The sequence below is a fragment of the Hippocampus guttulatus genome, chromosome 9 (genome assembly GCF_054856545.1).
Source record: "Hippocampus guttulatus isolate MCC_2025c chromosome 9, RoL_Hgut_1.0, whole genome shotgun sequence".
NCBI lineage: Eukaryota > Metazoa > Chordata > Actinopteri > Syngnathiformes > Syngnathidae > Hippocampus > Hippocampus guttulatus.
Genome location: NC_141269.1, coordinates 18,793,614 through 18,865,702, shown reverse-complemented (window position 1 = coordinate 18,865,702; position 72,089 = coordinate 18,793,614). Strand labels below are relative to the sequence as shown.

Genomic DNA, 72,089 nt, shown 5'->3' with positions numbered 1-72,089 from the left:
CCACCAGATGTCACTATTAAGCGACACGCCGTGTCGACGCAATTGAGGGAATGTGCCACAGCTTCATGAGCTGTCATTTGCCCATTACTAATTTTAACTCAGATATCATCAAAAACATTTAATCCAAAATTTAAAGTGGCTGACCTGAACCAAAATCCAGCTATGCATTGTGGCCAGGGGTAAAATCTAATCCAAGTGGCTTGCACTGTGTGTGTTTAATGCACAGCGTGTTTGCATGCATGTTTACACTGAGGATTGAGAGGAAGAAATTTCATCTATGCTGCATGTCATACATAAAGCATATTTGACAATAAAGATGACCTTGACCTTGACCTTGCACGCCTACTCTTGTTGTAAAACACTTGCAGCCTGCACCTGCTTCTTTTTTTTCTTCTTCATGTCACAAAAGCAAAAAAATATTAGCGCCATAGTCAAAGTTCAGCTTGAAATTAACCTTTTCACACAATTTTCTGTTTTCTAGTCAGAAAAGGAAAAATTGGTGACCCTCGGCTGTGGTCTGCTACTGATTACTAAAGAACACAGAAAGGTAGAAAGGCCATTTTTTTCAAAATGCAAAAAGACAGAAAAATATTTATTTTGGTAGGTTATGTGTTCATATAACTGCTGAATAATATATTTTGTGGGCCTCGAAATATCAATGAAAATCCTTCAAAACAGCTAGCAAGGTGGAGATAGCTGCTCGGAATATATCTGGCAGTGAAATTGGAAGAAAGAAATTGTCAGAAATATTCACAAAAATCAACAGGAACACACTGTGTAGCAATGTCATAATTTTAAGTTCTTCATTGTTAAATATTACGATTGAATATTGTCATATGATGTTCTGCAGTAAGCAATTTAATTTAATGTAAACATGCTGTTCTTAAGAAATCCTGTATATGTAACCTCCCTTTGGAAGTGTAAATTTACTGTATTTTTCGGACAATAATCAGTTTGGTTTTTTTTGAGATTTTTTTTTTTTGTGTGTGCCCCTATGACTCATCCCTACTTCACAAATGTAACAACAGTTAACAAAAGCGTCATTGGTGTTTCTCTATTCACTATACAGTATAACCAAGAAACCACAGTAATGCTTGGATATCTGGAACCAGGAAGTCGACATTCAACCTGGAACCTGGACTCAAATCTCCGAAAGGCACAGCCCCTTGGTGTTTTGCATCACCACAAAGCTACTCTCAAAGAAAATGAAACCTTCTTTGGTCATCCAAAAAATGACGGCCATTCACAGTCACCTCATGTTGTACAGCAAGCCACGGTATGTAACCAGCTTCAAAATTGTTTTGAGTAACAATGCATTGTTACCTAATGAAACATCAACACTCCAACAAGAACATCTTTATTAAACAGTACACCACTTTGGCTCCTGCGAGCAAGGTAAAAATCGCAGATCCCTGAGGAAATAAAAGCAAAGGAGTTTAGTGGGGCAGCCGCAAGAATAGAGGTCTAATCTGCATGATCATCACTATGGCAAGCACTAGCGATCTGATGTGGAGGGCGGCTAAATAATAGATCACAATGATTCTGTCACTGTCTTTTGTTTTGATGTGTGCACTGTGATGAGGCGCAGAAAGTGCTTTGCTGTTTAACTTACACAGGGCCGCTCATCCACAGTTGTGTGCCACATTTGCCCTGTCACCCACAGCACAAGACTCGTTTCAAGAAGAGAACCGCGCGCGGGATAAGAGAGAGCTGTCACACAGCGAGACGACGCAATAGCTTCTAAATTTAGCTTGCGATAACTCTTTTGTGGCGATGAACCGAATGAAAGTGAACACACCGAAGCAAAGGTCATCTCACCCTATTGCGAGTGGAGAGACGACAGTAACAGTGACTGTGATTTTGTCTGAAATGAAAGTGTCGAGAAATAAAGGCGGGAGCAAAAGGTGCCTGATTACAATGATGAGACGAAAGAGCGGAGAGGGGAGACAACAAACTTGAGTCATCATCGTTAATCTTGTTATCGTGCCTTTGATGTGTCAGTAGCATACACTCTATATTTCTATCATTTATGAGTTTTGGTGAACATGTGATGGCGGAGGATCGCATTTGTTCTGGCGAGGGGGAGCCATGCTTTGAAAGAGAGATGCTAATTTAGCAAAGGAGCAAAAGAACAACATCAAATATGTCCCGATGAATAGCCAAGAGACTTTCAAGTCTGCGTATCCTTCAGAAGTTCTTTATCTCCTCACCACAACCTACATTTAGAGCACAAACAGGAAAGGAGCTTCAAAGCTTTGTTTGGCCCATGAGTTTAATTCCAGATCAAGCTTTATCAAGGTTATCTGCTGGTCCGCTAATGAAACAAAAGGCAAGCGCACATACGTAAACGTTGTGTTGTATTGTTTTCTGTTTTTCTTCTCTCCTTTTCCTCCCTCCTTCTTTCATCATCATCGTTTGATTTTTTTTCCCTTTTTTCTTTTTTTTTTAGCAATCGTTTTAAGTTCAGCATCAAAGTGAGTGGAAACAATACGCGACCCATCTGACTCTGACTCTTCTCATTCTCCTGCAGTCAGCGTTTGGAATTGTGCCGGTGTGGTGCTCATTTGATAGCGTGATAGTCATGTGTTTTGATCTGAGACTCCTTTGCCTCCCCCCAAGTTTGAACCAATCAAAGATTAGAACCTTAGACTTTACTTTCAATTTTTTTGTTCAAAATGATGCAAAGTTTTTTTTGGGTTTTTTTTTTTTTTTTTTTGGTCTCTGTGACTTTCTGTGCCCCTAAAATTCAGCAAAACAAGCATGTCTCTGAGCCTGGACAATTATTGTCTTGAACTGTCACATAGACTAAAATGTTTCCACAGGTACAATGAGTTAGTAATGCAATCCCAAGAAACTGTGAACACAAGGAGAGTGAATGCAAGACATCAACTTTTTGAGAGTTTGCAGATAATCGAACAGGGACTGCATAAAATATCTTTTTCTTTATCTGCACCACAGAAAGGGCAAGAGAGACAAAGACGAAAAGGAGCCCCAAAAAAAAAAAGAGGGCAGTCTTGACTGAAGATGAAAGCTTACTCTGAATCAAAGAAGTCCCATCACTCATTACACTTTGTGGGATGCCTCAATCCCCCATTTGCTGCAGTCATGGCTCACGGTGCCTCACTGGAGACCGACCTCCAGGAGAAGGGAAACACTCCCTTTGACAAGACAGAAGTCAAACCCAACATTTTGAAAACTTTTTTTTTTCTTTCTTTAAAAGTTTCCTAATAAAGAAAAATAGCACTTCACTGAATTTAAAAAATAGTAAAATGTAACAAAAGATAATGGAAATAAATAAATTGGTTATATAAAGTGTCATTATTTTGGGACAACCTAAATGTTACAGCAACAGTAGTATTTTATGTATGCATTTAATGGTTGTGACCTACTGAGTGACGTCAGATACTTGCCGAGTCAGTTAGTGAGCCACAGAAAGTGTGTTGGGGCCTCCGGAGCTGTTTGTTTATTTAGTTTTTGTGTTAGGATGTTTTTTCCGTTCAATAATTGGCTGCATCAGGAACTGTAGCTCCCCTTTTTTTTTAACTTCCTTTGAGTGGCAGCGTATAATATCAAATGTTTGCTTGCAAAAGAAAGAAAAATTACACCAGGTGATGGTTAGTCACTTGCAAAATTTGTAAGTTGGGGCACTTGTAAATCAAGGTACTCCTATACTAAATTCCAAGGACACGAAATCTGCATGAGTGTTTTTCAATGTGTGTGTTGGAGCCCAAAAGGGGCATAGGACAGCAGTTAAAAATTTGGATTTGAATATGTTTTTTATTTTGAAAAAAAAAAGAGTTTTTTTACACATGTAGCGGTCATGGTCTAAAAGAAGAGAAGACCATAAATTGTCATCATTAAGCATATTGAGCTAAGATTACATTTTGTGAATTTATTTTGGACAGTTTTAACTTTCTTGTTCTTTTTTTCTTTTCTATTTTACAATGTCTACCAAAATACACATTGTGTGGTGTGGAAAATAAAAGATTGGTAAAAAATGGTTTCAGCCTTTCTTGTGAATTATTCAAGACCCTATTCCTGGTCACATCATATAGTGGCATGCATGGTCACTTGTTGCTAGCCAGAACTTCCATCCATCCATTTTCTGAACCGCTTTATCGTGACAAGGGTCGCAGGGCGTGCTGGAGCCTATCCCAGCTGTCTTCGGGCAGTAGGCGGGGGACACCCTGAACCGGTTGCCAGCCAATCGCAGGGCACACAGAGACGAACAACCATCCACCCTCACACCCACACCTACGGACAATTTTTGAGTGTTGAATCAGCCTGCCACACATGTTTTTGGAACGTGGGAGGAAACTGGAGTACCCAGAGAAAACCCACGTAGAAACGGGGAGAACATGCAAACTCCACACAGGAAGGCCAGAGTTGAAATCGAACTTGGTACCTCTGCAATGTCAGGTTGATGCGATAATCACTAGGCCGCCCTAGCCAGAACTTGTACAGCATATTTAATCACATAAATTTACTTATTTACCTTACCCTCTTTCTCTCCGAAGTCCTTTTTTAAAATTGCAGGCCACGCCCACTATGCTGTTTGTACGGCTGATGGCACCCTGCACTTGGATAGAGAGTGAGCAGGAACAGGAAGCCAGAAAATGCAGTGACTGCATCAAGGCCTTAGCAGCAACATCCCTTTATTTTTAATAGGCAGAACATACAAGTTGATAACAACATGACTCCAAATTGACAGAGAATGATAATTGCCTTTCTGGACAGACACCAAAGACGAACTCTTACCACCCTAACACCCCCTACTTGCCCCTTCCCTCTTTCATTACGTTTTATCTCTGTGAAAAATAATGAAAGCAAGCACTTGCAACAACGTTTCCATTGATGTTCGAATACACAACCAGTAGCTTCCAAAATGCGTTCATGGATCAAAGTGAAAAGGTTGCGGGTGGATGGGGGGGATGCAGGGGCGTCTTCATCCCAATGAATTTATGCAGAGCAGTCTGGGGTGTACAGCTCATTTGCTAAGACTGTAAGGCAAATAGTCGTATACACAGGTATTAAATGGAAGTACTTGCAATTGGACATGAGATTAAGAACCTTCTTTTGCCAGGCCAGCTCAAAAAAACTACTAATAAATACACAGGTAATTGGTTTTAAAAGTGTCATTAATGTACATTTTTGCTGAAGAGTGCATCAGAATGAAACAAAAGAGACAACTGCTCAAGTTTTGCTGCTGTAAATTGCGAATTTCTCCATTGTGAGAAAAATAAAGATTTTCTTATCTTATCTTGTCTAAAAGAGATATGGACTCCTAATTTGCAACAGCTTTAAAGTTGTAGAGCCTGCCAAATCAAAATCTTTGATGAAAACAGTTTTCATTTACTGAGATGTCTTGCAAAGAAATGACTGACAGCTGTTGGCAATCAAATTTAGTAATCTTGTTTGTCATGAATGTGCCACGCAGTCAAAAGCATTTCTGAAAGTTTGAGCAGTGACAATTCCGAGTCCTTGTTACCGTCTTCCACCATGACTTTTATTTTCTTTTATTTCTGGTAAGATGTGGCACTCGCAGGAGCTGTGAACCATGGCAAACTTTTAAATCAGCGCCATAAAAACAGCACAAACTGAAATAAAAATCGAACATCAGGCCTGTTGCTTATGAGTTCTCCAATGTCCGTAGGTTGGTTGGCCAACCCAATTAAAATGACCCCTTACCCCCTAAAGACGTTAAACACACATCCACACAGACTCTTCCATGGGGCTTGGTTTATACACTGTGTCAACAAACTTGTCAATGTGTGTCCTGTTTACGGCATTGTCGAATGATGTTAGCCCACCATGATGGCACAGCCAGACACTGACAGCTAATCGCTAGTGGATGAACTCCAGACGATTTTATAGATACTAAAGGGTTCAAAGAAAAACGCACATCTTTTTTTTCTTTTTTTGGGGTGGGGGCATAAAAAGAAGAAAGAAACCATCACAGCGCAACACATCAAAGATGACCTTCAAGGTTACTCGTCAAAACTGACCCCCCTTGACTCGCAGACCCGAGTAGCCACTCTTTCCCAGTGGTGCAAAGGCATCGTCCCAGGATCTGTGATGGGACTGTCAGTAGCCTCGGAAGAGGTCAGAGGAGCTTGGTACTGATTCTCCTATCAGTATCATATTAGCCTACTTTCTTAAAGCTTAGACTTTGAAGTGACACCAAAGTGGTGTTCCAAGTATCTCTCATCTTATGTCCTTTATTCAAAAAACAGAAGTGTCGATGTTTCAGGAATCTTTTAACGTTTAATGTTGGGCCTTTGATTTTTTTTTTCAAAGTCACTAATTTTAACATCTTCAAGGGGAGAAGTGAAGTCTTTGCTTTTTAGTTCTTTTGTCTGCTGTCTCATGCCCTTTGTCAGTCTTGAAGATGGGAAAGGATCTTAAAAAGAGACTTGTTAAAAGGAAGATTCATAAAAAGTAATTCAGGATTGGCTTTTTGGCGACATCTTTGCTAGTTGACCAAGTTGGCCATTTTAACATGATGCCTGTCACACTGAGGCTACTTCTTTTATATTTAACATCGCACACTGGCAAAGTTGACTTTTCAGAAGACAAGCTAAATTTGATTTGGACAACTTTGATGGAGCATCATGAAGTTGAAAAATAGACACCTAGAGAAAACAACAACAGAAAACCGTTTTAGAAAATCTGAAGATTCCACTACACATAACAGCAGAAGAGATTTTGAAATGAAAAAAAAATGTTGGGCAAGACATCACCTTTAAAATAAATATCCAACCGTTTATCTACACGGCAGTAGTCACAATGCAATTAACCCTTTCAGGGACAGTGGTTATGACAGTGGACAGCCTATCATGTTATCAGGTGACAGGGTGCATGAAAAGGTTAAAGACCCAGTCATTTTCAATATTTTCCGATCCGCGTTATCCTCACAAGGGTCGCGGGGGGTGCTGGAGCCTATCACAGCCATCTTCGGGCAGTAAACACCCTCAACCGGTTGTCAGCCAATCGCAAGGCACACAGAGTATCAGTCTACAGTATTTAAATAAAATGTCTTATGGAAATGTTTAATTTCCCAGCATGCCTCACTAAGTACTATGTTGCTTTCCAATGGAGACCCACTCCACAAGAACGAGATCCCAGATATAAGCGGCTGAAATGAGTTTTCTCCGCACGGTGTCTGGGCTCTCCCTTAGAGATAAGGTGAGAAGCTCGGTCATCCGGGAGGGGCTCAGAGTCGAGCCGCTTCTCCTCCACATCGAGAGGAGCCAGATGAGGTGGCTTGGGCATCTGATTAGGATGCCTCCTGGACACCTCCCTGGTGAGGTGTTCCGGGCATGTCCGACCGGCAGGAGGCCCCGGGGACGACCGAGGAGACGCTGGAGAGACTATGTCACCCAGTTGGCCTGGAAACACCTCAGGATCCCCTGGAAAGAGCTGGAACAAGTGGCTGGGGAGAGGGAAGTCTGGGCTTCCCTGCTAAAGCTGTTGCCCCCGTGACCTGACCCCGGATAAGTGGTAGAAAATGGATGGATGGATGGACATGTCTTTCCCATTTCAAATTCTAAATGTTGCGCTGATTCAAATCACCTTGGAAATGATTTAACATGCAAAAAAATGTCCATGGACAAATCTTTTCGGCCTCTTTGGTCCCTCTTTCTTTCCCAAGGACACCATCTTATATCTCTGTATGGAATCATCAAACAAACTTTAGCTTCACATCACATCAGGTAAAGAAGACCTGAAGAATACCCAGGCACTTCTAACAGCCTCCCAAAGTGTGTGTTTCAAGTGTTCACAAGGATGCTGCCTCTCATTGAAGTTCAAATGGATCACTCTTGGGCACAAGCTTTCCAAGAGGTTTTGGGGGGAGGGGGGAGGTCGGGATGTAGGGCAGCTTGCTTACCTCTGTACCAAACCAACACATCCTAGTAAGGCATCAAGATGAGGAGAAATACAAAGAAAAACTCAGACAACAACAACTCCTTAACATTTTCTTTTTGCTCTCAAGTCGTCTTCCTCACTCCTTTTATCACCCAGGCACCCCCATACAATCCCCACCCCCTATAGCTGTCTTTCAATGTCACAACGTTCGAGCCTTTGGTTGTGTGATGAGAATGAGCTTGCTCAATAGGATCCTCATGCAGCAAGCGCAACACCTCAGCCAAGAATATCCATAACCATTGGCATGTCTCGCACATTTTTTGGGGGGTCGGTGACACACACCTAAACACAATAATAGCACCCCCAAAATTCAAAATTCGATCTGTCGATCTATTAACTGTGTTCTTTTTAAAAAGCTTTTAAAAAATCGTTTAAAAAAAACTACTTGGTTGAAAAGCAATTTAAAAAAAATCAATATAACCACCTTTTGCGTAGTAAATTGTTTGATCCACCTCACTCCTCCCACCTCTGCTTTTGCATTGCGAGCGGATGAGTGAAGCATGACCGCCCAGAGTGATGTCTTCCCGTCTAGTGGAGTGAAATTGTCCTTGCACCTTGCTTCACCCATAATACATGAAAAATGTCTTACCCTACCACTCAATACCAACACAACATTTTCATTACTAATCGCTTTTTTTGTTTTTGTTTTTGTTTTGTTTTTGCTGCATTTACTGTTCAATCATGTAGCTACTTGGTAGGAAGAAGTCAGGAAACGTTGCAAATGGTCAAACTGTAGGCCGATGCCTATCACGTCATATTTGAAAGGAATGGAAGAAAACCTGAAACGTGCATGTGTTAATATTAAAGCCAACAGTGCTGCTATTGTCTAGTAAAGTTTACTGACGTGTGTGTGTATGTGTGTGTGTGTGCGCGCGTGTGTGTCGGTGCATGTCTGTACAGAGAAAGGTAAACAGTGTGGCCCATTGCCATTGGATGTAAGACTGTTTTTTGGTAAACAACAGCAGCATTCAGGTAGGACTTTAAAATCATACGTCTGTCCTCGAATGATGTTGCCTAATACGGATTAATTTATCAATTCGTATTTCTTGTTTGACATAAAACACATTGCTTGGTTATCTGCCTCAGATTTGGCTTACCCAAGGGCTCCCTACAACATTTTTGGAGCGGTAGGTGCTAAAAAAGGATGGCAGTGTCTTCATTGGTTGAAACCACTGTTTCAATAGCCATTTAAAAGGTGCCATGTTGGTATGATTAAGTTTGTTGGAACTAGCGATCTTTCAGACTCTCATTCCCCATGAACATTTGCCTTCTGTCTCCATGCAATAAGGACAAATAATTTTCATTTCAAGAAAATGTCACAGTTCAGAAGATCAAAAAGCTTGTACGAGCTCCATGTTTGTTTACATCAGCAATCTTTACGAGTTTTTAATCCACCTTCCAAACAAACACCCCCTTCTTATTGAACTTGAGCTACTGCTTTCTGCTCCATCACTGCCAGGTAGATGAAATGGATCAAAAAGCCCCAAATCCGGTTTCTTTTTATAAGACGGTCCATATTCATGAAGGGATTGCAGAGAGCTGACGACCAGCTTTCACTACATTTGGATGTCCTGAAATTGCCGAATCCATCCATGTGTGAGCAGGCAATGGCGGGTTTCTTGGTGTATGTTGTCACTGCCCAAATGAGGTCCTCTGACATTTGAAATGCAAGTGTGACAAGGGGCACAAAAACAACCACTAAATCAATACATGAATAAATAATCAGTTCGCCTTTTGAGTGTCCCATTTTGACAAACCCCAGACCATCCTCTCTAAAAGATGCCTGTGACTCATTTAAGTGCTCAACTGTTTCATATCAGCATCTATTTGATGCCGAGCTGATTTGTGTAAGAATGAACATATTTTTGTATTGGCTTCATAGTTCTCCTTCTTAATTTCCCACTGATCAGATTCCACAAGACAACAGATGCAACCCATGATTGGAGTAAACATGATCTTGTGAAATGTTGCTTATTGTTTGAATCGCCCGTGTTAATCATTAACTGCCACACAAATTTTGCATTTGGTCGAGGCAAATGGAGGGATTTATTCATTTATTTTTTTTTGCCTTGTGAACCTTTCAAAACAGCTGGAATCATACCAACCAGTCCACATCTAAGTATTTGTTCATACTGAGTCTATCAATGCTTCAAATGGACCAACTTTCAAAAGAGACCACCTGCATTGATGTAATGGTGATGTGGAAAATACATAAGGGTGAGTGTAATGCTGTTATTTTATCGAATTGAATGTCTCATGTTTAGAATGGCCGCCATGGTGATCGACCAGTTAGCACATCCGGCTCACAGTGTCGAGGTTCTAGGGTTGAATCCTGCCCCGGCCTTCCTGTGTGGAGTTTATATGTTGTCCCCGTGTCTGTGTGAGTTTTCTCTGGGTATCCCGGTTTTCTCCCACATTTCAAAAACATGCATGGCAGGTTAACTAAACACTCTAAATTGTCCTTATGTGTGATTCTGAGTGTGAATGGTTTTTTGTCTATGTGTGCCCTGTGATTGGCGGTAATCAGTTCAGGGTGTACCCTGCCTGCTGCCCGATGACAGCTGGGATGGGCTCCAGCCCACCCACGACCCTAGTGGGGATAAGCGGATCAAAAAGTGGATGGATGGAAGGATGGCTATTCATTGTTTGTAAGTTAATGCATTTTTAAAATGACATCTTTCAGTTGAGTTCAGTTTTATTTTTCAAATGTAGATGACAATATGACAATACGTTCAATCCCACTTAAAATGAAAATGACAACTGATTTTTGCCAGGACTTTATTCAAAGTGCATTTTTAACAGGGATATTAAAGGATAAGTTGTTATTAAAAATTAAATAAAGACAGCATTTTTGACTCAACAACTCGAGTTGAACGTTTTTTCAATGGACCCCGTTTACAACGTTCCCACTCCCACACCGTTCACATTTCAAAGTCCCGATTTCATGTCATTAATTTTCCATTTGCCGATTTTGCTTACAAAGACCACCCTGATAACGTAAACTTCATTATAACGACCAGATTTTTCCGACATAATAGTGAAAAATCCTTTGTTGCGATGAACCGTGATAAGTTAACTGCCGTCGCGACCTTGCTTATGAACAAAATGTCAGTTGCGTAGCAACATGACTCATCGACTCATGCAAGGTGGTACTTCCGGAGGCACGGCACACACGGTCAGAAAACGTCTGATTAACGGAAGCAAATCGTCTGTGTAGGCTGACATTGTCTCCCAATTTTGAAAGGGAATCTCCCAGACGAAGCTCAGTCGAGACTGTGAATTGGCAAGGTTGACCATTTCCACAATCATCTGTAATGGCAACAAAATCAAGGCAGAGTTCAAGGCCAAAAGACTGAAAGAACGGCGTCCGGAAGTGACATCAACGTTTTCAAAGATGAAGTTGGAACACCACAGTTGTTTGTTTCATGTCTAATAAAAAAAAAAATTCTTCATACTGGGTACATGTGTTTGTAATTGACTTGTTTATACTGTTTTCTATGTTCATGTTTTTACATCTATAAATGTTCATACATCGTAGTTGGCAGCCATTTTATTGGAAATAGTTACAACAAACAAGGTTTGACTGTAATCGTTTTTAGATTTAAAAAAGATTGTTTTTGGATTTCACTAAATATAAATTGTCTGGTTTTATATAAAAAAAAAACATTTCAACAATTCACTGACCATTGTCAGGTTTCCTCAAAGTTGCGGACAGAATTGTTATTCCACAAAGCGTTGACACAGATAAGAGTTTCGACACACCCCAATTTATTTATTTATTACAAAAACGCAAGACCACCAAATTACAACGAAGGATGCTTGTAACAAAGAACCAGGAAAAAAGTAAAACAAACCCAAAAATACAAAAAGCAAGGAACAAGATAAATGTAAATTGCTTTTCACTCAAAGAACAAGGAAATCCAATAAAATGAGATATAACAGCAAGAACTACTTTCATGAAAAAAATACTATGAAGCAAAATGCCAAGAACATCTAGAATATACAAGCACTTAGAGACAGAGTCGTGAGCAAGGCTGAATGATCCGACAGTTGGTTGTTGGGGTGGCAGAGAATATATAGACAGCTGGGTAACGAGGATGATCAGCATCAGGTGCGGCTCTGGAAGGGAACGCCTGCCACTGAGACCTTAAAAAAAACAAAAAAAACAGGACAGGATCATGACAGAACCCCTCCCCTGAACGGATGCTTCTTGGTGGTTCTACCTGGGTTTGACGGACAGGATGATTGGAAGGTTCGTAGAAGAGACGGATGCAAGATCCAGGAGTGGCAGATCCACTGGCACACTGTCTGGTCCGTAGCCCTCCCACTCCACCAGATATTGGACAACCCTGGTCCCAACCCCTGCACCTAGAGCAGGGATAGAGAACTCCGGTTCCTTGAGAGCCATATCCTGACTGTTTTAAATCCCTCCCTACTGCAACACACCTGATTCAATTGTTTGATTTTTTTCAGGCCTCTACAGAGCTTGCTGATGAGCTGATCATTTGAATCAGGTGTGTTGAAGTGAAGAGGGATCTAAAACAGGCAGGGTATGACTCTCGAAGAACCGGAGTTCCCTACCTAGAGTCTAGGACAGGCATATCCAACTCCGGGCCTGGAGGACCGCCGTCCTGCCTGTTTTCCAGCTCTCTCAGGTGCAACACATCTGATTCAGATGATCAGCTCATTAGCCAGCTCTGAAGCAGCATTCGAATCAGGTGTGTTGCTCCTGGGAGAGCTGGAAAACAGGCAGGACATCGGCCCTTGAGGGCCGACTTTGGACACCCCTGGTCTAGGATCTCTTTCCCCATGTACACAGGATTGCCGTCAAACACCCACGGAGGGGGAGGTGGGGTAGGAGGAGGTGCCAGAGGGTTGGATTTTTTAATATGTATAATATAAATTAAAGGCAGTCTTTTTTGACCTGACATATTGAACTGTTAATACTGCAAAGGTGAATGTATTAAAATTAATAATGTACATTGTTTATAAATAGAGCTACTAAATTCTTGCCTTATGATTGGCTCACAACTAGTTCAGTGTGTACCCCTCCTACAGCCCGAAGACAGCTGGGATAGGCTCCAGCACGCCCACGACCCTCGTGAGGATAAGCCGATCAGATGATACGCCCAGTGAGGTATAGTGCATCTGCCAAATTCACACACAAGCTGAACTACACCATTGCCTTGGCACAAAAATGACGGTGTGCTCATTTTTATGCCAAGCACACACTTTCTACAAAAATGTCAGATGAGTCAGGGGCAGGGCAACTTCGTGCACTGGGACACCTGGAGAGGCGCAAGTTGACCCTAAACACGGTAGACTAGACTTGCGCCGGCACGAAAATGAAGACATGCCGAGCGAGCGGGCGCGAGTCTATCAAACTAGGGTCCTAATATCCCAAAAGGGAGATTTTGCTGTTGTATGCTTGCTGGTTAGTAAAAAGGCGTGTTTTACGTTCATTTATTTCATTATTTGTTAACTATTAGTTTTCTTGCAATTGAAAACCCTGCAACAGACCATGGCTGAATTTGATGTGGTGATCAATGACTTGTGGCTCATGTTTCTCACTTATGACTGTCTCCCCTGTAAAGAAGCACAATTCATGGCACACAAGACCATTTGCCTAACACGCCTTTCTACAGTGGCTTATAGGTAGTTATTGCTGTTAACATCACTGAAAATGACAATTCAATTTGACATTTTGATCACTTTGTTTAGTCACAATGTAACACATTTCATATTAGAACAGTAACTTGAATCAGACTACCGGTACTTTTTTGAAATAGTAACTCTTTACTCAAAATGGGGGGGTTGAGTGGTTAGTGCATCGACCTCAGAGTGCAGAGGTCATGGGTTCGATCCTGTCTCCGGCCCTCTGTGTGGCGTTTGCATGTTATCGCCGTGCCTGTGTGGGTTTTCTCTGGGTACTCTGGTTACCTCCCACATTCCAAAAACATGCATGGCAGGCTGATTGAACACTCCACATTGTCCCTTGGTGTGAGTGTGAGCGCGGATGGTTGTTCGTCTTCGTGTGCCCTGCGATTGGCTGGCAACCAGCTCAGGGAGTCCCCGCCTACTGCCCGAAGACAGCTGGGATAGGCTCTAGCACACCCTGCGACCCTTGTGAGGATAAAACGGATCGGAAAATGGATGGATGGATGAGTGAGAGGGGGCGAGAGAGAGAAAGAGAGAGAGAGAGGAACCAAAGGGATTGGAAAGCCATGAGAAAACAAATCAATCCACTTGATATAAAATCATGATGGAAGAAGAAGTAGAGTTATTCTAATTTGTTATGTACTATATGCACACGTACACAAAATTTGACCACTGTAATTTACCCATCCGGTAGTGGAAACAGCAAACACATTGCTAAGTGGTACACACTGAATGAAGCAGGGTGCTACTCAAGAGCTCAATGAGGAACTCGGAGTATAAGTGTCTTTCTCAAGGAAACCACAGCCACGTGTCTGGGGGTGGGGCTGCCCCACATGGTGCCAGTGTTCCCAACTTCTCATCAAGAGATGACTAAAAATGACTTTGCCCGTCCGTTAGGTAACTAATGGCTCGGTCTGTCAGGACTCTGCATTTGGAGTTGGAAGAATTGAGTTGGAGTCCTGTCACAGACAAAAGTCTAAAAAACATCAGGAAATAATTGTTGGAGATTTGTTAGTGTGCTTGCTGGCTGCTGTTGAGGTGCTCATGTGCATGGCATCGTCCCCACCAAATTCAAGTGTAATTTTTGTTCGCCTCTTTCACTCTTTCTCCGTGAATGCCTGCATGTGTGTGACCTGATTCTCTGTGTGCTGTGCAGCACAAAGATATCATTGACGTGTGAATTGAATCGAATTTCTCCATGAGAGGCATCAAGGAGTAAAATACATTCAAACCATAAATAGAACTCCGTGATATCTTTAGCCAAGTATGAACCCAAAAAATGGTGAGCTCTCCAAGTACCACTATAAAGACCAACATTTCAATACAGTAATGTAGTAAGCAAAACAATGTTTTTGTGAGCCAGCATCTTGCACAGTTGAACATTAACACTATGCTTAAATGTAGGAGAAAAACATCTACACTTTAATGATGCATTTTGTTTCTAATGAGAAAATTCAAAATATATTGTAAATATATTTTGAAGTTAAATACAACAGAACTTACTACATTTTGGGGGGAGGGGGATTCCAACCCTGTTTTTCACGAACAAGGCGAATAGTGGGGGTGCACTCGATTATGCACAATTTAAACATTTAATTCAGTCAATCTTTTGCGTGTCACTAGAGGGAGCTGGAGCACCACTCGTGGTACTTGTACCTCACTGTGAGAATCAGTTCGATAAGATTATAAATAACACTGCATGAATATATCAACATGACTAATGTGAGTATTACTACTCCTGCTATGTCTAAAGTATTATGACAGTACTATTGGTAGCAGCTTGGTACATCCTAAGAAATCTCAGTCTCAGCATACGTAAGAAATGGTTCAGCACAGGGGAGAACCAGCCCATATAACATGTCAGAAAGAAGTTTCCAATTGACCCCAAAAGACAGAATCTGCATATCTCCGCATGAGAGGAGGCCGAGGCTGCAGGGTGTGCCTCCCGCTAGTTTTTGGGAGATTCTAGGAACTGCAAGTACATCAAAACTCTGGAAGCATAGCACTCCAGTAGATTGAGAAGTCTCGTTTAAATAAATGGGGCTTGATTATTTGTAGCTCTGCGAATCAAGAGAATGATTATGAGTCACGATCTAAATTGTCTACGGACGTGTTTTATAGTTCTAGTGAGCGCTCAAGCCCAAGTCTAATTCAGTGGCAAAATCAAAATGGCCTTTTTTTGGTTTTATTTATCAATCATGTATTCAGAAGAGAACATCAGATGGCTTAAGTATCTGTATCTCATGCAATAATTCTTTGACAGAGTGAAACTAGTACTATGTTTTCGTTCTTCGTATAAATACCATATTTTAAGGACAAGTTGTACCACAGAATGCAACGTCGTTTCTCATCATAGGAAACAAACAGTCCAGCACTGAATTTAACTCACCAAACCAAAACCATATGTCTGTCTTACTTTTCCGATCATCCTCTTCCACCAGCCTCTTTTCCATGAGAAACATGTAAATACAAAGGCCTAGAAACACATGTGCTAAGTCATAAAGCTGCATATGTGACCCCCCCCCCACTCCCCTCCATTTTGTTCTTCCCTCTGTTCTGCCCCCAGCCTCAACTCCCTTGCCTGAAAAAGAAAACCGCAAGAAAGAAGGGAGAGAGGATGAAAAGCTAAGAAACAGGAAAACAACAAAAAACAAGAACAAAGAATGGAGGAGGGGATCACAGCATTGGGAAACCGACTTAATTGCCTGTGTGTGAATAGCAAAGGAAGAAGAGGGACAAGCTGGCGACAGGGAGGCAGAACAAAAAAAACACACATTGCCTCCTGGAGACTCCCTCACCATTTCTTTACAATGGTGGCCTCTTGGTTGGGGGAAGTGCGATGAAGTCCCAGTTTCATGCAAGATACACATGTTTGTGAGTTACTTATTCCATTTGCATTTTTTTCGCTTCACAGCTTGGTTTTGAGACTTTTTTTTTGTCATCATAGCATTTTTTTTGTCATCCGAGCATCTCTATCTTCACTCATCATTACTCATCACTATCAAAAAAAGAAAAAAAAAACTTTGCCACAAGAATAACTGTTTGCAAACATTTAAACTGTTTACGAACATCTGGCACACATCTTTGCCACCTTTAATGAAACCTGACACAAAAACGTTTTAACCATTTTTAGCCTTTTATAGAGGTCATATTTTAATATTTTAATGAACTCTTAAGATTTGCTACCGTTTTTTTTCCCATTGTAATGTCTACTGTAATCAATTCCCAACTCATTAATAACCACTAAAATTTGACTTACCCAATGCTCTCATTCATAAACTGAATTCGCTGAATAAAGGCAAACAAATCACATGACTCTGTCACATGACTTTTTTTTTTTTTAATCGCTGTGGTCGCTGGGAGGTCTCCAAGCCTAGAGTGGAGTCACCACATTTCCCACAGCCGTCTAGGGAATGGATTGCAGACCTGAAGGTATGTGTGGGGCACAATACAGAACCTCTATGCTGTCTTTAGATAAAAGTGCAGCAAAAATGAACATTTCTAAAAAAGAGCTCAGTTGGATGTTTACGGCTGCCACGCCAAAGACTGAAAGCATGGTTAAGGATGAGTAGATGCAATAAGTAGGGATGCTTGGACAGCGGCCGTCACGCGCCTCAACGTAATCGTCAACGGGATGGTGGCTTGTGGTTGGGAGTTTATATGGCGGACATCCCACTACGAGGGTTTAATCGGCGACGGGCAAGGGTATCACACAATTCGACCGGCCGGCTGTTTGGGAAAGAACACCAATTTTCTTAAAAATTTTAATGGACAGCAGACCGAATGTTAAGGAGAGAAATCAACCCACCAGAGTCTGCTCTAATTAGTGCTGGTCCAATAACATTTTCTGGCCCTGGATACTGACTCCCATACCTGGCTGTACAGTACTGCATCAGCGAATGCCAATAAAGTATCAGTGTCACAGCTTTTGAAAAAACAAATTCTCTCTGGAGTGGTTCGCAGCAGAGTGTGAAGTGGTTGGGATGAAAGTCATCACCTTGAAATCTGAGTCCATGGTCCTCAGTCAGAAAAGGGTGAAGTGCCCTTTTTGTGTTGGGGTAGAGATCATGCTCCAAGTTGAGGAGTTCAAGTATCCTGGGGTATGAATGAGGGCAGGATGGAGAGGGAGATCAACAGGTGGATCAGTGCAGCGTCTGCTGTAATGCAGACTCTGTTTCAGTCTGTCATGGTGAAGAAAGAGCTGCGTTGAAAGGCAAAGATTTCAATTTATTGGTCTATCTATGTTCCTACCCTCACCTATGGTCACGAGCTATGGATCATGCCCGAAAGAATGAGATCCCCAATACAAGTGGCCAAAATTCGTTTCCTCCACAGGATGTCCGGGCTCTCCCTTAGAAGTAGGGTGAGAAGCTTGGTCATCCAGGAGACACTCAGAGTGTAGCCAGATGAGTGTGCTTGGGCATCTGGTTAGGATGCCTCCTGGAGGCCTCCCTGGTGAGGTGTTCTGGGCAAGTCCCACTGGCAGGAGTCCCTGGGGTCAACCCAGAACATGCTAGAGACTACGTCTCACGACTGACCAAGTAATGCCTTGGGATCCCCCTGGAAGAGTTAGAAAAAATGGTTTGGGAGAAGGAAGTCTGGGCTTCACTGCTTAAGCTGCTGCCCACGTGACCTGACCCCGGATAAGTGGTAGAGAATGATGGATGGATGGATAAATGACAGTTAATTGACTTCTAAAGCATCAATAACCAGAGGAACTACTCTATAGAAGACGAGGTTTCAGCATCTATGGAAATTAATCTATTGCTGCCCCTGAAATTTCAATTTGCCAGTTTTTCAATGATCAAGTTAACCATATAATGTCTTCTGCATTTCTCCACATTTTTTTTCCAATTTACACCTGTTGAAATGGAAATTAAGCCCACTGTTGGTCTCTTCCAAGCAGTTTAGCTCATGTTGCATTTTTGATTTGATTCATGCTTCACTCACTCATGCATTTTTTTAAATGCATGTATAATGGATAACATTTATAGATTTACAAGGTAACCACTTTCTTGCAAAAAGTTGAGCAGACAATTTCAGTTATCATAATTGTAATGCAAATAATACAGAATAAAAAGCAAATAATAGAGAGAAATAAAATAAAAATAAAAGAGTAAATTACATTTTTGCCGTGTCAAAAGAAACCAAGCAAAACGACAAAGTTTACAAAGTAACTGAATGGAGAAAGTGAGATCTAGTTTTGAAAGCATTCCCTTAATGCATGTAAACCGACTGATATCGTTATCAAGAAGTTGCTAGCATTGTTCCTGTGTGTAAGCTGTCCTATGTTTGTGCATTCATGTGGGAAAAAAACAAAACCCCAATGGCTTAATTTATTGAGTCTTGGACGTTCTGATCTTCACTCGAAACACACCCCGCAATCTCCATCTGAGGCCACAGACGAAGCCATTTGAGTGGCCACATTCCATTTGGTCAGTGTGGAATGTGAACAAGACGGCGTACCATGACAATCTTACGTTATCAGACAATTTGGACATTTTCAAGGTTAAACAATAGCGGTCCAGATGGACAACGCTGACCACCTTTGGACTGCGAAGCATGCATTTCAGCCTGTTCCTCCTCTTGTGATCTGAAAAAGATGCAGTCTTGTGGTGTTTACTGACAAAAGAACTCGGCTAAATTCAGCTGTGGTTCACCAATCTGTAAATATGGCCCTTACCAGCCAAATTGTTCCCCTTGTTGACAGTGGTTTGGACCTAAAGCTCCATCTTGCGCAAAGAACAGAGACTTTCCATGAGGTTGGTTAGAGACTCAACGGGGGGTAGTTCAACAAAATAGGCGCCTGTCCGCCACTGTCACTATTTGGTACAGCTACAGACAAACTGACACAAATGGATGCTCCTAAAATAAATGAACCAAATGTGTTCTCTTCAAGTAGTACAAGTGATCAGAAGAAGCTGCAGTGCATGCTTTTTTGTTGAGCAATATTTGAGAATAATCAAATAGTTACTGTTGGTGATGGGCATACATCGCAGGAAATGAACAAGTAAACAGGCAGCTTATTAATATAGTTCACCGTCAACTGGATGGATATTGAACAAGAGTAATATCAAATGTATTTTTTTCACAGTTTATTTTTGTTAAGAAATGCTTTAAAAGTACTGTATATGGTTAATAGTGTATAATATAAGGCTCATGCAAAATGGCAAAACTGAACAGCAAAAAGACGGGAATTCAAAACGACAAGAATATGACAATTTAACAAATGAACAATTGAAGAAAAAAAAGATCTACTGTAATATTATTTGTCAACATTTGTTCTGTAGACCTCAAAAGTAGAAATCAACACTCATAACTGTATTGTGAAAACAAACACATCATATTATAAATAATTATATACAGTAATCCCTCGTTTATCGTGGTTAATGGGGACCAAAACCACCCGTGATAAACGAAAATCCGCGACGTAGCGTCCAATTAACATAAACAGGTAAAAAAAAAATCTTTTTTTTAAAGTCCGCAAACGGTCCGCGAGAAGCTTCAAAACAACAGCGAGTCACATAGAGCAACATATACAGTGCTGTACTCCATGTATATGTAAAAAAGAATATATATATATACTGTATATATATATATATATATATATATATATATATATATATATAATTATATATATATATATATATATATATATAAATTTTTTTCAATATGTTTGAAAAAATCCGTGATGCACTGAACCCGCGATAAACGAACCGTGAAGTAGCGAGGGATCACTGTATTAACATATTTTGAACCTTAGAGGCCCTTCTTCCTTGCTCACGTACAGCGTGGATTACCATTATTTTTTTTTCCATTTAAAATTCTATTTAGCGTGTAGATTTTCGCTCCAGAGTCCAGACACTTTTTAATTTGCCTGCTGTTTTGTTGTTCAAAATTGGACGTTCTCCACTTTTTCCAGTTGTCGATCACCCCAAGCGCTTAATTTTGGTGTTCAACACACGACCTCTGTCATTCTTGGGTTATCTTAGCAATTAGCATGGCATCTCCGTCTTTCCTCATTATGCCGATGTGAGAATGATAACGGTCAGATTTGGAGCTTATTTGCGCCAATGGAGATGATGATTACTGACTCAGGAGCGAATCCCCAAAGTGTTTAGCCAGACTAGTAGCTAGCGAAGCTTATTGCTAGCTCGGTGGTTGTAGCATGAGTAGCACAGAGCTTGCATATATATATATATATATATATATATATATATATATATATATATATATACACACACACACACACACACACACACACACACATATATATATATATTCTTTCATTCATCTTCCGAACCACTCTATCCTCACTAGGGTCGCAGGGGGTGCTGGAGCCTATCCCAGCTGTCTTCGGGCAGTAGGCGGGGGACACCCAGAATTGGTAGCCAGCCAATCGCAGGGCACACAGAGACGAACAACCATGCACGCCCTCACTCACACCTAGGGACAATTTAGAGTGATCAATCAGCCTGCCATGCATGTTTTTTGGAATGTGGGAGGAAACCGAAGTACCCGGAGAAAACCCACGCAGGCCCGGGGAGAACATTGCAAACTCCACACAGGGAGGCCGGAGCTGGAATCGAACCCGGTACCTCTGGACTGTGAAGTCGACGTGCTGCTAGCCACTGGACGACCGGGCCGCCTATATATATATATATATATACATATATTATATATTATATATATGTATATATATATATTTTTCCCCCCTCTCCCTACCCAGCGTTTTCCTTTCTGAATTCTGACTGTAATTTCCCCATGCAGGACAAATAAAGGGATATCTTATCCTATATATATATACAGTATATATATATAGACGTCGCCCGGCCAAACAAGGTCTGCGTCAGGTGCTGGGGAACCAGAGCACCTTGATCAAAAATGGGCTACTGGAACAAAGCGGAGATGGGCGAGATGCGATAACATGGCTCTGTTGGAATGCTACTACTCAAGCAACCCTAGTCAGAGGGGTTACATGCAGAGAATGTGGGCTAAATGGTTACTTCGAAACCCACAGTCACGGTTGACCACGAAACAACTCGTAGCTCAGTGTTCCAACATCCACAAACGGCAACTGCTGTCACAACTTGAGATTGATGAGGTACAACGCAGGTTCCATGGTGAAGGGCCCCAGGCTGCCAGATCAGAGGAGGAGGTCATACCAGAGATTGGGAGGCAAGCCCCAATGAATGCACATGATGAGATTGGGAGGCCAGCCCTAATGAATGAAATGCTGAGCGAGGCAGCAACTGACCTGAAAGCGAAGATCATGGCGAGAATGAAAGCTGGGCAACCTAGAAACCGATTACAACGGCTATGTGAAGTACCACCTGAAAGTCTCATGGAAAGTGTGAATGCAGCACTGAGGGGGATCGCTACTGTAACGATCACGGAAACCAATGAGCTGATATACGCTTCAGCATCAGTGATCCGAGAGATGCTTGGCTATAAGAGCAACCATGGGAGCCATGAGATACGTTACCCACCATGGAAATGACGGTTGGAGGCTAAGATCAAGGCGGCTCGGAAAGATGTGAGTCAATTGACGGAGGCCCGGAGAGGTGTGATGAAAAGGCCGATACCGAGAGGTACATCCAGATGACCATACCTGAAGCACTTGAAACTGCCAAACAAAGGCTCCAAGCCTTGTCCAGCCGCCTAAAGAGGTACACGAAAGAGAATGAGGCCAGACGAATAAACAGGCTGTTCGCAACGCAACCTGCGAAAGTGTACGCTCAGAAAGAGTCTCAGATATGACGAACTGGACAGCACCAGGCCCGGACATGGTCCACACCTACTGGCTAAAGAAACTCACAGCACTCCATGAGCGCCTAGCAGCACAAATGAACCAGCTGCTGAGGGATGGGACTCACCCAGGATGGCGAAGGGCGAACGATCCTGATCATGAAGGATCCCTCAAAGGGTGCAGTCCCATCCAACTACCGGCCAATAACCTGTCTCTCCACAACATGGAAGCTCATGTCAGGCATCATTGCGGCTAAGATAAGTGGACACATGGATCAATACATGAGCGAAGCACAGAAGGGCATTGGTACAGATACCAGAGGAGCCAAACATCAGCTCCTGGTTGGCAGAACAGTCGCACAAGACTGCAGGTCCCGACATACCAACCTGTGCACAGCCTGGATTGATTACAAAAAGCCTATGACTCGATGCCACATACATGGATCACTGAATGCTTGGAGTTGTATAAGGTGAACAGGACCGTAAGAGCCTTCGTTGCGAACTCGATGAGGATGTGGAAAACCACACTTGAAGCCAATGGCAAGCCACTTACCCAAGTGTCCATCAAATGTGGCAAATACCAAGGTGATGCACTCTCCCCACTGCTGTTCTGCATAGGACTGAACCCCCTAAGCCAAGTAATCACCAAGACAGGCTATGGATACCGCCTCAGAAATGGAGCTATGATCAGTCACCTCCTCTGCATGGATGACATAAAGCTGTATGCTAAGAGCGAAAGGGACATAGATTCCCTGATCCACACAACCAGGATCTACAGCAGCGACATCGGGATGTCATTCGGGCTTGAGAAATGTAGTCGGATGGTGACTAAGAGAGGAAAGGTAGTCCGCACTGAAGGGGTCTCACTCCCTGAAGGAACAATAGCAGACATTGAGGACAGCTACAAGTACCTCGGTATACCACAAGCCAATGGCAACCTCGAACTGGCAACAAGGAAAGCGGCTACGGCCAAATACCTCCAGCGAGTGAGGCAAGTCCTAAGAAGCCAGCTCAATGGCAAGAATAAGACCCGGGCAATAAACAGCTATGCCCTGCCAGTATTCAGATACCCTGCAGGAATAATAAGGTGGCCAAAGGAAGAGATTCAGACCACGGACGTTAAGACCCGAAAGCTCCTAACCATGCATGGAGGGTTCCATCCCAAATCCAGCACCCCGAGACTGTACGCAGGCCGAAAGGAAGGAGGCCGGGGACTAGTGAGTGTGAGAGCCACTGTCCAGGATGAAACATCCAAGCTCCATGAATACATCAAGGAGAAGGCTCCAACGGATGACGTACTCAGAGAATGTCTCAGACAATGGGGAACAGAGTATGAGATGCTGGAAGAGGGACCATCATGGGAAGACAAGCCCCTACACGGGATGTACCACCGGACCATAACTGAAGTGGCTGATCTCAAGAAGTCCTATCAGTGGCTAGAGAGGGCTGGCCTAAAGGACAGCACAGAGGCACTCATCCTGGCTGCTCAGGAGCAGGCCCTGAGCACCAGAGCCATTGAGGCCCAGATATACCACACCAGACAAGACCCAAGGTGTAGGTTGTGCAAAGAGGCACCTGAGACGATCCTACACATAACTGCAGGGTGTAAGATGCTGGCAGGGAAAGCCTACATTGAACGCCATAACCAGGTGGCTGGCATAGTTTACCGAAACATCTGTGCGGAGTATGGACTGGAAACCCCAAGGTCAAAATGGGAAACACCTCCGAAGGTGGTGGAGAATGACAGAGCGAAGATCCTGTGGGACTTCCAGATCCAGACTGACAAGATGGTAATGGCGAACCAACCGGATATCGTGATTACAGATAAAGGGCAGAGGAAAGCCGTTGTAGTGGATGTAGCGGTCCAAAGTGATGGAAACATCAGAAAGAAGGAACACGAGAAACTCGAGAAATACCAAGGGCTCAGAGAGGAGCTGGAGAGAGCCTGGAAGGTAAAGGTGACAGTCGTGCCTGTGGTGGTCGGAGCACTCGAGGCAGTGACCCCCAAACTAGATGAGTGGTTGCAACAGATCCCGGGAACAACATCAGACATCTCAGTCCAGAAATGTGCAGTGCTGGGAACAGCAAGGATACTGCGCAGAACCCTCAAGCTTCCTGGCCTCTGGTAGAGGACCCGAGCTGAATGAGGGACGGACACCACCCGAGGGGTGAGACGAGGATTTTATATATATATGCGCATTTACTCAGGCTTTGAACACACATCCGCAACTGCGTCACTGGCCTTGGAAGTCGAATGCGATGACCACTAAGCTAGAAATCCGGGCCGCTCGCTCACTCTCTTTTGAAGGTTCCGAAGAGTGAGGTTTTACTAACGTACACTCGCACAGCGCAAGCTGGCAAACAAATATGATCAAAAAGTGTGTCCTAAATTACAGAAGGAAAATAATTGTTGTTGGCAGCCGGTGGAATAGCGTGAAGACACAGTCATGTCATGCTATGCTATGCTATGATGTTTAATTGGAATTTGGCGTTTGGACCTGCAGTGTTAATCCAGCCTTGACAACGTGGAAGTCAAATATCTGTGTTTTCCTGCGAGTTCCTTGTGGCACATGAACAGACAACAATTTCAGTCCTCTGGTATTTAACGCGCACCCTAAATGAGTCCAACTAAGCCCATCTCACAATGACTTCCATCATTACAAGAAAGCGAGCAACTAACTTTTCTCGGCCTCACTTTCTTCCGAGTTTGTCTTTCTGGCACCGGGTTCCCCTGTTTATGCCTTTACTCAGATTGCTGGCGGGATTGTCAGAGAAAAAGAAGGGTTTATTTTTCCATTCTTTTGTCTATTTCTTTTTCCCCTCTGCAATCTCTTGCCTTCAGAAACCATTAACGCCCATTCAACAGCAACATCAAGGCCCAGCTTTGATGTCTATTCTGGCAACAGACTTCTTTCTTTCTGCGCTGCCTGCTGCTCTATCTCTGCCGCTCGCCTTCTCCCTATCTCCATTCATCCCTTCCTTTTCCCTTTTCACACTCTTTACGGTTACTGTACAATCAAATAATTAAATGGATTGTCGACAGTGATTTTACCTGGCAATTAAATATGCAAAGCAAGTCGACAGGCGGTGTATGAGAAGGCGATTAAAAGGGGGCCCGCTGCAAATCTACAAAGGCTTCAGCAGCACAATAGGCAGCAGCCCCTGCCTGCCTCATACACTAGCTTAGCCTGGGGAGTGACTGGTGCCGTTTTATGCTCACACAGCCATGTTTACAATAGCACCGACTATGGCATGCCAATTACCGCAATGCATGGAGAAATTAGTGCAACTGTGTGGATAAAAGGTAAAGGCAAAGGTCGCGATTGCAGGAGTTGCGAGCCGTGCGGGGCAGAGATGAGGAATAACTTGTTCCTCGTTGATGAAAGGACCTGCGACAAAATTGTGTGATTCCGATTGAAGTCGGGGTGGAAGAAGTCAAAAGCATGGAACGGAAGTCAAGTTTCCATGAATGCCCGTCCACGGCACCCTAACAAAGCACCTGGAATGCCAGAGAAAGGCAGACCACAGAAGGAAGGAGAAGTGGGAATGTGACAGTCAATGTCCATCTCTCAACACTTCGCTAAGGAAAAATGCAAGCAATTTTCCTGGATAGGTTTCCTTTCAAAGCCGGAGCCCCAAGAGGCTGTGAAAATAGAGTCGGTCGGGAGGGTGGTGGTGGAGGGCTGGAGGGTTCCACCTGCCCCATTCCAGACAGTTGAACAGCAACTCGCTGCTTCAGTCTGATAAACCTTCCCCATTGGCCTGATAAATCCACGCACAAATTGATTTTCGGGTCTTTGCGGGGTATGTAATACGCCGATTATGTGTTGAGGTTTCACCGTTCCATGCCTTTGATGAAGACTCTGGGAAATTAATGTGCTATTTGGAGTGTTAAAAAGACAAACTTGAAAGGAAACCCTGCAGTAAAAAAAAAGATGTTTGAGGCAACATTCAAACTATGAAAAAGAAATACCTTTTGTGCCAAAATGCCAGGAACAACTTGCTACTAAGGTGGGTAGAAAATGCGAAATGATTTTGCTGCGAGTGGAAAGCTTTTTCACTAATGACGGCTGTTATCTTGCTCAGCGTTTTACCAGTTGCAAGTCTTTAAATATGACCTCAATTTGATTTAAGCACTGCAAGTGACTCCCAAACACTGAAATATTTCCCGCTATTAAATACCCCCTTCCGCTAAAGGAAAACAAGATAATTGAGGCAAGCATGGCTAAGCTCTGTGCTCGGTGCTTCATTAATTTTTGTGTTGACTCTCAGGGAAGCGTTGCTCCTTATTGCTCTTTAATAGGACCAATTAGCCTAGTGCCCCAATTTCCATGCCTAACGTCTCCCATTTAAGTGCTGAATAAAGAATCCACCGATTGAACCGCACAGAGGCTGCGATGCATCAAAGGGTCGCATACCTCTGGTGATTTCTGCTAACCTCGTGAAACACTTTGAATTCATTAATTGTTTTCCCAGCAATGAGTCATATTTTACAGCCGGTTTTCTGTCTGCGTCTTTAAAATTCTGACGAGTGACTGGAATTTATGGAGCATATTCTTTTAACCTGAGATTTGGTTCCGTCATTTCGCCTCGGCCTCACCTTGTGTCTCCTCAGCATTAGCGTAGCGCTTTAACAAAGACGACAGCAAAGCACTGTCTTCATGACTGAGGACACAATTGTTTCACACAATGCTATTAGTAGCTATCGTGCAATTGCATTAGCTGCACTCTTAGATAATATTCATCAGTGTATCTCTTACTTAACAATTGGGACTTTATGATGGAACGGCATACACCACCCCCACTCTTACAAACTTTTCTTATTTATCACCATGTACATTGACAAAGGTCACAGTAAAAAGAAAGAAAATACCGTATTGGCCCGAATGTAAGACGGTGTGTTTTGCATTGAAATAAGACTGAAAAAGTGGGGGTCGTCTTATATTCGGGGTCTAGACATTATACCCATTCACAACGCTAGATGGTGCCAGATATCAATGAAGTGAATGCTGAACTTAACTCCCCAGGCCAAAATGAACCCCTGCCACGAAGGATAAAAATAAAAATAGCGGTAGCACGAAGAAAAAAAAATAGCGGTAAGAAGGAAAAAAGAAGAAAATAATAGAAGAGATAACAGAAAATGAAGAAACGTAGCGACAATCTGGAGAAAAGTGGGTAAAAGATCGGCCAGGTTAACCGGCAGCTGAGGAGAAGTTATGATGTAATTTACATTTCAAAAACCAGAAGCCATTCATTAACGAATGTGATTGCACTTTTGATTTGAATGAGGCAAAATAACATGCTTTTTCTCTCAAATATATTGTTAGAATCATTTGTTTCAGATGTACTGTAATTATTTTCTGTATAAAAATGTATTTGGTGTTCAAAAAGTCTTTTTTCAAACTTGAGTCTTGAAAAACAGAGGGTCGTCTTATAATCAGGGCCGTCTTATATCCGGGCCAGTATGGTACACGAAATACTTATACTTATTACTTATACAATATTTTAAAGGAGCACATTTCAACAAGATGTCAACATCCACACCAATATCAACAACAACCGAGCGTGGGTTTTTTTCCCTCTCCCTACCCAGTGTTTTCCTTTCTGAACTCTGACTGTAAATTTCCCCATTGCGGGACAAATAAAGGATATCTTAAGTCTTAACCCCTTACGAGCACCTGCTCTCCATTTTGGAAAATATTTAGTTCAAAGGCAAAAGCAGACATCTCAGAGTAATTTTTTATTTTTTTAAATTTGGGTTCCATTTCTTTAATGTTTAAATGATGTTTTTATTTCCTGAAATTATTTTTTTCTTTCCTGGTTCTTTGTTACCAGTGTTTTACATACTCTGTCGGTCTTGCGTCTTTCATCAATAATCATTTGTTTGTGCGATCCGATTCTGTTCCAGATTATTCAGGAACGGTGACAGAATTTTCTGACCATAGATTCGGATAAGATCATGAGAGGTTTGGCTAGGCAAGTTACAACTGGTGGGACAACAGGAAACCGCTCTAGCGGATCTCAGTGACACCGTCGCTCTGCTGGCCCACCGTTTCGAGGAATTGAGGTCCTGCATCTAATTTTTCCGGAACCCATGACAAAAAGCAGGAGGCCCGGACTTATTCCCGTATTGTCTGAAGTTGTTTATCGATGAGAAAGAGGAACAAACAGAAAACTGCTCTTTGAGGTGATGACGAGGGCGTTCACTGACAGGATCATTTGTGAAATCACCACACTGATAAATTTCATGACATCATCTGTGTTGGAATGTGCTTCAAGTGTGCTCCAATCTGTCGTAGCACAGCAACGCTGCCAACCCGGATGCAAAGGGGACAACAGTTTCCCACTCCAATGGGTCACTGCACCAAAAATGAAAACAAAAAAAAATGGTGTGTTGTATTGACACAATTTTATTTCGTCACCGGTTGCACCAAATAAAATCTTCTGGCTCCAGATGCATTTGTGAAGAAATACAGCTAAATCCAGATGATTCTATTGTGTGCAGCCACTTGACAAAATAGCAATCAATAAATAAAATTCAAAACCCCATTTTCCTCCCACCTTTTTTGTATTTATTTTTTTGTGTGACGCTACAATATCCGCCAATCTATTTTCTGTCCCACTTATCCTCATTAGGGTTGGAGGCTTTCCTGGTTGACTTTGGGTGAGAGGAAGCGTGAACTGGTTGCCCGGTGGCCATTATCATTAACGCCTTTGGCCAATTTGTTTTACGTGATAAAAAACATGCATACGTATGTATTACAGGAAGAAACTAGGGAATAAAAACAAAACAAAACACATATATACAGGTATAAGCTGCAAGCCCAGATTTGATCCCTAAAACCTCACAACGCTGAAGTGAATATGCTTGACCCCGTGTTCTCTGTGCCGCCATGCGAGTGTCTAGTTCTGAAAACAATTAAAATACGCGACAGCTACTTTATGAGTGGATTAATGTGTGTACTACTAGACCTCATTGTAAAACATATTCATAACCAAACTAAGCACATACACCAATTGCTGTTAGCCAGTAAAACACTTGTCAGGTGTCCTGAATCAAAAGGAAATTTAAGTCAAGTCAAGTCAACTGTATTTATAGAGCACTTTCAAACAGCCATCGCTGCATACAAAGTGCTGTACATGGAGCAATTTAACATGCACAATAAACAGTAAGACAAATCGGTAATAAAGGCGGTAGAAAGCACCAAACAGTAAAACCAAGAACAAATCTAAGTCATGCTGAGTCGAATGCCAAAGAATACAAGTGAGTTTTGAGGAGGGTTTTGAAGATGGGCAGCGAGGAGGCTTGCCCAATGTTCAGTGGGAGGTCATTCCAGAGAGAGGGACCAGCAACAGAAAACATACCTGTCAACTTTTCGGAGCGCCAACCTGTATAAACTACCAAAGAAATCCTTATAAAGAGCAAAAAATCCTTATAACATACCAAAGCATTTTATATGTCAAAATAACGGCAGAAAAAACCCCACGAAATGTTCAATGATATTTATTGTAGATCTCCATAATACAGGGCGGCCCGGTAGTCCAGTGGTTAGCACGTCGACTTCACAGTGCAGAGGTACCGGGTTCAATTCCAGCTCCGGCCTCCCTGTGTGGAGTTTGCATGTTCTCCCCGGGCCTGCGTGGGTTTTCTCCGGGTACTCCGGTTTCCTCCCACATTCCAAAAACATGCATGGCAGGCTGATTGGACGCTCTAAATTGTCCCTAGGTGTGAATGTGAGCGTGGATGGTTGTTCGTCTCTGTGTGCCCTGCGATTGGCTGGCAACTGATTCAGGGTGTCCCCCGCCTACTGCCCGAAGACAGCTGGGATAGGCTCCAGCACCCCCCGCGACCCTAATGAGGATCAAGCGGTTTGGAAAATGGATGGATGGATGGATCTCCATAATACAATGTCTGGTTAATGTCTAATCATCATTCAACTTAGTGGCATTACTGTGTTCAGAGTTGTATTCCTGCGTTACTTTTTTCACCAACTCCAAATGCTGACCTATCGGCTCGAAGTTACAGCATCCATTCATATTTACTTTGGAAATGAAAGCATTCGAGTAGACTAGCACCATTCTGGGCAAAAGCAAACGGAACTACCTGTTAGGGGCGGAAAAAAAACAAAAAACGGAAATTTTCAGAATCCGCATGATTAGTGCGATACGGCCATATACGTAAGATTCACCACAAAATCCGTATGAACTATGGCTAAACCGTATGAGTTGACAGGTATGAGAAAAGGCTCGATCCCCTCTGAGCCTGAGTTTAGTTCTTGGTACTTCTAATAATGTCTGGTCCACAGACCTGAGGCAGGTGTGTAGGGGCGGATGAGCTCAGAGAGGTAAGGTGGCGCGAGATTATTCAGAGATTTGAAAACAAATAAGAGGATCTTGAAAATAACTCTAAAATGTATGGGGAGCCAGTGAAGGGATGCCAGAGTAGGAGTTATGTGCTCCCTCTTACAAATACCAGTCAAGAGGCGAGCAGCGGCATTCTGGACCAGCTGAAGGCGCTTAATGGAGGACTGGCGGACTCCAAAGTAAAGGGCATTGCATTTAAAAAAAGAAGAAGAAAAAAAAAGAAACTTGATCTTCCTCAGCTATGATTAAATAGCTACACCAAGAAAGTTGCTACATCTGCAACATCTACAAGCATTCTGTCTTTTAGAAAAGACAATAACTTTGTTTGACACTGTCAGAAAGGTGCTCATTTAACTTAGTTTATAGTTGTGGTGTCAGAAAATCAGTCAGTTTGTTTGTGGCTTGACCGCCGGAGCAACACATCCTCCTTCGCAAGAAGTCGATGAGGTTGTTGATTGTGGAACGCTGGTCCACTCCTCCTCAACGGCTTGCGCGAAATTGCTTGACTGTCTTGTGTGCCGATCCACAGTATGCCAAACGTGCAAAATGGATGACGGTATGCAGTCAACCCAACAAGTGGGTTTTTTTCAGTTTCCACTCTAAAATGTGCAGTTTTATCACACAGCTCAATGCCATTCATTTTGAGGGAGCGTGCAATCGGCATGCTAACTGCAGCCAAGTGCCCGAGAGCTGCTGCCAGAATTGAATGTTCATTTCTCGACCATCAAGGGTCTTCAAAGACGTTTCAGAGGATATGGTCATATATTCAACTTCCCTCACAATCACAGGCCACATGCAACCACACGAGCCAAACACCTCGACATTAAGCATCTGAATTTCTAAGATCGTCTGAGAACAGCTGCCTGGATAACGGCTACATCAGTTTGCATAATCAAATAATCATCGCACAAATTGTAAGAAACCGTCTCAAGGAAGCTCATCTGAGGGCTCGTCATCCTCATTCGGGACTCCACCTGACTGTCGTTTGTCAGGGTAACCCGACTTGAGTGGGCCATCCGATGGCATCTCTTACTTTGGAGAGGTATTCTCTTCACAGATGAATCCCGGCTTTCACTATGCAGGGCAGGTGGGAGACAAGCGTGTATGATATTCTGTACAACAAACTTGCAGGGTGCATATTATTGAAGGCATTTCGAATGCCACAATACCATGACGAGGTGCTGAGGTCCAGTGTTGAGCCATTCATCTACGACCATCATTTTCAGATGGCGCCCGAGTAGGCAGCCGTCGGCAAGTGCTCTCATGAGCCTTGCTTTTTTTGTTGTTGTTGTTTTTTGGTTTGTTTTGTCACTTTGTGTTTGTTGTTACATCGTGTGGACCTGATGTGGACTTTTTTCAGCATTTTTTGGCCACGACATTCATCAAGGAGGAAACTCTGTGCTTGGTGGTTGCGCCTTCTCGGCAGCATGGGTATACCAGCACTGTTTTTGCCTGGGAGGAATGTCGGCGCCATTTGACTGTCGTTGCTGGACAGTCCCGGGGCGCTTGTGTCTTGCGCCTGTTATGGGCAGTTTTTTTCACAGCCCCACTTTGTTCAGCGGAGAGATCGGTGCTGTTGAACGGTCTGCGGCTGGATGGATGTAAGGCTTGAGGAGCCGGCGATGAGAAGAAAGGAGCGTTAGCGCGGAGCGCCGATGCGGATTTGGAACTGGGAGTCGCGGCTTGGAGTTTGAAGCGGATTACGTGGGACAGGAGAAGTGAACGAATCTCTTTTTGTCAATGGACGCTAGAGCTTTGTGTTTGCTTTCAAAACTTAGCTTGTAGCAGACGTGTGCACATTTTCAGCATGACGTCTCTGATCCACTGGTGAAAGGACACTTTGATCCTCTCCTCTTTCATCTATAACTGCTTCAGAGAACAAAGTGTATGCAGAAAAGTGGTGAAGATTGCACGACTGTCCTATGTGTTGTATTGTGTTATTTTTGTTATTTTGACTTCAAAATGGCGCCGCGTGAGTGGCTGCCTTTCCAGCAGCTCCTATATTTTGTTGTTCTACTTCTTCCTTTCATAACTTTGCTGCTGTGAATCTGGAATTTCTCCGTTGCGAGACTAATAAAGGTTTTCTTATCTTATCTTATTTATGGATGCAAAGTTCAAAAGCCAGCATCTGTGATGGTATGGGGATTGTGTTAGTGCCAATTGCACGGATAACTTACACATCTGTGATAGCACCATTAATGATAAAAAGGACATGCAGGTTTTGGAGAAACACATGCTGCCATCCAAACAACGTCTCCATGGACGCCGCTGCTTATTTCTGCAAGAGAATCCCAAACAACATTCTGCATGTGTTACAACTGCGTGGATTCGTATTAAAATTGCGCAAATACTAGATTGGCCTGCCAGCAGTCCAGACCTGTCTCCCATTGAAAATGTGTGACGCATAATGAAGCATAAAATACGACAACACAGATCGACCCGGACTGTTGGAACAGCCGAAGCTGTACTTCAAGCAAGAATGGAAAAGAAATCCAGCTACAAAGCTTCAATAATTTTGTGTCCTTAGTTCCCAAACGTTTATTGAATGTTTTGAAAAGAAAAGATGATGCAACACAGTGGTAAGCATGACCCTGTCCCAGCTTTTTTGGAACGTGTTGCTGCCATAAAATTCTATGTTAATGATTATTTGCTAAAAACAATTTCGTTCAAACATTCAATGTCTTTGTAGTCCTGTATATTGGTTGAACAAGATTTGCAAATCATTGTATCATTTGATGAAATATAGGTTCAACATAATTTGCAAATCATTGTATTTTGTGTTTATTTATGTTTAACACATTGGGTTTGTATCAATAATTACATTCCTGATGGAGTTTAAGGAGGAATTGAGCTTAAGTGAAACTAAATGTTAACCATGAAAGAAAATCAACAAGTACAGACTTGAAAAATATATAACTTTAATAAAGGCTACATCTCTCAATAATTACAATAATTATAGGTCCATGTAAATCTTTAAATGAAACTCTTTATATAATGTATAATTTACAGTTTTGATAGAATGAAGAAAAAGGCTGTGGTGTAAAAAACAAACAACCAAACACGATTACATGATATTAAAAGCATAAAAAATATCTTTTCAACAAAAAAAAAACCCTTCTGAAAACCAAGGGATATATATTAAAACCCTGAAACAGGGTAGCACATGGTATGGCATCCAGTTAGGCACAGGCGCTGTACTCTTAAAACACCAGCAATAGTGTGTTCTTATTATAAGTGTTGTTTTTGAGCGTATACTCCTGATGTGCAACACGTGTGTCAGTATCCATACTTTCCAATGCATAATTACAAATGTATACAGGGGTATTGTTAAATACGAAATCACTATAGCAACATTCAAAGGATATCAGAGCCATTGTTCTTCATAGTTCAGTTTTTTTTCTCCCCCTCTCAAACTTGTTCTTTTTCGCTCATATCATTTTGGTGCATGAGCTGTAAATACGACCATTATGAGATGGTACAACTTGTGTTCCACATCTCTGCTCTGTGTGTATGCCCCCGCCCCCCCATGCAAAGCCCGGGTGTACAAACAAAGGCACAACACAAAAACGGAGCTCCGTTGCCAGCCTAAAGACACAAAAAGTGAGCTCCGGCAAAAGGGGGAAGGGAACGCCAGAGTGACAGAACTAGCATTTCAAACTTTCAGCAGCATATAAAACTGGGATTGACCATTAGAAGCCTCGACCCCTAGACCACAAAAGAATGGCAATTTGGATCAGAGAAGGTACCAAGGCGATGGGAGGTGCTAGGCTAGCGCCGCATCCTATGTGTATATACTAAGATCAGACAAAACAAAATATGAAACAATTTCACCGCAGTAGTCTCCCAACATTCAGAGCAGCTTGCCTTTTGGCTGGAAATTGGGAGGGCAAGAACAAGGTTGGGAGGGGTCCTTTTTTTTTTTTTTTTTTTAAAATCAATAAATAATCACTATAAACCTTCAACTTGTGACACTACGCATATACAATACATGTATATATACATATATGCAAGTTATGTATATGCACATGTATGAACACTTTTGTAACTATGTGGCAAGCTGAAGCGTAGGCTGGCTGGCGTGGTGCTGCGTCTCCAGCCCTCCTGCTAGTCCGTTGCACATGACCCGCCTGTCAGTGTAAACGCGCAACAGTCTCTCAATATGCATCACAACAGTGGTTTTATATTCAAGAAGTGGTCAGGGGTCCCCCCGCCCCCACCTTACATTGGTCTTTGAAAGTTTTTCGCATCGTTCTTTGTGTTTCTAAGGCTGGTTGGTTGAGAAATTCAGGGAGGGACAGCCCCCCTCCTCTGGATTAGGCATACTTCATTGGCTCGTCTTCCTTCAATCACTCCTTGTGCTGGATATATTAACTCTGCGTGTGTGTATGTTTTAGCTTAGTATTCATCATTTCAAGAAATAAAGTTCATGACAAGACTCTCTTTCCTTAAGTTTTCCGGGACTTAGCTTTTTGGCAACAAGGATGTTGCTCGTGTTTTTAGTCCATCCTCTCCACCTTGCCCAGGACTTTGCCATCATACATGGGCAAAACCGAGGCATCCTCCCACACCTCCTCAAATACGGCACCGCACTCAAACTCATCGCTGGCCTTCTTAAAGTAGTACCTGTGGAGGAGACAAAAAGAGTCAGACAAAATACACTGTGCGTTTTGGTGTTGAAAGACAAAACAAGCAAAAGCTAACATCATCTGACAGGAAAAGGAGCCTATGCATCCATGTCCATTTAAACACTGTCGCGAAATTCTCTTTAGTCCAAAATGAAACACTGACACACCAAGAGAGCCAGAAACGGATGGAGCTCAAAGCAAACTTAGTCATCGCTTTCATGGCATACTGCACACTTCAAAGGCAGAGAACGACTCCACCTCACACCGCTGCACAAACACAGCTCAACTCATTTAAACACAATCCATGCTGTGTGTGTGGGTGTGTGTGTGCGTGCATGCGTGCACGCGACTCTGCACATCCTCTTGTTCGTCATGACTGCTGGCCATTCAACTGATGCCTATCTTTTTCCAACCTCTTATTAAAGTTGAAGGGTTAATTAGAAGCTGTCTTAAATTGACCCGCCCCCCACATCCCCTTACAACTCTTCAGCTTGTAATTGGACTTGCTGTCAAATGTAGGCCTTTTTCGTCACAGGTTGACATTTCAGGTGCCTCAGAGTCTGCATAAGCATAAGCGCGCTGCTTGCACATGAGCACATATGATCCCCATGTTTCTGCCTTACACATACAAACACATACACTCGGGAGCGTATTCATCACCAGCAAAAAATGTGAGGGAAAAGGCAGAAGGGGGGCGGATATAAAGGCTGGAGAGTTAGAGTGGAGGCTGTCCTGACTCAGTGAGTGAAAGCAATATATTGCATTTGGGCAGAGCCCGAGGGGCTTTGCTTAGGGTGCTGGGAGGTGTCTCCTGAAGGTCACGGGTCACCTCGCGATCCCGCTCTTCTTCTCTCAAGCTGAGAGAACTCCCAGGGTTAGTTTGCTCCCAGTGATTGTGAAGCCAAGGCTCCTAATGATTTCTCTTTTTTACTTTCAAGCCTGATTCAGATCAGCAGGAGGGGATTTAATGATAAGCTTTGCAATGGGGGGCGGGGGTGTGCGCCACTACTCACAGTGCAAAATATGTAAAGGCTGTGTAGTTTTTATTTGTCAAGTCTCACTTACAAACAAAGGTGTAAAGTGGAGACGTTTAACGAGCAAATTTTCATCTCAGTCATTGAACGCCACATGCACATGGGTGAGGGGCATACAATAACGAAAGGTGGTATGTATGAGCACAGCGTCGGGGCTCCTACTTGCGCAGCTCTCCGTGTGAAAATTGGAATGGTTTTGTCGTAATGACATTTCCTCTTTTTTCAACTTTGCAGACACTCATTCATTCGTAAAAAAAATGTCATCTCTCTACGATTGCTCGATTTAACATCATGCTACATTCTCACAAATGCCTCAAAGTCATCTCTTTGTGTCAGTGCACAAGAGTGAGACAGACGAAGCCTTTCCATTGGAACATGTTTTATGTGGTCGATTTTTTTTTTCTCTCCCTCTTTGCAACATCTGGCACCAATATTGTCTGGCAGGGCTGCCGCATACTGTTCTCTGCTGTACCATTGCCATGTCCAAATTAACTAACTCCACACATTCTGCTGCTATTGAAGCCAAACTTTTCATGTCCGCCTCCCTCTTCTTTGCTGTTGCTCAAAGAGTTTTGGGTTAGCAGGGGTGCAAGGACTTGTTTCTCTCTCCTAACAAACAGATGGGTCTGCAACCTCATGTAGACAGCACAGGAAGCCTTCAGGCTTTTTCGTGTGTGTGCGCAGAAATTAACGTGACAAATTATGTGTTTCTTCATTTTAATTTTTTTTCATTGATTGGCCACCAAATTTTATCCAAAAACAAGAGTTTAAGAATTTATTTATCAGTCGCTGGCCGGAGCTACAGAGGAAGCTTGCAACATTTGATTTTAATGCCTGATGCAATAATGGGGAATCGGAATTTGAAGGCCTCTCAGTCTTTGTGCCCAAAATAAAATGGATCAGGCTTCAAAGACATTTTATTAAGGCTGCCTTACCATGGAAATCAGGAACAGATGTGCTAACAAAATTGCTGCAGAACCCCCACCCCCCTTCAGTGGATCAGCCCAGTTTCTTTCAACTCAGAAGCTCCAGTACTTCACACTCGGTTCTTAGCTTACGATCATATGACTAATAACAATCGATGCTAAAGATGGGTTTTACTGGTTCGTGGGGCGCCGTTCTGCCTTTTAGCTTCAAGTGGCACACTTTGAATATGTGCCGTGGCAGTGTCAAGACAAAAAAAAAACCCCAACAAATAATACATAGAAGGCGGCCGGGTAGTCCAGTGTTTAGCACGCCGACTTCACAGTGCAGAGGTACCGGGTTCAATTCCAGCTCCGGCCTCCCTGTGTGGAGTTTGCATGTTCTCCCCGGGCCTGCGTGGGTTTTCTCCGGGTACTCCGGTTTCCTCCCACATTCTAAAGACATGCTTGTCAGGCTGATTGAACACTCCAAATTGTCCCTAGAGGTGAGTGTGGGCGTGCATGGTTGTTTGTCTCTGTGTGCCCTGCGATTGGCTGGACACCAATTCAGGGTGTCCCCCGCCTACTGCCCGAAGATGGCTGGGATAGGCTCCAGCACACCCCCGCGACCCTAGTGAGGATGAAGCGGTTTGGAAGATGAATCATACATAGAATCAGATATCCACAGATTGGAATCAGGCCTCTGCCAAATGCGAAAAAATAAAACAAAAACAAAACTCTGACGTACCGACTACATAACATTGAATTTAAAGTGCAGTGAGACTGCAGCCCATTAAATATGGCTCACTGAAAAGGTGTCCATCATGAACTAGGGAAAATGATTGAGGCCAGTGGCATAGTGTTGAAGTCACCCTCATTTAAACTAGCGGGGGAAGAGTCAGTCCAGGCCAAATCAACTGATGTAATATTTAAGATTTTATTATTTATGCATTATGGTTTACTTCAGTGTTGCCACCGCCCAGTTTAGACTCTCGTCTATGTTCAGGGATGTGCAATTTGAGCAACCACCTTTCTTTGTGAGGTTGTTTCATGTGTTCCTTGAGTGTTAACAGTGGTATCAGATTTGGTGTCACTAGAAATGCTCATGTAAATAGACATTCCCCAAAAAATCTGAAACAGTACATGTATGTCAGAGTTGGGTACTTGGACCCGCAGTGAAATTCCAGTCTTAACCCCTTACTACTACGACTACTACTACTTTGGAAGCCCAATTCTGTACCGCTGTAGTGTGTGAACCTAGCTAGGCTGTCGATGCTGTATTTACCGGTAGTTGCCTTTCTTGCTAAGCTGTTCTTTAAAGTGTCCCAAGGTGAGGCAGTGGGTCTTCAGCACACTCCGGTAGGGAATTTCCTCGCCACAGAAGAAGTAGGTGACCATGAGGTCACTTGACCTATGTAGACAAACGGGACATGCTTCAAACATCTGTACTTTTGATGGCATTTATTCTTCAATCAAAGATGACGTTAAAACAGCGGTGGGCAAACTACGGCCCGCGGGCCGGAACCGGCCCATTGGTCTTTTTATTCCGGCCCGCCGAAGATTGGTGCACAATTAAGGTTTGATTGCATTCATTTCGTTTGGACTTGTAATGACAGGTATTTCAACACCAGGTGGCGCAGTTACTTCAAGTTGCAGAGCACAGGAAGGGAGGGGAAGACGAAGAAAGAGGGAGAGAGTAATGACCATGGAAGGGAAAGTGAAATGTATCTGATTAAACGAAGCGGGTAACAAAGTACGAAAGATTCAGGAGACGCCTGAAGTCGGAAAGACTCAAATCTACGAGACTTTGAAAAACAAGGAAGCGATTCTTACTCAGTCCGATTCTGGCAATTTCCATGCTCAGAGTGAATTGCTTGTGGCTCGAGTAAATGAACATTTCCTAGAATGGTTTGATTGTTATCATGTTGAAACTTTCCGCAAACTGGACCGCTAATAAGAGTCAGAGAGCAGTCAAATGTGTAGAGCGTGAACAACAGGGGGCTCAGTACTCATCCTTGAGGAGAACCGGTGCTGAGTGTGATGGTGGAGGAGAATGTTACATTATTACTGGCATACAAAGACATTGTGCTATCTTCTTTATTTTCTATTTCTATTTCTAACTTTTGGCCCGGCCCTCCACAATATTTTCTGCTTCTCATTTGGCCCCCGCGGGAAAATAATTGCCCACCCCTGCATACCGAAAGTTCTAGAAATTCAATGGGCAGTTTCACGAACGGTATCTTTATTCACTTCTAGTGATGAATGTGAGATGGAAGAGTTTAGAGGTTGGTTAACATGCTACATAAATCTCGAATGATGAAAAAGGAAAAAGAGGGTCTTGAGTGACGAAATCATTGCTGGCCGTCTTACATGAGAACAAGAAAGTTGTGAAGTTCCACATAACAATAATTTGCATAATGTGTTCCAACCACAAGCACCCTCCAACTGTTTATTTCTTCAACCTTTTAGTCAAATTTCGCAAGGAGCTAGGCGCCATGTCCTGTTTTAGAAAAGACGAAGTCGCCTTTACATACAGCAACACCGGCTTTCCAAAACTTGCACAAAAGAGACATTTGTGTGCTGCCTCTCCAAAAAGCAGTTGTCGTGTGAACGATCAAACAAACATACGCAGTTCTTATCAGTTCCGACTAAAAGCAGTCTCTTGTAAAAAAAAAAAGGCCCCCGAATGGATGATAATCAAGACTATTAGAAAGCAGAAATGCTAAAAAATATATATGGAGCTAAGGAGTAAAATACTTGAAGCGAGCGTGACACTAACGAAGTCCAGACAATAGAATTGAACAAGATTGAAATCCTTACTCGTCCATTTGTAGTCCAGAAGCGGCTAGAGAGCTGCCTCCAGCGGGGAAGGCTATGGCTGGGTGGCTCTGGTCTCTCAGGCTGATGGACGCTGTTGAATGCCTTTTAAAGTCAGTGAGATAAAATGGTCGTGAGTACTCAAATTTATTTGATGAAAAATTAGTGGATACCACTTTCGAATCAGATGTAGGAAAAGTGTGATTTGTTGTCATGACATATCAGAGTCTTAGTGTAGTCCTACCTGGGTTTTAGTGGCTTGGAGACCTCCTCCAGTCGACGGCAGGCCTCTTCGAGCTGTGCTAAAGTGTTGGGTGGGGGCAGCGGCGGCATGGCTGGGTCCTGTACAAATGGATGGCCGGGGTGGTGCCCACGAAGGTTAATCCCGGAACCAATGCCACCCCCACCCCATAAGGAGTGAGTTCGAGCAGGCAAGGTCTCAAAACCAAGTGGGTTGGGCTTATTAAGGACGGGGTAGCTGTTAGGGGGGGGGGAAAGTCCAACATGAACTCAAGATAATACTGGACTGTACTGCAGAGGCCAATGTTGCTTAACAGAGACTTTACCTGTGAGGCTTGTGTTTGCCCTGTCTCTCGCTCTCCAGGATCCACTGCCAAACATTCTGAGATCGGTCAGTGGTATCAAGAGGAAGGCATGGTGATGACAAGCCCTCATTGGAGGATCTGACTTGCCGCCGTGACAAAGTGCTGCAGCGACTGGAGGAGGAGAGAGGCGCGTCAAGAAAGAGCTTCTTCCAGAGGAAACATTTGCAGTAAGGAAGGTCAATTTGGTGAAATACAAAGTGAACGAACAGTAAGTGACAAGATGGTTTGCGTCGACACTCACACAGGGGTAACGTCAGAGTAATTGGCGCCTCCTGGAGGGCAGAGGCACTGTACACGCTGAGCTGCCTCAACCTCAATCTGCTCCTTCGTCTTGTGCCCAGCATGATGATGGTGGATATAGTGGTGATGGGTATGTTTTGTGGGCTGCCGGCCTGACACGACAGCTTTGGCAGAGACAGGATAAGCACCAAAGAAGGATCCGTGGTCTGAAGATACCAAGGCACCACCGGTCCGTTCTGGGGAGTGTGAGCGCGGTGAGTGCCGAACCACACCGGGTGACTGGCAGCCCGGCGTCTTCAGGACCCGTGACAGATGATCATCGAGGATAGCTTGGGGGTCCTCCTCACACTGGCTACCAGATGGAAGAAGAGGCTGATGGAGGGAGGTGTTGCTGGTGAGATCTGCGCTTTCCTCTTTTTCCTCCTCCTGCGCAGGCCAATACAAAAATAAAAACAATCAAGGACTCAAAGAAACACTTATACAGAGGGGCATGTGGGAAAAGCAGCAAGCTGAGGAATTTATGTTTCAACCTACACCAACTTACGGTACAGTATATCTATCATCCTCACAAGTCAGTGAGAGTAAAAGCCTGCGTCACTTGATTTGAATTTCCTTTTGCCACGCTGTTATCATCGCAAACAGGCTTTGGGTGTGTTTCATCTATAATGCAGTGCGCCTATGCATAACAAAGACACTGGCACTACACATATTCAGCAAACGTGCCACTAGAGAGTAGCTAAGTGCTAACTATTTAAAAAAAAAAAAACTTCTCAGGAGTATTGAGAAACATAACTTTTAAAAGTTCCACTGGATCAAATACTGGAGGGACAGAGTGGAAAAGGCAAGAAGTAGACAGACTTTTAAATCTCTTGGCTTCATCCTTCTTCTTCGGCACACCAAATCTGGCAGAACGGCTCTTGTGTATTAAGCACTACTGTCATGCTGACTTACTCGGAGAGATATAACGGTTTACGGATCCTGATAAACTGTAAGAACATTTTAGACAGATAGTGTTACTGTTTCAAATTGTAATCGTTACTCCCATCTTGAGCATCTTGTCTTGCTCACTTTCCCTGTACCACAACAGCGATAAAGCAAATAACCACAGAAGATGACGACGAAGGAGAGGTCGAGACAGCAACAAAAGCATCAGACAAATAAAGATTTGGGCAAGAAGATAAGATTGGCCGTATTTTAGCTTTTAATTAAGAGTGCAGTGGACAATGAAGAAAAGATGATTGACCTGCATGTAAAGAATGAGGGAAATAAGGCGGGCACCGTGAACGCTCTCTTTTAGATTGTTTTGTATTCAAAATAAAGGACAACTGATATGCTCTCAGTGGTCAATGATTTTGGTGAAATAATCATATGCACTTGTCACGGACGGTTTCATCCCGAAAAAAAAATGTACAGCTGTGTGAGTGTGTGCCTCTACCTCTTGTATCTGCTGTAGTCTCTCCGCCAAAGAGCTCATGGTGTCTTGTTCTCGCTTCAGCTTCTCAAGCCGCGTTATGAGTTGGGCAGCAAATGATGCAGGCTCAACGGGGGTCATCTCTTTAGGCAGACGATGAGTCCTCTGCAAGGTACACAGCGCAGTGAGAGGGACACTTTAACGCGAGGTAGCGTAACTGTGAAGTGCTCCCGACAGATATGCAACATGGCACATTAATCCGATGCCCTTGTGTCCTAAGCCAGTTTAGTTCCAAAAACCCTGCAACTATTCCAAAAAGCGTGATCCAGATGCCCTTGTCCTCGCTAATCTGAACCTTCTTCACTGCCCATCACACCCTAGATCTCCCCATGGCCAGTGCCCTTGGCAGTGCCAGGCTGCTGGGTAGCAGTTGCTTCGTTGCTTGGAGGGGCGGCCCCCTGCTTGCACCCTCTATAGCCCAACCGAGTCATCAGCTCGGCAGCGTCTGAAGTCAGCGCACTTCAAAGGGCCCTTGTCAAACATCAAACGCACACTAGGGGTGGGAGGGACACACAGCTTTAAACCTCCATATAAAAGCCAGATATTGACGGAAAAGAGGGAGCGAGGAGAGAAGAGAGGAAAATGAGAGAAGCGGGACAAAATTAACAGCATGAAAATAATAAGGATTGAGATGTGCAATTGCATGGTGGCAGTGAGGAGCGGGACAAAGGCAAGGAGAGGACAGACGAGTCAAATAGCGGGAAGACAAAGTAGTAATTCATTTTCCAGTTGCGTGCAGGGCAGCTCAACGACGCGCTAGTCCACATTATCCTACTTTCAATATATGTACCTTCTCTTTTTCTGTTATTTGGAACCCTGGCTTTCTTGATTTTGACTCATTTTTTCGTTGCTTCTGTCATCTCTTTGTATACACGATGAAGGGATAAAGAAGAAAGGCGAGTGAAGCTGCTGGCAAAGGAGCGCCAGCCCTACATGGGGCCCCCCCTGCCTAGGGCTGGTACATCATGGGAGTCAGAGCCATCTCCAAATCAGGAGGGAAACATTAAAAGAGTGCAAGTGGGAAAGGGAAAAAAAAGACACTGAAATGGAGAAACGCAAGGAGGAGGAGGGGAAATATGGGGACTGAGCATTGTAAAGTACATGCAGAGAAAGCAAGCACACAACTTGTACGCAACATTTAGATTTTCTTGCTCTACGTCAAACAGATGCCCATCTGAAAAGAGCAGAGGTTTTGACCCTCCCCCTTAGGACTCAATCAGGTCCAATAATAGGGCGAAGTGTCGATGTCCTGTATTGACAAGCTTATTTGGGTAGCTTTGGGGTATTTGTGATTTCCTCTAACACTACAGGACAAGGCAAGTGACAGTACACAGGTGGCGGTGAACTGGACTCGCTCCAAGAGAAGCACTACAATCAGTCTCACACATTAAAAAAAAAAACTTTTTAAGACTTACTGGAAAGTGGGGAAGTGTAATCTGGCCATTGATCTTGACACTGCGATTCATCTCTCGCTGGAGATGCTTCTTGGGGGCCAGTTTATATGGAGGGATTCCATCTCTGTAAAGTAAAAAAAAGAAATAAATAACATTCACAGTCCCTTTCAGATGCAACCAACCAAACTTTTCAGATTCTCTGCTACTGGCTGGTCCTGCTATACTTTCTTGCCAACTGTTGGTACTTTCGGGCCATTTGCCAATCTTTGTTGTGAGGGGGAAAAAAAACAGCTGGAAAGCTGTTCAACAGAAAAGTGACTAACACAACACCCCCCCCCCCCCCACCCCAATGGCATACCGCTATTCACAGTAGAGAAAAGTCAACAGGCCTCACATCTTTTGAAGCCAAGGCAACATAAACGCCTATATCACAAAACCCAGCAGAACAATGGGTGAGATATGCTAAACACCCTCCTGTGAACTTCAAAAGAGCCCCCCCGGTAAGAATAGTCCCTGTCCACTTTGACAGCATTTTTTAAATAAATGCTGAACACTATGCAGTCATCTCAGTAGCTGGCTAGGACATTTTTTGTATGAGCAATGTAGAGCATGTCATTAGGAAGACATTCTATTCTAGCCTGCTGACAATTAAGCAATTATTATGGGAATGTTATTTTCTCCAGTTTGCTCGCCTTTCGAGTCAGTTGCCACTTAAGCTGAGCCAATTATCTTGGCCATTTTGGCTGTTCAGAAGTATCTGACCTAGCCCAAACGCTACTTTTCTGCTACTGCTTTGAAATCTCACACTCATGCACATATGCACCCACTGCCATCTTCGTTTGGCAAGCGCTTTGCTGTGAGCCTCTGATCTAAGCAACATCAAAAGGCTGGTTTGTAAGATAAGGTAATGTTTGAAGTTGGTGCTGCAACATTCCCCAGCGTCCAAGTAAATCCATAAATAAGATATAAGCAAAAACCGAAGCCGCCGTCAAATCCCCCCCCCCCCCACTCCAAAATCCTCCTTCTTGTTCTTTATCTGGGAAATGAGATTCAAACGCTCACAATGCCTTTCAAACACTAATCAAATTGTTCCCTCGAATTAAAGAGGGAAGAAACTCTTTTTGTATTACTGAAATCCATTTGGGTGGAAAGACAAAAAGAACTGGAGTCAAGGACAGGAGACACCAAGGTCTGCGACACACATCTCTCCTGAGAACTAAAAGACATTTGATAAACTGCCATGTTCAACAAACTGGAGGCAACCCCCCCCCCCCCCCCCCATTATTATGAGCTTGGCATTATTGCACAATACTTAAATCACACAATACTAACACTCTCCCCTTTCATCTATAACTGCTTCAGACAACAAAGTGTATGCAGAAAAGTGGTGAAGATTGCACGACTGTCTGTGTCCTATGTGTTGTGTTGTGTTATTTTTGTTATTTTGACTTCAAAATGGCGCCGCGAGAGTGGCTGCCTTTCCAGCAGCTCCTATATTTTGTTGTTCTACTTCTTCCTTTCATAACTTTGCTGCTGTGAATTGGGAATTTCTCCATTGCGAGACTAATAAAGGTTTTCTTATCTTATCTTAGAGGTGAAAAGATTGCCCCCCCCCCCCGCTATCAAAACTGCTGTCTCTCCAACACCAATAAGTCATCCTTCATCAAAAAAAGTGACGTGAAACTAAAAAAGACGGGCTGATAAGAAATCTCCTCTTATCACCACAAAATCGAGCAAATGGCCTACCCCGCTGTTTTTCGAATCGACCCAAACTGTCTGCCCACCGGAGATACAATTTGGCAGCTTGATGCTTTGTGTAGATTTTGGAAGCGAAAACAGACGTACTATTTCACGGCTTCATGGGCCCTTACTTTATGGGGATCTCCTATTCAGTTGTGCAAGTCATTTTCAAAGCAGCCAGCCACCCTTTTATCCCCCTAAGCCCCCCTCACCCAACAATAGGCTGAAAGCGATTCAGTTAAGCCCTTTATACTCCACGCACTTTATTTTCTCACTCTCTTGCACTTTGAGCCCCCACCACTCCCCGCAACAGGCTCTGGAGGGTAGAAGAGAGACACTGTGGAGGGCTGGGTCATGATGGAAGTGATTTTTGGGGGTGCACCAGTCTGGCCAAAGGGGAGTTCCTCTGTCCCAAGGTCTATCAATGAGTAACCCATGTGAAAGCCTTGCAGACACATGATCTCAGCACGCCACAGAGGCCAGTGGCAGGAAACCGACCCACCATGTGAGTAAGCCCTCCTTTCATTTGGTGCCAACATTTTTCAGTGAGTTTGTCTTGAGGCCCAAATGGCCATTTCCCTCCCCCTCTCCTTTAGCTCTTCAAAGAGAAGAGCGATTAGATAATATGAAGAAGAAGGGGGGAAAAAAACAGGTCGGTTGTGGCAGAAGGGTGGGTGGGAGGGATGAATTTCACATTTGAGGAATGAAGCAACACCCCCACCCACCCACATCAAGACAAGCTCATATTTTTCCCCCTACTCTCCCGCAAGTCATGGATCAGAAAATAAACTTCAAAAAGGTCTTTAGAAATAACGTCTTTCGCAGTTCTGAAGCCACGGCAACGCTACATTAACGGAAGAATTACCTGTTTAATGACATTATTGCAGGCCATTTTTTTGGAGCGCGCTCCAGCTGCCTGCTGACCACATAGAAAGGTCTTGTTAATCTACAAGATCAAATATTTTTCTTCGCGCCCCTGGTTGTTTAACTAGAAATGTGTTGAACGTGTGTGTCGAAAAACAGATTTAGCTGATAAAAATAACCTCCACAGAAATGTGACCAGTTGGTGGAACGGAATCAAAGACTGAAAGTGGCTACTTTTAAATCTCCCGAGGAGCGCATCTTCATCATCGCACTTACACACTACTGTCTGTCATTGACAGTGAATCATCCGTCGTGGCATCACTGGAGATCTCACTGTCATTGGCACTGGTGGCAGGAGCCAAGATGTAGCCAGAGTTGACAAAATATGGGCTGGCATTGTCTCCTCGACGATGGGCCCTGTGAAGAAAAAGAGAATTGACATTTTAATGTGAGGTTTTTCCAGTGTTGCTGTGCAAACCCGAGTCGGAGAACGTGCCACCCGATTGACGTTTGCTTCTGGTGTGCATTCAGTCCAATTAATAAGATAAACAGGACAACTTGAAATTTGTTTTGGCGATGTCCTCAAGTCGATTTCTGTCACGTGAGTCATTTCCACAAAACTGTTTCATCCGCATCGGAGATCCGTCTCGCTCTTTTCTTTCATGCCGTCCCTTGCCTGCTCTCCCTCTTCTCGCATTTGCTCTCCCCATCTACAGTGTGAGAATCCTCCCTTCCCCTCTTTCTGTGTGACTATCTACTCTCCTGTTGTGTTGCATTCCAGTTGTAGTGGCGAAGGGGGTGGATGAGGAAGAGGAGGTAGGGGGAACTTGAGCGTTTGCGAGGGGGGTGGGGGCGAAGGACAGGGGGTAGGAGGGCCCCTTTCTTTATGAGAATGCCTTCTGCTGGGAGTGCTGAGAGGAGAACCCCAGCATGACTAAAGCTGTAGGCCCCAAGCACAAACCTGACCTTTGTAAGGTCCGCGCAGAGTCAGGTATTTAGCACAGCTGGGCTTTCTGCACCCCCACTCTCTTTCTGCATCTCTTGTTGCTTCCACAATCCCCCTTGCTGTCTTCACTTCCTCCCCTCTTGTCTCTTCCTGCAAAGCATGCTTAGTCTCCGACAAGCAATTTATTTTCCAAACAGGAGAAATAAAAGTGTTAAATTACAGTTACACACAAAGTAGTGGCATAAACTATGGCATGTCACTGAAGTGGGGATGTTTTTACCACTCCGGAGTTGCATATGGGAGATCTAAGAAGAAGAAAAAAATCCTCGAACAGAGAATCTGTGCAGTGCCAAAATTAGTTCCACATGTTTGAGATGGAAATGGGTTGACCTACAGACATGGAGAGGGCCACAGAAGGGGGAGGGGGGGGGGGGGCGTATGAGTGGTGCAAGGGAGAAAAGGTGGCTTTCTGCTTGATAAATAATTTTTCCACTCAAACCAAAAACAACATTAAAAATACCCGTTAAGAGCCGCTTTTGTCTCCCGAATCCTTATTTTAGCATTGACACTGACATGCAAAGGAAAAACCACAACTTTTTAAAAACGATCTCTGAGCAACAGCATCATGGACAAGCACTGTTCTATGTTTCTGTAGTCCAGTGTCTTGTTTAATTCGACAATAAAGTACTGCAAAAAAAAAAAACACTTTTCCCAACAAAGGTATGATGTCTCTAGATCTAGTTGGTAACCACAAGTAGTGTTTTTAGCTTCACTGGGGGTTCGTTTGCTGATAGACATTTGATGAACACGCCATGAAGGTCTAAACTGTTGAATTGCAAAAAGGAAAAAAAAAACCCCACACTGCTTCAGTGAAAAATTTGCCCACCCCCCTCCCCCATCTAGCTGTAATAGTCTGGCACTTGGTGTGTGAAGTCATGCCTGAACCGGAGGAAGGGTTTCAAAGCACAGGAAACTTGGAAGAAGCCAGCAGAGAGTTACCTGCGAGACACCATTTACTTAAAAGGAAGGCTCAGCTCCATTGATGTTTTGTACCCAATGCACCCCCGCCCTCTAACCCCTTAACTAACTGCAAGGCAGGAGGGCACAAACAAAGAATGTTATTCTGGGACCCTTTGATCAACTGTCCCCCCCCCCCCCCCCTCCTCCACTCTTTACACGAACTGACATGAGTAAAGTAGCCAATGAAAACGTAGAAACAAACATGCCGGCGCACTATGCCACATCCTTCAGGAAACATTGTTCTTACCTGCAACTGTTCTCCAGAATTTCAGCTGTTGTCCGGATGGCAGCGGTCGCCCTCAAGGATTTGGCTGAAAGTCCAACCATAGAACCTAAAGCCTTTGCCTTCAGGTCATGGCAGCTCCACTCCTCTTCCTCCATAAGAGGTGGAAGATATCCACACACAAGCTTGAGGCTGCCGAGCGTGCCATGATTAGCGTAAGCTGCGTTCTCACAGCCAGTGCGCACATACTCGCGGTATATGTCAGAAGTCAAAAACATCTGGTAAGCATTCTCTTCCATGTTGGACTGGATTTCTGTCTGTGCCTGGTCAAACATGGCCGAGTCTATCTGTTGCTTTTTAACACTATCCCTTATGTAGGTCTTGGTGGCTGGTTTGAGCTGCTTGGCAACAATGCTGTTGTTCTCGATGTACCGTTTGAAAATAACTTTGGCAACTCGCATTGTTTTGGTATCCTTTAAGTCCATTTGCCTGAAACCGTTGCAAGCAAACCAAAAGTCCAAAGTGTCCACGCAATTCTCCTGCTCCAAAAAGGTCCGAAAGAGGTGAGCACCATCTTGATCGCCAAGAAGAAAATGCAAAGATTTTGTCCACCGGATCAGCGGCGAGTCTGGGGACGCACTTCCCTCCGGCTCTCCCAATCCATCCTCATTCCTTCGTGGAGTGGAGCCGGGGAGCGCGGCGGCAGTGGTGTTATCTTTAACCTTATTAAGGGCTTTCATTTTTCCAGACCGGCTGGGTATGGAGCATGGCGACTCTCCCTCCTCTCCCGGTACCGGAGGACGAGGAGCATCTTCTCGGAAGCTACTGCTGATGTGCTCCGTAAGCGCCCTGCTCATGGCTCCAGCTCCGGCTGCCTGTGTGAGAGTGCAGTGGTGCCTCCACTGAGCTCCAGTCTAATCCTACTCACTCTCTAAAAGCAGCGGGGGAGCTTCTCAGCTCCTCTTCACTCTGAAACACACAAAGTATTGATCTAATCAAAGACATATCCTGCTGAACTTCAAAGGAAGACATCAAGTAAACAGACCTTCTTTAACAACAACAAAAAAAACCTCAATAGGTTCAGAAAACGAAATGCTTTTTCATTCCATTTGTCTATTTATAATCTAAATGGGACATCAAACGAAGCCCACATTCTGAATGTGCACTAATCTGTCACATCAAACCATATTAGAAGAATAAACAAGAGTCTTAACTCTTCACCATAACCAGATTCTGTCATTTTTTTTCCTGACACGTGCTTTCCTTTTGGCTCCCTTTCCAAATCACTCCCACTTGCGACAGGATCATACACCGGTATCACACGCACACAAAGTCACACGGACTCGTTTTGCATTCGGAGTCCAACATTTTGTCGACAGCTTTCCAGGTACGCGTGCAGATGCAGTACAGTACATCTCACGTGCGCATAGTAAAACCAAATCAGGGCTGAGCAGCCCCTCTGGCAAATCGGGTCGTTTGAGCGTAAACGTGAACAATCAATAACCAATTGTTTGTCAATAGAGGCTATTACGATTTTAGAGTTACATCTTTATAACGACTGCCAACGTCTCTGCTCTGACTGTAAAGGGTAAAAAATACATATTTGTCACAGCTGGACGAACCAAAAAAAATTAAAGAGCAATTACAAGTACATGTTGGAAGAATTGTAGCATTTGTAACAAGGCGCACGATATTATCAACGCTTTGTAAAATGCAACATACCATCGCAGATAATGTCCAGTGGGAGTGCATTTGAAAAGTTGAGTTAATCCATTTAAAAAAAAAAAAGATGATGTCAGTCCACAACTCTAAGGACAAGTAATCCCACACAAAACTGCGAACGTGCGCCGCAAGCGCCGTACGTGCCACGCGTGTCCCTTCTCGGAGCTAAACAGTGTAACATATAGCCTTCGCCCCTATTCAACAAATGGCCTCAGAAGTGGCAGGCTCAGTTCCTATGTAGCTCTCTGGGGGTGTCAAAATCTAGAGGAGGCAAAAGAAAAGAAGGAGGGGGCTCCCGCTGTAGAATACGTCCCACTTTTTCCCAGCTATAAGAAACGCGCAGACGGATAAATGGTCGTTTTTTTTTTAAATCTGAGCCACGTGTACGCGCGCGCGCACAAGCACACACAGACACATAAGCTTCTTATCTCGCCGTATTTCTCGCCCACAAACAAGAAACACAGCTCCGCTTTCTCAACTTCAAAGCTGAGCAGCAGCACATCAAAGCGGCCAAGAGAGGGGGCCTGTGGAACAGCTTCGCTACAACTTACCGTCCATGTTCCCCCACCAGCCTGCCACATTCGAAATCGTTCAAAGTTTCGCCAGTCCCGGCAATTTGTGTGTCATCGCACCGGGCGCTTTCTCCTCCGTCCTATCAAGTTGGACAATTCCCCAGGCGTACATTTAACTAAACAGGCGTCTTCCTCAATTTGTTCAGCCTCAGCCCAGGTAAAGTGTCAAGAAACGAGAGAGGCATGACACCACACCACGGATGTTTCTAAACCAACTGCGCTGAAGGTTTAACTGTACGCACTTCAAAGGAAAGCGGCTGGCGTGGTCCCGGAAGATACATAACACGCGACTAGTTCCTTACCTCATAAAACGCCATATAATCATTTGAAATAAGATGCAGGCAAACCGATACAAACGGTTCCGCTAAACGCGTCACGCTGCACTGATTCAAACACATACCTCTCCGAGTAAACACTTTTTTCAAATATATGTGAGAGCAGAGAAATAATTCACTTGTATACTAGGACCTTATCAAAGACAGACAATCGAGCTAAATCCCTGAGGCTTTGGAACGTTACAAGTCATCTGCCGAGCCAATACTCGACTGCGCCACTGTAATGTGTTCTCACAGCGTTTATACACAATTACTTTGGAACAACGAAACACAAAAGCGCTTGTCGATTATGGCTTGACACACAATCACGGTAAACGTTTGTATCAACAAAATTATGCTTTCAGAATTCAGAAGGTTAGCGCTATGTGGGATTGACTACATTTTAAGCAATATGAAAAAGAGCATTCTTCAATCATTCTTCAAGTTATAGCAATAAGTGTATCATTTGTTCTTAACTGAAAAAAAAATCAAAACATGAAACAGTGGGGTGGCCCTGAAGTGCAAATCACCCAAAAAAAAATAAAAATCAACACAAAGCCATGTACCCCAAAAACAAAACAACAGCGAAATGAAAAATCACAAAAACAAATAACTAAACAAAAAATAAGGTAAAAGCAAACATAAATTGAAAAACAAAAAATGTAGCTCAACAGCAAATCAAAACCCATAAATAAACATTTATCACAAACACACACAAAAAAAGCAAAGACAAATCTTAAACCAAACACGAATACAAAACAAAACACAACATTGAATAAAACATCACAAACAAACAAAAACTGAAGCACAACACCATTTCCTACAAGAAGTGGTTGGTAGGTGGGGAAGGGCAGGGGGAATCAGACTCATGGCTGATTTGACGAGAGGGACAACTTGATTGGACAGATGCAACGCAGCTCGTCTTTGAGCAGCAAGTTATTCCCCGTGATGTACTTTTTTTTTTAAAAAAACAAAACTGAGTGCAACCAGGGATTCAAAAGCATTTGCCTCTATCAAAGAATATTATGACTCTGGACATACAGTACATATGAGATGATACTGGATATGCTCGAATCCCGCTTGGGGCAAAAAAAAATGAGCACATAACACCATCCAGTGTGGGTCCTTGGGCAAGATCCTTCACGCTAATGCCTACTTCATACAATGATGAGAGACAGTAAAATGAATGACAACAGTGACAACAACAACAACAATGAATGACTCAGACGTCACCCGGCCAAACGAGGTCTGCGTCAGGTGCTGGGGAACCAGAGCACCTTGATGAAAAATGGGCTACTGGAACAAAGCGGAGATGGGCGAGTTGCGATAACATGGCTCTGTTGGAATGCTACTACTCAAGCAACCCTAGTCAGACGGGTTACATGCAGAGAATGTGGGCTAAATGGTTACTTCGAAACCCGCAGTCACGGTTGACCACGAAACAACTAGTAGCTCAGTGTTCCAACATCCACAAACGGCAACTGCTGTCACAACTTGAGATTGATGAGGTACAACGCAGGTTCCATGGTGAAGGGCCCCAGGCTGCCAGATCAGAGGAGGAGGTCATACATCAGATTGGGAGGCAAGCCCCAATGAATGCAGATGATGAGATTGGGAGGCCAGCCCCAATGAATGAAATGCTGAGCGAGGCAGCAACTGACCTGAAAGCTAAGATCATGGCGAGAATGAAAGCTGGGCAACCTAGAAACCGATTACAACGGCTATGTGAAGTACCACCTGAAAGTCTCATGGAAAGTGTGAATGCAGCACTGAGGGCGATCCCTACCGTAACGATCACGGAAACCAATGAGCTGATATACACTTCAGCATCAGTGATCCTTGAGATGCTTGGCTATAAGAGCAATGGAAGCCATGAGATACGTTACCCACCATGGAAAAGACGGTTGGAGGCTAAGATCAAGGCGGCTCGGAAAGATGTGAGTCAATTGACGGAGGCCCAGAGAGGTGTGATGAAAAGGCCGATACCCGAGAGGTACATCCAGATGACCATACCTGAAGCACTCGAAACTGCCAAACAAAGGCTCCAAGCCTTGTCCAGCCGCCTAAAGCGGTACACGAAAGCGAATGAGGCCAGACGAATAAACAGGCTGTTCGCAACACAACCTGCGAAAGTGTACGCTCAGTGGCAGGGTCCTAACAACAGAGCTGACCCACCAAGACTGGAAACTGAAAGGTACTGGAAAGGCATGTGGGAGAAGGAGGTTGCACCTAACAGCAGCGCACAATGGCTGGTGAGCCTGAGAGAGGATCACAGCAACCTCCCTGAACAGAACCCAGTTACCATAACAGTGGCAGACATACAGGAAAGAGTCTCAGATATGAAGAACTGGACAGCACCAGGCCCGGACATGGTCCACACCTACTGGCTAAAGAAACTCACAGCACTCCATGAGCGCCTAGCAGCACAAATGAACCAGCTGCTGAGGGATGGGACACACCCAGGATGGCCAACCGAAGGGCGAACGATCCTGATCATGAAGGATCCCTCAAAGGGTGCAGTCCCATCCAACTATCGGCCAATAACCTGTCTCTCCACAACATGGAAGCTCATGTCAGGCATCATTGCGGCTAAGATAAGTGGACACGTGGATCAATACATGAGCGAAGCACAGAAGGGCATTGGTAGAGATACCAGAGGAGCCAAACATCAGCTCCTGGTTGACAGAACAGTCGCACAAGACTGCAGGTCCCGACGTACCAACCTGTGCACAGCCTGGATTGATTACAAGAAAGCCTATGACTCGATGCCACATACATGGATCACTGAATGCTTGGAGTTGTATAAGGTGAACAGGACCTGTGGTGGTCGGAGCACTCGGGGCAGTGACCCCCAAACTAGATGAGTGGTTGCAACAGATCCCGGGAACAACATCGGACATCTCAGTCCAGAAATGTGCAGTGCTGGGAACAGCAAGGATACTGCGCAGAACCCTCAAGCTTCCTGGCCTCTGGTAGAGGACCCGAGCTGAATGAGGGACGGACACCACCCAAGGGGTGAGACGAGGATTTATATATATGCACTGTATAGCACTTACACACACACACACATATTTTTCTGAACCACTGATCCTCACAAAGGGTCACAGGCATGCTGGAGACAATCCCCAGCTGTGTTTAGGCGGTAGGCGTGGTGGACCATAAATTGGAGTTTTATGAAAACATGAATGAGTTGAAAACAATATGATTGGACAAATACTGAAAGCATATCTTCTGTATCACACATAATGCATTATCACAATTATACTAAAGTCCTAGATCTCATATTGTTAATGGATCATTTGATGCAGTGTGGTCATGTTCCAGGGCTGATTGTGGCGGCTAACGGATTTACCTTGATTTACCTTTCATAAATTAACCTGAATTAGTCCCACAATGGTGAAATTGTGACCATTTCCAACTTTGTAAAAATGATGCTCATTACTAAACGTCCAGGTCACATAAACCTGACTATTCATCCATTCATTTTCTACTCCTCTTATTATTTGGGTCATGAGTGATATATTAAAGTCCCTTTCAGTCTTCTGACTCATTTTTCCATTTTGTGTTTTTGAGTTGAGGCTAAAATTGAATAATGAAAACTCTTGTGTGTGTCTGTGACTTCCTTATTTTGTGTTTTTTGTTCGATTTTATTTTGGGGGGGAGGGGCGGGGGTTAAAAAATAGTCTCTTTTTTATGCTTTCATTATCATTCAACAATCGGACACGAAAAGAACAAATGGCACACAGTTATAGCTAACCTGGATTATGTTAGTGTTTTTGTCAACTGTCAAATGTTGCACATTACCTTACAGGCCTTGCCACAAAGTTGTTACTCTAACACAGATACTTGTGACACATTCAGGGGAAATGGTACAGCATGATATTTTGACAAAAAATGGACAGAGCAAAGGCAAGAGCTGTTTGCTTGTCTTTTAATTCACATGACTTCTCTAATGTCATTGTGACAGAATCTTTGAGTGTGGCTTAGACAGTGATCCAGTCCCATGGTACTTCAAAGGTCCTTTTGATGTTGAAAATCAACTTTATGGCGGAGAATATAATTATGTAAGCCAGAGGATTCACATTCGCAACACTCTCCTGGTGGTATAGGACTCGACAACTAATAAAAGTCAGCTCCTGACATTATTTCATATTAAGTTATGAAGGAATAAGCACTGTGGAGCACTTCCCACGTGAATTTCTACAGTTTAGGCCTGACTTACAATGATCCCAAATAGCGAGTGCTAAATTGTGTGTTCACTCCAACAGATCGCACATGATGTTGCTGGGCGTGTTGCCTGTTCTATCAGGGTGCAAAATTGTGTGTTCACTCAAAAGTTAATTGCACGCTCTGTTGACACACTTCTGATGGTGGTGGAGGCCCACCGTTTTTAAAACAAGGTTTTGTGCTTTAAAGGCTGCCACACACTGACAGATGCAGCAAAACCCGACTGAACTCTCGCACAATGTGCAGGGTTCGGCAACAACTAGCCTTCATGAGATGCCGAGGCTTGGCCACTGCTTTTGAAGCTATTCAGAATTTAAGTCACTGTTGCACGATGTGGAAACGTCACAGATTACAGCCAATCAAAATGCACAAAAGCTTTCACATGCACTAAAAATACAGTTTAAGTTTTAAGTGAGCGAGACAGACGGCTGCCGCGCCGCCCTCAAGCCATAAAATTGCAAAATATACAGGTCACACATACTGTGTTTTACAACAACACTGAACTATCTTTATAATTATATATGAATCTGTGGATGAAATAGTGAATCTTACGGTCTCTGTCGCCAAAATGTATGTACATATTTCAGGCCCGGTTGCATGTTGTGCAGTCGTCCGAAGTTTTCACATACGCCATTTTCACCCTAAAAAATTGTGTGTTTGTTTGGTGCCAAGGCCAGTGCGGGGCTTAGTTAGTATTTCACAAGTTCTTACAAAGAACGTGTTTGGTTTTCCACCGTCAAGGGGTCAAGTAGGAGCTATGTCATAATGTCATCGTAAAGTGTCCAAACGTCACTGCTTACATTGCAGCATCTGCACTAATCAATTATACTTGTATGTAGTATAGAACAGTCAGGGACATGCAATCAGCAATGCTTATATCATTCTAAATCATTGTAGATGATCACAAGGCTGCCTGCGAGTTGGAGATTTCATGCTATCTGGGCACGTCCGCGATCGCTTTTCTGATCGGACACAATTGTGCCAGAGTTCATGGAGATTGACAGACGGATCGGTGCAGCGTCTGTCGTGATGCAGACTTTGTATCGGTCTGTCGTGGTGAAGAAGGAACTGAGCTAAAGGCCAAAGATCTCGATTTACCAGTCGTTCTACGTTCCTACCCTCACCTATGGTCGCGAGCTGTAGGTCATGACCGAAAGAACGAGCTAAGGTCATCTGGGAGGAGCTCAGAGTCGAGACTCTTCTCCCCCATGTCGAGAATAGCCAGATGAGGTGGCTTGGGTATCTGGTTAGGATGCTTCCCGGACGCCTCACTGATGAGGTGTTCCAGGCATGTCCCACCAGCAGGAGAGCCCGGGGACAACCCTGGACATACTGGAGAGAATATGCCTCCTTTCTGGCCTGCGATCACATTGGTATCTCCCAGGAAGAGCTGGAAGAAGTGGCTGGGGAGAGGGAAGTCTAGGCTTCCCCTCTAAAGCTGTTGCCCCTGCAACTCGACCCCTGATAATCAGTAGAGAATGGCTGTATGGATGGTGTATATCTGCCAAATCCTGCATAACATTGTGTTTCAAACTTTGGACAGCATGCCCCAAAAAACTGCCCTGGGAGAGACCAGCACCAATTGTCACAGTGCACTGACATGACCCAGTTTCAAGGAAATGCCGAGTTCAAAGGCGTTTTGTCAGGTGATGTTCACGACTCCTTCTTGCGACAGTTTTAAGTCTCTCCTTAAAGTGAGACGTTCCAAGTTTGCAGTGATGAATAAATAATATTGTTGCAATGGTATTGAAACAAGCACAAGCATAAAATGATCAATTTTCCCTGTTTCCTCTCATTTTTCATAGACATTCTCCTGGCCCCAGTAACGCAGACATGGTTACATACAATGGGGCCAACCTTGTTTTCGTACAGTATTTGGAGTCGCAAAGAGCCACTATAATTCATCTCGGTGTCGAGCTTACAAAATGAACTGTGCAGCAATTTTGCCTTTTTGGTGGTCGCAATCCTGGGTGCGCCTGCTTCGTAGCTCTGATTCCACATTTGTTTACTGAGCTATCAAGTTTTCACCTGTTGTTGCACATGCAAATCTTTATTAAATCAGGCCCTGTGTGTCTGCATCTATCTCTTCAGTGGTGTGCACTAGGACCAAGTTGGGCAGCGCTGCTCCAGGACCAGCAGATGGTAGAAAAAGTATTTCTTACACTGAAAAGATTCAGTTGAATGTGAAAAGGTAGCTAGTAATGCATTAAGTTACTAGTATGTACCTCTGAGTTTGTGTCTGTTGGACATTGCTCCTGGTTTCCTCTGTCTACACTTTAGAGGAGGGTGAATCCTTTCCCCTCAAGTTGCGCATGGCCATGGTTACATTGCTGTTGAGCATAATCCTTGTATCTCCCAAAATCTCATTTCAAGAGACCAAAAAAATGGCATGTTTGCTTGACCATTAACATTGTATCGTCAAAGAGAGCAAGCATTTTCAACACACAAAGTGGCTTTCAGAGGAAAAAGGCAGCACCGTGTATGACCCATCTAGTTTGCATTCACACACTGTGACCCAGAGTTTAGGGTAATTTATCCAAATTACACTGAGGATGTATGTCGTAGGGGAAAAGCAAACTGCACTACCCCTCTCGTCCCGTAACAAAAATGCTAGGTTACAAATAAGACAACGAGAGGCAGATTCACAGTGGAGCATGCATTTGGAAGATCACAGGGCTGGTGGAGATGCTTGTTAAAACAATGATTGCCGCCTGGCAAAAGTTAAGTCTTACCTTATCTTTTTATTTATTTGTTCTTCATCTTGGTAAGGCAGTTAATTTTGTTGGGGGGAAAACAGTTTATCCATAATGCACATCATAGTTGCACCTGCTTATAGGCTTTCATGGAACTATATTTCACCATGTGCTTTAATGTAATATGGAACTTGAATCTTTGTACCCCGTTTGTTATAACTTTATTGACAACTTTGAGGGATTTTTTAAAATTACAGCAGTATGAACAATTTTTTGTCTGTGAATATGTTTGCATCGCAAGTGTGTGTGTGGGGGGGGGGGGGGGTGACTAATTGTACATTGTAACTTTTTATTTGTGAACCTAAAATACAAAACATATACAGCCAGATGTCAGGCTGAATTTTCCAGTCCTTCACTCTGGCCAACTCGGGGTTGTCTGCAGCTTCGAGGAGTGTCTGCCTGGCCAGATGCCATTTCCTATCCTGGTGAGCTTCTTGCCTTGTCATTTCCATTGCTCTGATTGAATCTAGCGTCCTATCTTTATTGTCCTACTGACATAGAAACGCAAAAGTAAAAACACTTGATAAAATAATTGCCCGACAAGTTACTCAATGTGAAATTTCTTACTGACACAGGCAGAGTCTGAACAAGGATTGCTGCTTGATGGCATTGGAAATGTCTTCAGCATGTCCATCCACAACTGCTGTAAATCAAAACACAAGCAGTATAAATGTCCCAGTCTAGTCTTAGAGGATATAAGTGTGTATCAGTGATTTTGCATGCATTTTATTTCAATCATCATTGGATTACATTTTATTTTCCTATACAGTATCTATGTGCAGTGTTTATAGTCAAACTGTGTATGTTGCAGTGAATTAAAATACCGTATTTTCCGCACTATAGGGGGCACCAAAAAGTCTTCAATTTTCTTCAAAGCTCACAGAGCACCTTAAAATCCGGTGCATCTTTTGTATGGTCATTACGGTAATACGTCGACTCCAAGATGGCTCCTTCCTGGAGACATGCTTCCAATGTTATAACTTGCAGTTGGTTCAGTGAACTGTGTCGCTGCTTTATTAAATAAGTTTGTGTTGCAGCTCCGAAAAAAGGAGATTTTTTAAAACAGTCTCAACAAACACAGGTACGTCTTTGTCTGTCTCCGTGCCTTCTTCCGTTCGACTCGGGAGGTGTTCAAGACCGCCTCCGAAAAACGTAAACTTACAATTACTTCCATTCATTCATTCATCTTCCGAACCGCTTTATCCACACTAGGGTCGCGGGGGGTGCTGGAGCCTATCCCATCTGACTTCGGGCAGTAGGCGGGGGACACCCTGAACGGTTGCAAGCCAATCGCAGGGCAAACACAAAAGAACAACCATCTGCACTCACACTCAAACCTAGGGACAATTTGGAGTGTTCAATCAGCCTGCCATGCATGTTTTTGGAATGTGGGAGGAAACTGGAGTACCCGGAGAAAACCCACGCAGGCCCGGGGAGAACATGCAAACTCCACACAGGGAGGCCGGAGCTGGAATTGAACCCGGTACCTCTGCACTGCGAAGTCGATGTGCTAACCACTGGACTACCGGGCCGCCCCGATTACTTCCATGAAACTACAAAAATTGAAAATAATATAACAAAACTGAAGCAAGCGAGGATATCACAAAATACATTCTATAGCCCCCCCCCCCCCCCACAGAATTTATATTGTGATTTCATCATTTTTGAATACACAACAAAGGAATAAATAACTACGACTGACACTTGTGTTATTTTGACTTCAAGATGGCGCCGCGAGAGTGGCTGCCTTTCCAGTAGCTCCTATTTACCGGTATTTGTTCTTCTACTTCTTCCTCTCATAACTTTGCTGCTGTGAAGTGGGAATTTCTCCATTGTGAGACTATTAAAGGTTTTCTTATCTTATCTTATCTTATCTTATCTTATCTTATCTGATCATACTGTTGGATCTGCGATAAAGGAAATGCCAATGCGTTTTTCGGAGGCGGTCATGAACGCCTCTTGAATTGACTGGAAGGAAAGAAGGCACGGAGACGGACAGAGACGCACCTGTATTTGTTGAAAAAAGGAGAGCTGTGGTTGTGGTTTTATTTTTATTTTTTAAATGTGATGACGTCACCGGAAGTTGTTTGCGCTCAGCAGTCTGCAATTGCAGCTTGTGATCAGAGCTGTTGCGCTCTCAATCTTTTATCGGCATTATTCTCATTCAGAGTTTGCTTCGTGTACAATTCACCGAGGGCACGGGCAAAGAATAGGAACCGAGGAGGGCCCAGGGAAGCACTTTAAAACGGTACGTGTGAGCTACGATAGTTAACATCAGTTTGCATAATGCCTCAGTTTCAGGCTGTTTCTCATCATGGCGTGTGCGTGTGTGCGTACGTGTGCATGTACATGTGCGTGTACGTGTACCTGTGCGTGTACGTGTGCGTGTACGTGTGCGTGTGCATGTGCGTGTCGGTAAGGGTAGATCCCGTGAGGTTAGTTGATCGAAAAGTAGATCTTCGGTCCAAAAAGTTTGGGCACCCCTGCTCTAGCTTGTTTTTATGAATACTTACTGTATCTATTTAGTGTAGGTAATGAGTAAAGGTTATTTGATGTGTACACAGAGCTTTAGCTGCTTAGCGGCATCAGCCTTTAATTGTTATAGATTACAGTACTAAAAAGTGCTGCAGAAAAATACTACAGCAGGTGACGAACTAAATAAAAACACCAAGTATTCCTGAGAGTATAATAAGTAAAACCACCACATCGAGAATTCCTGATAGTTTAGTAGTTATTGTTCTCACAGGAATACTTGGCGTTTGAATAATTGGTACATTTGTTCCTCAGAAACAGCGGCACAGTCCATCTTTGAGCAGAGTTAGTTTTTGTCCCTTTTCCGCTTACCTATTGTAGTAAATGTAAATGTAAAATCAGCCACAGAAATTAATTGAAGTGTTCTACAAGTTACGAAAAATTTAACTGACCAGAACCGGAGTTGAGGACGCAGATTAGAAGATGATGGAGAGCTCACACACGCTTTAAACTCAAAATATCCATCCAGAACAGCTGCAAATCAAAAATGCATGCCAAACAAAGGTCAGAGTTCATGCTTAGATTATCTAGACATGTGATGTCAGCATTATATTTTCATTTTATCTCTAAAATTTGTCTTTTTAACACTTAGCTAGAAGTTTCATTCAAAATTCAGAAATTCTTTTTTAAGGTACAGTACAATGCTTATGGGTGGTTCGGTAGTACAGTGATTAGCACGTCGGCTTCACAGTGCAGTGGTACCGGGTTCAATTCCAGCTCTGGCCTCCCTGTATGGAGTTTGCATGTTCCCCCCGAGCCTGCGTGGGTTTTCTCCAGGTACTTTCCTCCCACATTCCAAAAACATACATGGCAGGCTGATTGAACACTCTAAATTGGCCCTCGTTGTGAGTGTGGGCATGGATGGTTGTTCGTCTCTGTGTGTCCTGCGATTGGCTGGTGTCCCCCGCCTACTGCCCAAAGACGGCTGGGATAGGCTCCAGCACCCCCCGCGACCCTAGTGAGGATAAAGCGGTTCGGAAAATGAATGAATGAATGAGTACAATGCTTATGTTCTGACAGAAATAAGTACGTGAATCCTGCATCCTGTTTTATTCATTCTTTAGGGGTGAGACCTTTTGCAGATAAGCATGTTCAATGCTGTGTAGTCAGTGGAACAACTGCTACAACAGGTAACAAGCTGACTGAGAACAAGTGTTTCTGTTAGTATTTCATTTTCACCTTCGTCTTCGCTCCATTGGCCATCGAGTTGGTCGCACAATTTGTTCACTCGACACTTGTTTCCAGTTTAACTTTGCAGCTTTGATGGACTTGTTTTGTCATGTTTTAGGTAGCCTAGCTCGGCAGCGCTGGTTACATAGTCATTCCTTGTCTCCAATTCCAAGTTGCACTGGATGTCTTCATCATTCTGTGTGTGGACTGACCAGTAGTACCGATTTGTGAAAAAAAATATTTAATTGACCAAATTGTGACATAAGAGATATCGGACTGACACCAGCGACATGCACAAAGTATGAAGCTTGTCGAGATAGTTCATTCCATCTATGTTCTCACACTCGAGTATTCCTTGTTTGTATGCACTGAGTGCGATTCGATCTTTTGCCAAATATCTGTCTCCGCTACACTAGGGGGTAATGCTGCGCCTTTCAACTGATTTCGCGGTGGGGGTTGCTCTTTGCTACTTGCTTCCTTCTAACTGGTAAGCTCAGAGGTGAAAAGGACAACCTCTGTACGAGTCGGTCATTACATATTTGCACAAAAATCTTTCTCAGGTCTTGCGGTTATCGGGGCATTCAAAGCCAGAGATAAAAATTACGGAATACACCTGAAGTTTATAAGCGAGCGAGCGAGGTTCAGCCTGATGAGGCCAAGCCTTCTCGCATGACGTCATAAAAACAAAGAACGAAAAAAAAGTCTGCGATCTCCTCTGGTAATCTCCAGTGTTTATCGAGACAAGAGTGTGGTGAAATGACACTGTGGGGAGACTTGCCTTGGAAAATACTTTTAGCCGTCTAGGGAACCCACTTTCAGACAAAACCGTACGACGGCTAAAGCATGTTTGTTTTAAATTGCGGCCATCTCCTTGTTACTTGCACCAACTGGTTTTCCTTGTTACTTGCACCAACTGGTTTCGGAACAAATCCACTCGCGGGCCATTATGATTCTTAGTGAGAGTGAGATCTTGACGGCCGAAACTGTGAGCAAGATAAGAGGATTTCTCTTTAGACCAAAACTGTGTGTCTGAAGACAGGAACTCCATGAAATTGTGGATATTCGTCACTGTTTCAGCATGCTTGTCCCTCGGTGTGAGCGTTAGCGCGGATGGTTGTTTGTCTGTGTGTGCCCTGCGATTGGCTGACAACCAGTTCAGCGTGTACCCCGCCTACTGCCGGAAGACAGCTGGGATAGGCTGCAGCATGACCCGCCACCCTTGTGAGGATAAACGGATCAGAAAATGGATGGATGGATGGATGTTTCAGCATGGATACCAGCAAATTGGGGAACTGTATAAATCATGAATGAAAAGGAAACCAATGCTTTTGAAGGATGATGTCTGAAATATACACGGGTGTGTGTTGATTAAAAATAAAAATACGTATTTGTGTCTCAGATCTTTATTTGTAAACATCCCATGTTATAACATGGACAATAGTGGCATATACAAATGTGCAGCCTATACAGTGGAACTCCTCTACAACAAAACCTACATGGGCGAAAATACCCCCTAGTGTGAAAAAAATCTTCATACATTAAAACCATTCACACTTTCCTGCTCCCCCGACAACGAAAAATCCCTCTGTTGCGTGATACGAAATCTTTTTCTCTGCCTTTGCCTCACAATGAGATTCACTACAACGAAAACAAGCCTTCTGCAAAAATGTAATCCAACCTCAGCCTACAGCGACTTCTACTGCCTAGCTCGGAAACGGCAACAGCAAACACCACATTGGTTTACACATGTGCAGTAGTACAGGAAGTATTTGTTATTGTTACTTTCGCAATGCACGGATGTTGCATTGCGAAAATTGCTACAAAAACGGACCTTTGCAGACCAAGGAGTGAAGAAAAGAAGAGCTTTAACGCTTGAAGACAGGATAAAAGTAATACAAATGAAAGATGGAGGAAGCAAAGTAAAAGACATTATGCTAGAAATTGATGCAAGTGAAAGTGAATGCTGATCGTAAATTTTGCAACTTCTTTCCCTTTTTTTCTTTCTACGCTGGCTATATGAAGTGTCAAATAAGTGTATACTCATACCTTTGCACTATTGGAATAAAAATAAAGAGTACACATACCCGTATGTTTGTGCGTGTGTGTGTGTGTGTGTGTGTGTGTGTGTTTACACACACTGATATAAATTTGCTGTAGTGAAAAGTCCCCTTGTGAAAAATTTCTTGCTGCAAACATGATTTCATTGTAGAGGAGTTTCACTGTACGTGTACAAATTAATTTTCTTTTTTATATTTAGTGTGCACGTCTTATATTCACATCCACTCAATACTCCTGGAATTACCATAATGAAATTTATGAGTATAATTTTTTTTTGTTAACCGGCACGTATTTTATTACGTATAAAAAGGAATTTGCCCAGTCATCACGTCACAGTTTAAAATGGATGTTATATAGATGCCACCTGTTTTCTTCCATCCATGTACCTTAAAGCAGTGTTTTTCAAACTTTTTTGAGCCAAGGCACACTTCTTTCATTGAAAAAAAATCTCGCAGCACACTACTAGCAGAAAATGTGAAGAAAAAAACACTTATTTGAATAACTAACGTGTTATATTGTTACTATAACCGTTTTTAACATTGAAGAATATCGTTATAACAGCTTGAATTGGAATCAAATTCGCTTGTCTCTCGTCTAAACACAAGACAATTGGCTAGCCGTTGCTGCTTCCTCGCGGTATGGGAGGGTACTACACGATTACTTTCTGGGCGATAGACCGCAATGGCATACAAATTGGATATTTTACCGCGGCACACCTGACAATGTCTCTGGTGTGCCGCAGTACAGAGTTTGGAAAACACTGCCTTAAACTACAGTATTAACTTATTCAAGGTTTATCAGTTTTCTTTTGTGCATAAAAACACAAGGAATTGATCAGAAGATCAAGTGTGGCGAATATCTGACAAGCAATAAATTGGCCATGCAAAACCAGTAAAAGCAAGATAGGAGTCCACGTTTATAACAAATATTATGGACTGATTGCTTGTGCACTTTAGTGCATTGACATTGGATGGAAATTAAGAATAAAGGATGGACATAAAAAGCACATTAGATCAACCTAACCGGTGCTCACACTCCTAGTACTATTTTTTTTAAAATATAAAATGACACTGTACTTGCTGGAAAGTTTCACTCTTGATTTTGATCCACTGGAATCATTGTCAGTATTTAATATAGAATTGAATTTCCAATATTTCTGTGCTTTTAGTATAATCCAAGAGTTTGAAGTTTATATACAAGTTCTCAATTATAGTTCTCCACATTCCGTTGACTTTTTACAAAAATATAAGCTTTACCAAGCCTTTCCGGTTGTCCGGTTTTCCATTCAGCCAACCACACCCTGCACACAGTGAGTTTGTCTGGTGGTTAAGACAAGCTTATTCAAACATAATTTTAAAACAAATTTTCACTGCAATGTGTTATCATAAAGCGGGGTGACAACCTCCTAAGTCTGTTTTGGTGGATGTGTTGGAAAGATGGAATACGAAAAGGTCCTGGCTTCTGTTTACTCTGGAGGTCTCTCTAAAACAAACACTGCTGCCACAAATCCAAATAATCCAGCACCCGAAATGCAAAAAGCTTCTCACACTTCCCAAAGCAAAGTGCCTGCTGACTGCAAGATGGAACTTGAAATGACAAATTGGGTCAGTAGCATGAGCACTGGGATGATCAAGGGGCACTCGACTGATCTGGCCCAGTTTCCGGCATGTCGAGCCGCTGATATGTCAACACTAACTACATTATAGTCATCTTTGAAAAGCGGGTGGGTAGATGTACAGAAGGATTCAGATAGTTTTAAATATGTGTTCTTTTCAATTCAGAATAAGCTGACATCTTTGTCCAAATCAAATTAGGCTGCAGATAGAGCTGCAGGGGGGGGGGGGGGGGGGGGGGACCACAGACAGTAGAATTTTTGCTGACGGACGGGAAGCAGCTTCATGCCTTCCTCAGTCTGCTTTTAATGAGCTAAAGTTCAGACTACTTTAGGATTCTTTGGTTTGAATCAGTTTCTTCAAACCATTACGATTCCCAGATAAAGTCATCACTGATTGTTTGATTCCAATTCATTTTGCAATCGCCACAGGATGCCAAATCCTTGAGACCACACCTGTTGACCCTTGAATGCCCATACTTGTGCTGTGCTTCAACAAAAGAGGGTGCTGTAAAGTAGCCACAGCAAACCCCTTTTTTGATGTTGACCCTGCATTGACCCTTTTGTTGGGGCCCTAACCATTTCACACACAGAAAAAAAAAATTCAAATACTTTACAAGCACAATACAGGACAGGAGTGCAGCCCCCCGACTCGCAATAAAGCCTCAATAAAACAGGGTGAACTGGAGGCTAATTGACAGCTTGCGAAAGAGATGAAATTAAGCACCTCTGGTCTTTCAATGGAGATTGCAAAATAAGCACTTGATGAAAAGACACATTTACAACATAAGAGAAAGTGTGCAATCCACCGCTTGCCAGTGGAAGTGACATACCAGGACAGAAATAAAATGACCCAGGACTTCAGTCGATGCAAAGCGTAGGTGTTGTTGAAATAAACTTCTTTTCTATACTTGTGTTCTTGGGTATTGTAATGCTGAAATCTTTGATGCTGCACCAACAGAAACATCAATCCGGCAGAAGGCCTGTTTCATTTGTAGTCACTTCTTTCTTAGGAACTCTCCTATTTGCATCAGCCCACAGTTTCCCACAATGCAAACAATACATTCTGCGCCGCCTGTTTTATCACCCCTTTCCTCAGCACAAATCCTACACTTGTACTAAAATAGCACAGGAAAAAAAAAGTGGCGAGGGTGGATAATTGCAAATAACCCAATATTTAGGAGATCAAAGGCTACGGTGCGTTTGGGTGATAATTTTGGCTGAAGCATCTCTATAAACACTAATAAAATTAAGTGCATCGGAGGGGGCGTGGCCAGGCGTCCCTTTGAAGAGACCCTGTGATCAGTTCCCCTCTCAATTAGCGTATTGTCCACTTCTCCTTTCAGCATGGGAGGGAGGGGGCATTCTCCCCCCCTAGCTTCCCTTTGAAGTGATTATCCCTTTATCTCAAGCCTGAGCGAGGAATATCTTGGGGGACAATGGCAAATTAAAGCCCATACGGAGAGAAGCGTGAATGGCTGTTTGTCGGCTCAGAGAGAAATAGTCGGGGTGGGGGGGGGGATGCGGGGATAGAGGAATAAACAGAGTCGGGAGAAGGAGGAAAAGAAAGAAAAATAACATCATTCTGTTTGCATGAGTTGAGGGGGTGAGTGCTTGATGTCAACACTCATCCCGAAAAGTAATTTCGGGCTTGTGCCAGAGTTGACACTTGTAGCAGCTATAGTGACTTAAGAAGATCTGTCATGACAGATGGGGAAAGACCGGGAAGGAGGACTGGGGAGATAGAAGGATGAGCATGAAGAAGGGGAGAGCAGTGCAGTTGTCAGCAGAATCAGATGGCGGTCAGGCAGACAGGCTTGAAGAAGATACAATTAAAGTGTGGAGTTAAGACGGGCTTTGAAGTTGGACATGGTGCATAACACCCTTAAAATTTGAGAAGCCAGCCATTCATCTTCTTGTTATGGCTAGTTAAGGCTGTTCCTCTTAAAAGAGCCAATTTGAGAAAATAAACTTAAATTCCAATTTTGGAAAAGTATAAATAAATCTAGAGTAGTAATAACTAGCTAATGTTTTCAACAAGACTAAAGAGAATTAAAATAAAAAGAATAGTCATCTTTTAAAACATGAGTGAGGGATTTGCTTGAGAAGCCAGGAGGGGTGCACTGAGGATGAATAATTACTTTGTCTGCCCCACTCTCGTGCCTTTCTATTGCAATGCAGTTTTTGGGTGGCTTTAAAGTTTAATAATGTATCCAGACAATGTCTGTGATGTTTGGCCTAATCCTTTTAGGCTTGGCAAACCTGCATGGTTAGCAAAATCTGATGCATGCAATCGGATGTTGACCAAGCCAGCCTGTACTCATACTTCTTCCATGGGAACAGCCTTCTGCGTGACTTCATGTCCCGAATGTAGAAAGTGAAGTTTGAGCCATCAGCCCACTTCAGTAGACCAGATTTCTGCTTCTGTGTTTTGCTTTTTTTCTTTGAGGTTTGGTGACACTTTTGATGAAAGGACAAAAGTAAAAAGGGAAGAATCAGAATGTCAGCGGAGAGCAAGATAGTATGGCCCTGGTTGGCTACCTATCATACAGTATGCTTGCCACTTCTAATCAAAAGGGTGGAGTGTTTTGTGCGTGAATTATGTTTAAATGTGTGCTGATTTAATTTTATACTTATGCAACAGTTAATGTTTCAAAATGAAATCTGTGAAGTTTATTATCAGGAATTAACAGTGTTCATTACCCCTCCTAAGCCTCGGAAAATTTGCCTGTCCTTTGTGGAACAGTTTTGCGACTTCATTTGAGGAGCAAATTTCGAATTTTGCCGAGTTTTTTTTTTTCCGGGAGAATCCCAGGTATCTGAAGCAAGGGTTTTAACTAAACAAAAATATGAAACTATAATGAATGAAGAAATGTTTTTCATACAATCAACAGTTTTGTTTTCTGAAATTCAGATTGAGTGCCTTTCATTTGTTGTCTAGAAGCAAAGCTAAATTGATTCAGAAAAAAAAAAGATCTACTGCAGTGTAATTTTGAGAACATTTATCATGCAGACCTCAAAAGTCTAAATCATAACTCAGGACTCTATTGTGAAAACAAACAAAAACATTAATGATATTATAAAGACGGGTAGACTCTTGACCCCCCCAGGCATAGAATTAATTTCCAGATTCCAGTTCAGTTTAGCGAGTCAATTTTCTCCCAACAGTTAAGACATTTATTCATTTGCTTGCTATTTTGTGTTGGATGTTGGATATGTTCCGCTTTAACACGGTTCCAACCAGACGTCTGTGAAAAGTGTGCTCAATCACCCAAGCACTTATTTCTGGTGTTAAAGGAACATAAGGGGGGTCCTCCTTTTCCTCTGGGAGAAAAACAAGTTTGAATTTTGCTTGCCATTCTGATGACCAGTACTTTGGCTGCTACCATATTTTCTGCACTATAAGGCGCTCCGGATTATAAAGTGCACCTTCAATGACTGACCTAAACTTTTTTCATATACAGGGTGCACTGCATTATAAGGCACATAGGATAGAAGCTACAATAGTGGCTGCTGTTGCGCTATGCATCCACTAGATGGAGCTACGCTTAAAAGTAATACAATACAATACAGTTTTATTTATATAGAGCCTTCACAAACTCTGCAGCTATAACAAAGCCATAAGAACTGGTCAAAAACACGAACATAAAACATTTAAATAGAAATGGCATTACAAAATAATAAATGAAAGACAAAAGTTATGAAGAGAAGTGATTCAAGAAAAAGGCACACAAACCTCCTGGGCTCACATCCACAAGGGGCTAAATATCCTTGAAGGTTTTGCTTGTCTACTTCTTCGTTTAGCCAGTAATTAACAATGCTTTTGGTATTATCTTTGTTTGATAACGGCTGTGCAGAGCTCATAAAATATTCGTCTGTTTTGAGTGTGTTTTGGCGATTGCACATGTCAGTTACTGTCAGGCAGAGAACCCTTTTAGGTTACAATTGGTTCCTGCCAATAATCACCAATCACTGGAACACTAACAGGGAAACAACTCAATGGGGGGATATAACGAGTGTTACAGTCTCTTTGTATTAGGCACATCAGATTATAGGGCGCACTGTTGGCTTTTGAGAAAATTTAATGCTTTTAGGTGCGCCTTATAGTGCGGAAAATACGGTAATTATCTCTTGGTTGACAGTTCAACCGCTGCAAAAAAGTGAACACACTCACCTCTCCACGCCTGCTACGTTTCGGCTCTGTGTTCATAAATCACCATGATATTGTCTTACATTAGCTTTATTTCACCACGCTGTGTGTGGCGTAGAAAGAGGAACGACTCCACAAAGTAGCCACATGAGTTGTCAGCCAGAGCTCGTTACTAGCTAGCTGGTGCCGCGTAAGGAGCGACCTCCGACTACCCGCAATAGGCGTTGTGAAAGACACACGTGCGTCCAGCCAAGCAAAACATTTTCAGACCGCGGTTGATTCTCAGTTTTGCTTTTCAATGTATTCTGAGAAGGCGCAAAATGCAAATTTTGCCTCGCAAACAGCAATGTGAAACCGCTCATTTTGAACCTTGTTTTCCATTCACAGCTGGTGTGCACAGTTCATATTTTTTTATACAGGTAATTAGTATACTTAGTCTACAAGTATATTTCTTACATTACTGTATATACTTATTCTAAAGCCATCTCAGGGCAAGCTTAAATTTTTTGCTTAAATTACCAATTGTTTTATCTGAAGGAGAAAAAACAAGCAACAGAAAAATTGGATACCATTCTCTCAGTGCAGCATGCCTCAACATCAAATCACTGGAAGGATTCATTCATGAGCCACTGACCTCCAGTCAAAATATGGCAAGCTTGGAATGAGACCAGGAAAAATATGGTCTGTGTCCCACACATGGCGCTTATCTCTTGGTATTGTTGTTTGTTTCAGTCTAGCGCAGTTGTCACTGTCTCGCCTAGTGACAAGCCATTTAAATAGCAAATGTGCACTCGTGGGTGTGTTGATCATAGTATTAGGCATTGGACACATTGTTGGAACACGTTGGATGTAGTGCAATGTGTCTGTTCCACCAACTGAACCCCCCCCCCCCCCCCCCCCACCTTGTCTGCATCCTTATTAAAATACATCATACATTTTTAGATTTTTATTTATTTATTTATTTATCCTCTGTTTGTTTCATGGTCAAGTATGTAGCGCATATAGTACACACCACAAGATTACAGCTATATTACACTAACCACAACCTTCTTAGAATATAAATTGGATATTAGATTTTAAACTGACCGCAGTGATCCCCACAAATGACTCATTAATGACAGGAGACTGTCCCGATGACTGTCCCATTGCAGTTTGGGGTGTGGTTAGCACTGACCTTCAACATAAAGTACATCCTTTGGCAGACTCTCGTCAAAAGGAAAACAAAAATCCTGGAAATACATTTAACTGCAGCCACACACACACACAAAAAAAAATAAAGATCTTTTGAGTGTCATGCAAAACTTTCCTACCAATAATAAAGCAACCTAAACTAGCAACATGACTGGATTTTGTAGACACAAAGTGACAACATTGGCTGCTGTTTAACAAAACATGACATGGTGGAATGGGAAATGGCTCTTTGTTTTCAAACAATGTTGTTATTGTAGCTATGACAACTTGACCATGATGTAACTGACCACATTTCTGACTGACTAAACTTTACCAGACAATGCCACTATGGTCAACATCAAAAAGCCATATGTTGTTTTGGAAATATTCAATGTCAATCATTTTTGGGAAGAGGTTATGTAGTCACATGTGTGAGGTGAACAAAATAATGCAAGAAAACTGCATGAAAAACACAGGTTAAATTAACCATATTACTTACACTCACATTCACACCTCGGGACAATTTAGAGTCAACCTAACATGGAGGAATCTGTAGTAGTAGAAGTAGGAGAAAACACTCTCAATATATGTGTCAATCACATTTTTAAAACATCAAACGTGATCAGATTATGGTGTTTACATGCCTTTTTAAAGTCGATCGAGTTCATGCAATAGTCTCGTGGCTGCTTTGAGATGCTATTTACTCATTTATACTGTACACAATTACAACTAGCAAGTTATCACCATCCCCCCTTACATCCTGTGGTAGAAATATAAGCCTGATCAAGATGTCTAACGCCAACACATTACATTATGTAAATGACATTTAACAGGACTACTTGCCACTTTCTGGAAATCTTGCTGCAGCGATACCGTCCTGTAAAGTAGCAATGGGGTTCAGCTAGACCCACTGTTGTCCACTCATACCCCTTTTCCACCCCCCAAAAAAACTTGGTGCTCGTTTGGCGCCAAGGCCTGCTTAGTTGGTGCTTAACAAGTTCTTACGAAGAACGTGTTTGGTTTTGCACCGGCCAAGAGACAAGTAGTAGCTCCATCATTACGTCATCGTAAAGCGTCCAAATGTCACTGCTTGAGTCGACCTTTTCCTTATTGCGCCTGCGCTTTTTATCCAAGATTTTTTTTGTGTGTGAAGAACTTGCAACCACAATGGATAATCAGGTTCTACGTATGCCACTTTATATGTTGCAAGCCATCATGAAGCGGGGTCGACA

General features: G+C 43.1%; 1 protein-coding gene across 1 annotated transcript; it reads right to left on the bottom strand.

Annotated features, from left to right (window-relative positions):
• Nucleotides 1-33,597: 33,597 nt before the first annotated feature.
• Nucleotides 33,598-49,434, bottom strand: LOC147200673 (axin-2-like). Its single transcript, XM_086120239.1, has 10 exons — nucleotides 48,602-49,434; nucleotides 46,665-46,805; nucleotides 43,806-43,908; nucleotides 42,355-42,495; nucleotides 40,921-41,345; nucleotides 40,641-40,790; nucleotides 40,319-40,552; nucleotides 40,078-40,179; nucleotides 38,543-38,668; nucleotides 33,598-35,319 (listed from the first exon to the last, which is right to left on the bottom strand). The coding sequence occupies exons 1-10, from the start codon at nucleotides 49,432-49,434 to the stop codon at nucleotides 35,193-35,195; spliced, it is 2,382 nt and encodes a 793-aa protein (XP_085976365.1). The 3' UTR covers nucleotides 33,598-35,192.
• Nucleotides 49,435-72,089: the final 22,655 nt, after the last annotated feature.

What these genes read in the sequence shown, in the direction of transcription:
- LOC147200673 (XM_086120239.1), bottom strand. Translation starts at nt 49,434, where the DNA reads ATGAGCAGGGCGCTTACGGAGCACATCAGCAGTAGCTTCCGAGAAGAT. An exon ending in TCCAAGCCACTAAAACCCAG is followed by an intron (nt 40,180 to 40,318) that starts GTAGGACTACAC and finishes TGACTTTAAAAG; the next exon opens with GCATTCAACAGCGTCCATCA. An exon ending in TCTGGACTACAAATGGACGA is followed by an intron (nt 38,669 to 40,077) that starts GTAAGGATTTCA and finishes TTGTCTACATAG; the next exon opens with GTCAAGTGACCTCATGGTCA.